Source organism: Alligator mississippiensis, chromosome 11, assembly GCF_030867095.1.
Source record: "Alligator mississippiensis isolate rAllMis1 chromosome 11, rAllMis1, whole genome shotgun sequence".
In the NCBI taxonomy this organism is placed as follows: domain Eukaryota; kingdom Metazoa; phylum Chordata; order Crocodylia; family Alligatoridae; genus Alligator; species Alligator mississippiensis.
In genome coordinates, this window is record NC_081834.1 from 58,636,751 (window position 1) to 58,707,072 (window position 70,322).

The 70,322-nt window shown below is 54.8% G+C and overlaps 1 protein-coding gene, 1 long non-coding RNA gene and 1 pseudogene across 2 annotated transcripts; all 3 read right to left on the reverse strand.

The window, feature by feature from the left end:
- Positions 1 to 4,609: 4,609 nt before the first annotated feature.
- Positions 4,610 to 6,299, reverse strand: LOC132243850 (uncharacterized). Its single transcript, XR_009455434.1, has 3 exons — positions 5,551 to 6,299; positions 5,324 to 5,369; positions 4,610 to 4,887 (listed from the first exon to the last, which is right to left on the reverse strand). It is a non-coding gene; the product is annotated as an uncharacterized LOC132243850 (long non-coding RNA).
- An 11,215-nt stretch (positions 6,300 to 17,514) lies between these two features.
- LOC102566761 (zinc finger protein 850-like) lies at positions 17,515 to 41,242 on the reverse strand (annotated as a pseudogene).
- Positions 41,243 to 50,831: 9,589 nt separating this feature from the next.
- LOC132243319 (zinc finger protein 250-like) lies at positions 50,832 to 58,099 on the reverse strand. Its single transcript, XM_059714323.1, has 6 exons — positions 57,991 to 58,099; positions 57,094 to 57,280; positions 56,717 to 56,889; positions 56,123 to 56,249; positions 54,333 to 54,449; positions 50,832 to 53,523 (listed from the first exon to the last, which is right to left on the reverse strand). The coding sequence occupies exons 1-6, from the start codon at positions 58,069 to 58,071 to the stop codon at positions 52,007 to 52,009; spliced, it is 2,202 nt and encodes a 733-aa protein (XP_059570306.1). The 5' UTR covers positions 58,072 to 58,099; the 3' UTR covers positions 50,832 to 52,006.
- Positions 58,100 to 70,322: the final 12,223 nt, after the last annotated feature.

A 70,322-nucleotide genomic window follows, 5' to 3' on the forward strand; every position in this document is an offset into this window, starting at 1 on the left:
TGGGCATGAAGCACCCCTGTGGCCAGGAGACCTGCCAACTGATGGGGCTCTCACCCGCAGGGGAGACCCTGCTACACATGTAAATTAAAGCTCAGTAGCAACCAGCTAAAACATTAGTACACAATTTTAAGGCTTAACTTTCTAGCTGGTTAGAACTTTTTATTGCGTGATAGCTACTTGGCACATGTAGCTGATTTTAAGATAAATGGATAATTTAACAGTTAACTGTGTGATACCTGTAATGTATAGAGGGGACCACAGGGTCCAAAAGCCTTGCTAAAATCAAGGTCTATCACATCTATGACTCTCCCCACATCCAGAGCCTGTCACCTTATCATGGAAGGAATCATGTTGGTCAAGCATGATTTGCCCTTGGTGAATCCATGCCGGCTACCTGCGATCACCTTGTTATTCTCTTCACACTCCCTACCCTGCTCTCCTAAATATCATTCCCATTTACACTTACCTGGCACCAACTGAGATTCAGTTAATTACAATATTTTACAATTTCCCATCGTTTCACAGTGTTAGCTACTTGTTGGTGGTAATTAGCATAAGTATCAAATGTGCTCTCAATTCAAGTCTCTCTCCTCCCTCTTCAAACAAATGAATCCTTCAAATACTTGACCATTACTTTCCTGAAGAATGAATGCCATGAACCTAAAGCTGGTCTAAATCAATCCCAACCATGAAGGCAGTCCAAAAGAAGATATCCCCCATGGAAATCCCTGCCCCTTAACAGTTATCTGCCTATTCCATTGACCAAGTATTTCATGTGGTGGTCCAGCACCCCCTTGTGTCCCTTCAGCTAAAGCACTTTCACCAGCAGATATTGGAGCATTGAAAATCCCCCCGTGCTACTTCAAATTCAGGGATATTGATGTTACCAGGTGAAGGACAGACCCTTATCAGCCCCTTCTTGGTAGAGTAGACCTACACACACTCACAACTCGCCCCTCTCCCCCCGCCACCCCGCCTCCCCTGTCCCCCCAGCACTGTTATTTTCACCCCGGTTCCGTGATGGCAGGAGGTGGTGAAAAAGCTTTCCATAAATCTAGAAGAGATACATTAGTCCAGTTCTGATACACAGAGTGCAGCATTTCCCGGGTCACTCACTCTTGAAGAAAGAGGTCCTCTGATTTTCCCCCTAAGAAAGGTTAGCTTCATCAGTCAAGAGCATTAAGAAGGAGAGAGAAACGTTAGCACCTTACACCTGTAAAGTGAAGAACAATGGGCCATTGATTCCTTCAGTAATAAAGCAAGGTAGAGTTGCACCTTTATAAACTCATTAAATAAGACAAATATGCATAAAGAGAGAGCATAAGCTTTCCAAATATATATAGAGAAAGACAGACAGACAAACAGAGCACAAGCCTCTTTCGATCTTATTTCGTCTAGAACCTGCCGTCTGACTGACTTCAGGCTCTCATGGCTCGGCACCTCTTCCCTTTCTCTGCACCCTTCATGATTTCACAGAAATCAGCACCCACAAAAGCAGGGAATCCCCTGTCTGACCTCATCCATGGGGAAACGGGCGCAAGAAAAACACCTGGAGCACATTCATCAAGGACCACCTTTACTAAGAGAGACAGAGAAAAATATCACATCTGAAATATATGGAAGGACACATGGTTATCAATCCACTGCCGACAGGTCAGGGCACAGTGCTGGAGCCCTGTCATGCTGGAGGTCTGGAACTCGTAGCCACGAAGGTGTTGTAGGATGTCCCCACGTTGAAGAGAGGGAAAGGCAGATGCCAAATGCACTCTCTCTCTCAGTGCTGTTCCCATGGGAAGGACCTAGAGATGGTGGAATTGCAGGGGGGGATGGGAAGTATACCACCGTTTCCCAATGCCAACTGTGGGGAGTCAGTGGGTGCCCATTTGTAATGCAGATGGGAAAAGCTAACAGTGCCCTAGAAGAAGACGACCAGGAGGGCGAGCACCTGCCTGAGCCCAGGGAGAAGGTGGATTCCTGGGTGTCCCTTCCAGCAGGCAGGTGGGGACTGGGAGGTATCAATGGGGCGCCACCTTGGAGGCCTGATGGCGCAAGGGAGGCTTTGTGAGCGTGACGTTGGGGACCTTGTTCCGTGGATCCCGGGACAGCCGGGCCCTCGTGGTGAGGCAGAGCTTGGAGAAGGTGCACTGGAGGCACCTCAGGAAGCGGCGGCACAAAGGGACCTTTTCTCTGGGCACTGATGGGGTCCTGGTCTGGAGTTTCTTTTCTTTGGTGGCCAGGAGAGAAGTGGCTCCGTCCATCTGCTGGGGGGGGAAATGTGTGGTGCTGGTGCTGACAGAGACAGTTTGGGGTCGTTGGTGGGAAGCTCTCCTCAGCCTCCTGTCCTGCCTCTGGCTCCCTCTCTCCAGGGGCTTCTGGTCCAGATTGGAAGGACCCAAGGGGTCCCCTGGAGATGAGCGCTGAGGCTCTTCAAGGGGTCCCTGGAAGCCGACAGGGCCCAAAGAGCCACCTGGCTTCCTCCCCTGCTTCTTGCTACTCATTTGACAGACCCCATCCGGGGCTTGGGATGTGCGGAGCCAGACGTTCGTGGTATCGTCCAGGCCCTGCTCAGATGTCCCTGCCTTCGCCTGACCCTTCACCCCCTTCCGTGTCCCCCGGGAGCCCCCTGTGGGCGGCCCCTCCTGAGCTGGCCCGCCGGGGGCATCTAGCCTGTAGCTCAGGCTCATCTTGTGGGCGTGGACCTGGCCTTGAGCCTGGACATCCAGCTGGGTGGAGAAGGCAGCTGGCACAGGGGCCTGGTGGGGGAAATGGCACTGACACCCTGGGGGCACTGCTTCTTCAGCAGGTCAGCAACAAACTGGAGCTGCAGGTCATGAGCGCACTTCTTGGTCCCTCCCTCCCTCCTTCCTTCCACGGCCAAGGGCCTGGCCCTGCACCCCGTCCCCTCTCCCTGGGGAGCCTGTTGGTGTCTCCGGGGGTGCCGGCGAGGCTTTCTCTTGCCACAGCCCTCGAGCTGCTAGCACGGGTTTCTTTTCCCTGCTGGGGCTGGCTGGAGCCAGGGGGTCTCCCCTGCCTGGGTCCCATCCCGCTTTCCCCACCAGGCTTGTGGATTGGCTTGCGGGGCAGCACTGAGGCTGGTCTGTGCCTCCACGCAGGCATGGAGGTCTGGGATAACGGGACATCGGTCCCCGGGGATATCTCTGAGCCTGGGGGCAGCTGGGAGACCAGTTGATCCCGTTCCCAGCTGGTCTCAAGGCTGCGCTGCTGGAGGCCCCTTCCTGCACCAGCCATGGAGCTTGTTGAGGCCTTGGGGCTTCTTGCCATGACCCTTGTGATCTTCTGGAGCAGCCCCTGAAGCTCCTTCAGGCTGCAGCTGGCACCAAGCTGCCCAGAGTCTCCTGGCCAGACCGCACGGGCTGGCTTTCCCTCCAGGCCACAGACGTAGGGGAGGTCAGGCGCCTGCCCACCAGCCTGATGCAGCTCTCGGCTCCCAGCTGCCACTGGCTGCCCGCTGGGTGCCCCCCTCTGCCCTCTGGGGTGCCAGGCAGGGGGCAGCTGGGTGCCTTTCCTGGGCTGTTCCAGGCTCCACTGCTCCCTTCCTCCATGGTGGCCTCTCACTGGGGTGGGAAGGAGGCATCTGATGCTGTTCGTTGCACTTCCATTGGTGGTGCGCCACGGGTGGGACAGGTCCTTCTTTCCTCGGCCAGTCTCTGCCCCTGAGGGCATTTGGCAAGAGGCCGGGCCCGGCTCCTCAGTCACCTCCTGCAGCTGCTTCCCCATGAGGTGCCGCTCCGACACCTCCTGGGAAGTGCAAACATCCTCAGATGGGTCTGGGACCTTGGTGCTGGCTTCCCCTGGCAACACGGTGGTGTCTGCAGGATCCTGCTTGCCCGGAGGCTCTGGGGCCAGGAGGTGCAGCTTCCACTGCAGGCTGGTGCACCCCAGTGGCCTGCAGGGGTTCGGGGGGGGGTGGCGGTGCTCTGGGCCCTTCTCTGGCTCAGCCGCGCTGCAAGGCTTCCCCTGAGGATGGGCCTGGGCGGCTGAGGGAGTCTCTTTCCCACACGGAGCCATCCCCTGGGACCCGCGGGCCAGTGGAGGCTGTGTCTCCGGGCTCCCCTGCTGGAAAGAAGGCTGCAGACTGGTGTCAGCATGGGGCGCGGGCTGGCTCAGGGCAGCCTCAGGGAGGCTCATGACCCTCAGGGCCTGGCAGGACAAGGGCTTGGGGAGGCAGACACAGGGCTCCTGGGTGTCCAATCCCGGAGGCCGCGCGGCCTTATCCCGTGGGTCGGATCCAGGCTCCTCTGTCTTCACGGCCTTATCCCGTGGGTTGGATCCAGGCTCCTCTGTCTTCACGGCCTTATCCCGTGGGTTGGATCCAGGCTCCTCTGTCTTCATGGCCTCAGCCTCCTCACACTGTGGCGGCTCCTCAGGCAGGGCGGGCAGCGGGTGCGAGACCCGCAGGGCTGCGCGGGAATCCCGAGGGGTGCGGGAGATGCTCTTCCAGAGCCGGCGTCTCTCAGCGTACGTGGGACGGGGGCACCGGAGCAGCACTGGGGGGATCAGACGGGCAGTGACTTGGCATCCGGGCTGGGGAGGCCCAGCTGGCGCTGCAGCTCCAGGCACCAGATGTGTAAGCCCAGACGCCGGGCAACCGCCGGCTCCAGCACTGGCACAGGCATGGGCTGACTCTGACACCCATCTGCCTGTCCTGGTGGGGACTTAAGAGGGTGCCAGGCTGGGCTGGGGAGAGCCACGCCATCTTCCTGCAAAAGCACAAAGGTCTCCCTTAGGCAGGCCAACAGCAACGGCCCCACGAAGGCATCCCCCACGGCAGCATGGCTGGGAGGTTGCATGAAGGCAGCGTCAGGGTCCTCCATTTCCTCGGGCTCCTCGGAGATCCAGGATGGTGCAGGACATGCAGGTCTGGGCCTGTGGCAGAGAGGAGACGGGGGGCAGAGATGAGATGCGGGGCAGGGCACATCCCCTCCACCCCCCCCACACGGTCCAGACTCTGGGGGACGTGGGGTGGGGCCGTGTCCTCCCAAAGACCACAGAAAATGTGGCTTCCAGGTCCCCTCTGGGAACAGGCCCCCTCAGAGACCCCGCACCTTCCCCCCTCAGCTCTTACGGGTTCAGATCTCATCAGGTGCCAGGTCCTGTGCTGGAGCCTCCTTTCCACCAGCTGCAGTGTGCGCTCGAGGCTGAGCCTGTGCCCAGGCATGGGGCAGTTGCAGGACAAAGAGGAGGGCATCTCCTATGGCTGCATTGCCCCCTCCCCTCCTCCCTTTCCTGAGCCAGCCCCATCCCTGGCAGAAAGGGGTCTCTCAGGCCCCGGGAGGCTGCAGGGGCACGGGGCAGTGCTTACTGTGTGTACTGGCGTGGTGGTGTCTCCTCCACGTGTCCCCAAGCTGCTGTAAGGGAGAGAGGAAGGAGCTGGCGTGGGCCTGGGGAGACTCTGCCCCTCCCCAGCCGGCACCCCCAGCCTGTGAGCGGGGCCCTGGCTGCTCCTCCGTGGCTCCTGTGGGCTGGGAGGAGGCAGGGGGCCATGCTCTTTCCTGCCCCTGTCCCAGGCCAGGGCCCGAGGCTACTCACCTCCCAGCTTGGCTCTTCCCAGTATCTGCCTCAGCCTCCGACGAACGGTCTGCACACACAGAGAGCAGCGGGCTAGAGGGCAGCTCCCTGGACCCCGCAGGGCCGGAGAACTGGTGCCCACCCGGCAGGTCCCACCATCCCCACGGGGACCCTGAGCAGAGGGACAAGACCCTCTAGCCAGGAGCCTGTCGTCCCAGCAGGAGCATTAGCACAGCCCTGTCACCATCCCCAGCCTCAGTTGCAGCCGACACCCAACGCCTCTAAAAACAGGTTTTGTTTTGTTTAGTTAGGGGTTTTTTTAAAGAAATGTTTCATGTCCCAAGACAAACCAGCCAAATCGAGTCTAAATTCATGAGTCAGTCCAAACCATAAGTGGCCCTACAACTGGCAAACATCCTCCACCCCCGCCAGGGGCTTCAGATATTGCCAAAGTCTTTTGGCAGGCATCCTACGTGCAGGCCCGAGTCCAGAGACTTGGTGTTAAGATGCCCCCAAGTTTCGCCTGTCCTCAGTCATACATACGGCCGCAGATGCAAGCTAGGGAGGAGCCTCCCATTTCCAGAAAGTGGGCTTGAAGCCCCAACCCCAAGGCGGGTACTAAACCATGCCAGGGGAACAGTTATCCCTGGGAAGACTCAAGGAATCTGCCTTAATTGACCCAGTTCCAGGGTGTTTCCCCTGCCTCTACAAGAGGGTTAAGAACATCCTGACACATGGAGCAGAAAGGAGAGGAGGAGACATCCAGCAAAGCCCAGAAGCCTCCTCCCCTCTGCCCCCCCCCCCGCAAATCCAAAAGCCAAAAGGCTACTTGAGTTCCCAGTATAACCAGGATGAATTCGACCAGAAAATCCATACTGGTAAGTTGCCAGGTTGGTGGAGCAGAAGATATAGCAACCTCCCTCCTCCACCTCTTTCTTGGCAACTGCCCACCTGAGGATCCCTGGGCCCTAGGAGGTAGTCAGGGAGTGACATCATCGTGAGGTCAGAATGGGAGGGTCCTTGTGAGCTCATAAGGGGGCAACAGACCCTGCCTGGCTGCACTCAGGGCATGAACTACTCTGGGGGGAGCAAACCCATGGGGATGTAGCTGCAGAGAGGGAACGTAGGCTTTTGATGCTGGGGCCCCCTAGCATTTTAGCCAAGCTGCTAGGATGAAACTTCCAGGAGTCCTGGATCCCAGAACTAGTGATCTATTGATGAAACCTAGGAGTCCTGGATCCCGACTACCAGCTCCTTCCTTCATGGCACCAAGCCATCTCCTCCACGCTGAATTAAGCACAGAAGTGCTATATACTGGGTCAGACCACAGGTCTGTCTTGCCCAGTCTCTTGTGTCGCACCATGGCAGACAGCACATGCTGGAAGGGAGAGTAAACTGTGTCTGACCAGGGCTATCCATGGTTTCTCACTTGCAGCCTCCAGCATTTAAGGTCTAGGAAGCCCTGATTCAGAGGCCGTGCCCCTCACTCCTGTGCTCAATACCTACTGATGCCCCTTTCCTCCAAGAATATGTCCAATCCCTGTTTGAACAGTTTCCACCACATCTGGTACAATGGGTCCCACACTAATGACCTGCTGGGTGATAAAAAACTTCCTTGTGTTTGCTTTCGACATACTCCCTACTAGTTTCATCCTGGCACCCCAGTTCTTGTACTGCAAGAGAGTCAATAATAAATCCCTATTGACTTACTCTTCCCCATTTAGTATCTTGTAAACCCTTCACATGGTCCCCCTCAAGCAGGTCTTTTCTAAACTGAATAGACCTGGCCTCTTTTACCAGCTCTCATGTGGAAGGAAGCCCCTCTGTGACACTCATGATTCTTGGTGCCCCTCTCTAGTTCTTCGATTTCCTTCTTGAGATGCGGGGACCAGACCTGGGCACAGTCTTCAGTGTGTGGGGGCACCATGGATTTATAAAGGGGAATCCTGAGACTTTGTTTCATTTACAATTCTCTTCTTTAGCCATCCAGCTGGTATTTTTTAGCCAGCTGTCCGCAATTACTCCCAGATCTCTTTCCTGTGTGGTACCAGCTCATGTAGCGCCCATAATAGGTAAAGCATGGGTTATTTTTGCCCATTTGCATCACTTTACACTTATCAGTGCTGGATTTTTATCTGCCATTTCATTGCCCATTCACTCAATCATGCAGGATCCTTCTGTAGTTCCTCGCAGTCCACCTGGGTCTTTCCCACTTGGAATCACTTTGTGTCATCTTGCCACTACCCCCCTTTTCCTTAATGTTTCAGCTTGGAAATAGCCAGCTGCTCTCTGAGGCTTCGAAGGAAGGCCCCAGACCAAGAACTGAGCACTGTATCAGAGGCCAGGTTCTGCCTTTAAGGGGAATAAATATTTCTTTCTGGCCCCTACAGCCCCCAGCAACAACCAGCAGGTACCCTGAAGCACAGGATGAACCCAGGAATTACAATCCCATGACACATGCATACATAACAGTATGCTCTATGAGCTAATTAAACACATGACAGGGAGAAAGAGGAGGAAGGAAGGAAAATTGAGCAGGGGAGGAGTTAGGCTGGGAGGAGGGGCTGCCCAGGTTGGGGAGACTCACGGAGATCTGGAAGCCAGAACGTGGCTTAGGTAGATCCACGCTAGAGGCCAGTGCCGAAGCAACAAAGTGTGATGCCTGGGGCAAACCCCACAGTGGCAGCCCGCCCTAGCCCCCTGCACAGATGGGGGGGCACCCCCCCATGCTTGCCAGGAGTGTACGCAGCGGCAGAAGCCACCCTTTCCCCATCCCCATCTCCCCAGATAAGTCCCTCATGGCTCCGTCCTGCTCCCGCCCCAGCTGGGGAGCACCCCTTGGCGTCCCCTTCGCTTCGACACCCAGGGCAGTCACCCCACTTGCCCCCCGCCTTGCTACGGCACTGCTGGAGGCCACATCCTTGGAGCATGCCAATGTAATGAGGTGGAGATGCTGAGGCTGTACTGCTGTGCAGCGTAAGCAGGATGCCACGCAGTGCCTGGAATAAGGACATAAAACTGGGTCAGACCAATGATCCATCTAGCTTGGTATCCTGTCTTCGACACGGAGGCCTGATGTTCTCCTGGTGGGCCGAGACCCACAGCCCAACAAATAGGCTGGTCTGACAACGCCAGAGGGAGAACATTGAACTGAGTATCTCTAGAGCAAGGCAGGGGCTGGACTCGATGACCTATAGAGCTCCCTTCCAGCCCGACTTCTCTATGATTTTCATGAGCTTCCTCTTCTTCAATACCCTTCCTAGCATCCACCTCATTGGGTTTGAGACGCCAGAGGAAACATCTTTGACCTTCCTACTCTACAGCCAAGAATAGCTCTAGCTTCTCTGAATTTATCCAGTCCCTTGCTGAACCCAGTTGTGCTATCTCCACCACTTCCCATAACAATAAATGCCACCCGTTAATGTGTTGGGTCAAAAAAATCCTTTAGCTTGTTAGTTTTAAACCTACCACCTACGAATCTCAGCAGGTGCCCACAAGGTTTAGTTCTGTAGGACTTGGTGAGCAACGGTTCCCTGTTCATTTGGTCCATACCTCTATCCTACCCCCACTCAGCCTTCTGCTTTCCAAGGAGAAGGGTCTGAGCCTTTTTAGTCTCTCCTGGTATGGCAACAGCTCCAGGCCCCTGATCCTTTGGGCTGCCCTTCTCTGAACTTCTAACTGTACAGCATCCTTTTTGGAGATGCAGGAACCAGAATGGCACAAGGGTTCAGATGTGGGAGTCCCACTGACATGTATAATAGCATAACAATGTTCTCTGGTTTGGTTTCTATTCTCTTCTTAATGTTGCTCAATATTATATTGGCTTTTTAGGTTCACTGCTGGATATGGGACTGATTTCCTTTCTCAGGGAGCACCAACCTCTGGTTTGGAAAAGAGAAAGTTAAGGAGAGAATAGGATAGAGGTCAACACAATCAGGAAGGGCTGGGACCAAAGGCACAGGCTGGCCTGGGTGTGCAGAGCTATTATCTGCAGCTGGTGGTAATGTCCTCAGTGAGACAGGCCTGGACAGTCCCCTGGCTTGGCACTAGATCACAGCAAAGCAGGGCTGGAAGGGACCTCACAAGGGTACATCTAGTCCAGCCCCCTGCTCAAGGCTGCATCATCCTGGACTGGGGGTGGGGAGGGGGGTATTTGAGAGACAGTGCCCCTCATAATTTGAAGGGTTGCATTCATGGGTTTTAACTCTCTCAGTTTTGCACATTCCATCTAATAAGCCAGAATTTAAGGATCCTGGGAGTCGGTCATTTGTAGCCAGCACCCCCTCCCCCCGCCCATGGGCTTCGCTCTGGCCATGCTGCCCGCAGGGGAGGGGGAGGCAGGCTCCAAGCTCTGCTCTGCCCTGGCGCAGCAGCCACTGCCTCCTGCAGGCGGCCCCCGGGGCTTGGGCACTGCTGCGGAGGGCAAGGGCTCTGCACCTGGGTCCCTGGCCCTGTAGCCCTGACAGCTGTGGGCCCCCTTCAGCAGGCCTGCGGGGTAAGGGGCGCTGTGGGTGGGGAGCGAGAGCACCAGCATTGTCCAGGGGCTGTGGGTGGGGAGTGACTGATTGGGGGGATTTTAATCAGAGAAGTTGCAATTTTTAAACAGAGGAAACCAGGATACCTGTTCATCAGGCTCATGATCATTCGTGACCCTGAGCTGGACTTTTTCCATCTCTCCACATCCTTCTTCAAGTGCAGGGCCCAAAACAGGACACAGGACTCAAGGAGAGGCCTCATCAATGCGGTATAGAGCAGAGGGATGGATACAGGCCCTGCTACATGTTGAAATTAAAGCCAGATCAAAAACAGCCATAGAGTTGTTACATATCTTCAAGCGCTGACTTCATGGCTGGTCGATTCTTTTCACTGCTAGACAGTCACAGTTATCATGTGATCGTTACTTTGATCCTGTTGCCAGTCTAAGCTTATGGTGCGATTCACCAGTTCATTATGTAACAGTCACTTTGCTCTCGCAGATGGGAGGCACAAGGCGTTCATGATGCCAGGAGATATGCAAGGAAAATGTTTAAACAAAGAACATTTTTTAAAGTTACTGTGGGGATAAGGCATAGTGTTACCAGATTTGCCCATCACTTTGGGGTGTGCTTATTTATTAGGGACACGTTTCTAGGGTCTTTGTAATTCTATCAATGTGCTGCTTGTGTTACTTGTGTTTCTTTATAGAGCTGTATCTCACTTCTGCAAGTCCTCACCCCCAAGATATTGCAGGACTCAGTCTCAATGGGGCTGGGTCCCTCCAGTCACCAAATCAGTCATACACACAAACACACCCAAATTAACGTGACACGCCTGACCCGGCCGGGTTGATCAGCATGGACAGGCTGACAGTCTCATATGCCAGGTATCAGTTCATTAAGGTAACAATAAACCGCAGTCAGACACAAGCACACGGGTGAACAGAATCCCTCTGAATCCGGCTGGGTGTCCAGCTGACACCCTCACAGGCCAGCATTCAATTCATTAGGGCACGTCTGAGCCAAACTGGGTCAATCAGCCTGTACAAGCTGATCCCCTTATGTGTTTCAAACTCAGCACGTCCAAATCTTTTGTCCTAACTGTCCTAGTAGTGGTAGCCTCTTGATAAGCAGGCCCCACAGTATTTCTGGGCTTCACAGGGATCTTTGACTTAGGTAAAAGAAGCGTTGCTGCAGAGCAAGTGGGGAAGGAAAGTAAAGAAAGAAACATACAACCAGATACTACCAGTTTGACTAGAAAAGCTATTTATTGCTAAGTATATGAAATCTATAATGGTACTAGTAAAAATAAGACATGCAAGGGAAAACAAGCACAAACAATTAGAATACTACCCTGGGTTCACTAAGTATTTGGGGAAACTTAGCTCAAGCTTAACTAATACAGTTCAGGTTCAGAAATCCATGCTAGAGATAAGAGAGAGCGAGAGCTGGGGTCTCACCAGTCCAAGGCACTTGGGTTGTTTGCTGACAGGTTAGCAATTAGCAATACACGAGCTGCACTTCTATGGAGCCAGAGAAAGGAATACGAAAGGAGGGATGAAAAGTTCTGGCAAGGGCTGGACTTCAGGGGGTTGTTTCAGCCCCGCACAGGTATAGGCTAAACTAAGATTCAGCCTTTGTGGGTAGAAAAGGCTGGTGAGGGGTGCATATGGGATAGGGACAACAGAAGGGACCTGCATTGCACACGGTGTTTCCTTTTTCTTTTTATGGGAGAGTACAGGATGACTGACACAACATGTGTAATATGTGTTTGATAGACAATACTCAGGGATGTTTTGTATATACTGTGTAGAAATGAGATGACGGACAATATGATATCAATTCCGATGTGTTTATTATGTTAATTTTAAAGTCTTATGTTGTACTACCTTTTGTGAGGCCTCTGTTGGGGGTCGTTTTGAGCTTGTTTACTATGGTCTGTTTTCTAATAAAATGTTTTATAAAAAAAACCCCAAAAAACTTTTGCTGACAGGTAAAGTTCTCAGCACGATCCTTGAAGGGAGACGATCTGTTTCTTCTAGCTTCTCGAGAACAACAGCAGATGGTGTCAGAGAGATTTCTTCTCTTGAAGCACACTTGCTTGCTGATTTTACAGATTGTTATACCCTCGGGTCACCTTCTTCAAAGTATTCTTTTAATAGTGTAAATAATTGTCTTTTCTCTTGACAAGGGGTTACCTGGTTTGGAACATCTCAAGAAACTGATTAACAACCAGGAAAAACATAAGGTTTTTAAGGAGTAACCAGACACTTAGGAGCCAGCTTGAAATTCCTATGGATAGCAGATATACTGGATGGGATACCTCCTTGTTTCTTCAGAAACAATAGATCGCTTGCAGCATCAGGGCTTTTTATTTTTACCTGTTGTGAACAAGCCTCAGCTTAGCATAACTTCCAGATCTTACTGTAGTCTTTTAACAGACTTAAGGGGTTTACTAAAGTGTTCATAAACTTGGTGGGGAGGACTTCCACCAGTTATTTTAGGAAAAGTATGACAGCATTTGTGGTTAGGGCTCCAACGGGCTGGATGTTGCGATGAACCCTTTACCATTGTTCAGATGTTGCCCATACCCCCTCGGACTCGGTCTCTTGCCTCAGCATTCCCTAACCCGGCAACCAAGTTTTAGTCAATCAAGTTTAAATAGACTTCCCATAGTGGGACCAGGGAATGTAGGGCCCGAGATGCCTAGTAAACGTTATTTCTACCTAGTTCTAGTTGGGGGGGCGTCCTTTGTAAATCCAGATTAGAATTGGTCTGATAAATGCTGAGCTGGGTGTGTGTAGATGTGGGTTGATTAGCATTTGGAGCACAGCTTCCCCATCATGCCACGCTCCCCTGCTTCTCTGGTCCCAGAATTCACTGCGGCCTTTGCTTCAGGCTTCCATCTCCTTTGTGAATGAATTGTCACCTGGTTCCATCTCGGATGCAAATGAGACCTAGGGCAGTTGTTTCACTCGTCACCCTGATCTGGAAGACTTTAGGTGTGTCTCCCACTGCATCTTCATTGTCTTTCCTAATCAGTTCTTGTTCAGGGAGAGGAGGGGATGGGGGAGGGAATTTTTTGTGAGTCAGACAGGCTGCATCCTGTGCCAGGGCTCCCCAAGAACATGGATCTGAAAGGTAACAGCAACCGGCCTACCCTGCTCGAAAGGGGACGCTGCCTGGCTTGGGCAGGAAGCCAAGCTTGTGGTGCTTGCAGCTCCAGACTTAGCTTTCTTGTGTGCTGGGTACAGTATATGAGGGGAGGGGAATTGAAAATCCTCCTATACATGGATGATGCGACATGTGTAGTGAGGGACGAGGTGTCCCTGGGAAGAGCCTTGAAGCACGTAGACGAGTTTGGGGAGGCATCCGGAGCGAGGCTGAACGTGGACAAGAGCGTAGTGCTTGCGGTAGGGAATTGGGGGGACTTGAGAAACCTTGGGCTACGGGTGGAAAGGGAGGAACTGAAGGTGCTTGGCGTCTGGATGGATACCCAGGGGAAAGGGAAACGGGCGTGGGAAGTGTTGGAGGGGAGAGTGAAGCAGACGGTGGGGTTGTGGAGCACACGGGGGTTATCATCGAGGGGGAAGGTGCAAGCGATCAAACAGTGCTTGCTGCCGCTAATCCTGTACACGGCAATGGTGTACCCCCCGTCCTGGCGACAGGCCCGGCGGGTCCAGCGGGCCTTGTGCCTTTTCTTTTGGGGGGGGAAGACCGAGAAGGTGGCTAGGACAGAGATATATAAGGAAGAGGGATTGGGGGGATGGGGCTTCCCCAACATAGAGACCTTCGCTTACGTGCACTTTTTGAAGCTGGTGGTGAGGGAAGCGAGGGGAGCAGCGGGCACCATGACCGATTTCTGCAGGTTCTGGGGGGGAAGGCTCCTGAGAAGGCTGGGCCTGTTCGGGAGTGCGTGGCAGGGAGCGTGGGCTTGGCAGATGTCGCTGCCCTACGCCCGACTTGGAGCCTTTGTTGCACAAGAAGGATTGGAGGGGTTAGGGATCGAGGGGCTGGGAGATGCCAAAAAGGTCTTCAATTTCCTGAGAGGGAAGCAGAGGATGTCGGATGTCGGGGAGTTGAGACCGGAGCAAGTCCGTAGGGTGTGGAAAGGACTGGTGGGGAAGGACTGGAAAGGGGAGCATGAGGAGCTGGCGTGGAGGGCGGTGCGAAATGCTCTGCCAGTGCGACAGGTGCTCTATCGCTGGGGACTCTCCCGGTCCCCCAAGTGCCCAAGGGAGCTCTGCGATGAGCCCGAGTCGGTGACACATGTACTGTGGGACTGCTCGTACGCACAACGGGTGTGGGGGAAGGTGACCACCTATTTGAAGGATACGGGAAGGGGAACGGGGGTGACTTCCAGAAATGTTCTCTATGGTTTATCAGAGGGGACGGATGGGACATGGGGGGTGCGGGTCTTAATCACCTGCACCAAAGTAGCACTATGGAAAGTACGCTCCTTGTTGGTTCTAAAGGGGTCGTGCTTTTCCACAACAGAGTGTCTGCAGCTAGCAATGCACGAGCTGCACTTCTATATAGAGAAGGAAATACGAAAGAAGGAGGGGAGAAAAAATTGTGGGAAGAGCTGGACTTCAGGGGGTTGTTTCAGCCCCGCACAGGTGTAGGCTAAACTAAGAGTCAGCATTGTGAGTAGGAAAGGCTGGCGAGGGTTGCACATGGGATAGGGATAAGGATATGTGTAATATGTGTTAGATAGCCAATACTCAGGGATGTTGTCTATACTGTGTACAAGTGAGATGACGTGCAATATGATATCAATCCCAATGTTTTGTATTATGTTATTTGAAATGTTGTATTACCATTTTGTGAGGCCTCGGTCTGGGGTCCCTTTGAATCCTTTGCTATAGTCTGGTTTTGCTAATAAAATGTTTACAAAATAAAAAAAAAAAAAATATGTAGAGTGGAGCTGTCCCTGGCCCAAGGGCCTGGCCATAGAAGCTCCCTGGAACGGCTGCGCTGACTTGTGTGGGCTGCAGTCTAGTCCAGCCCATCTACAGTTGTCCTCAAGAGGCTGGGGCAGGTACTGTACAGGGTGGCTTTGCTGCTGGCTCCCAGCTAGATCAGCCCCAAGCACATGTGGTTGTTCCCAGAGCCTGGGGGCTCCACCCCACTCATGCTGTGCCCAGCGTGCATAGAGGCAAAGCAAAGTCCCCTTGCAGTCAGGGCAGGGAGACTGCACCCTATCCCTGTAGAGCTGCATGGGCCTGGCAGGGCCCCACCTACGGTGGCCATCAAGGTACCTTGAGAATAGAGGAGAGTTGCATTTGTGCAACTGTCCCCACCACTATGAACCAGCTTCTAGTGGCTGGTGGGGCACAGCGAGCTCCTGCAGGCGGTGGTGGTAGTGAGTGGGGAGCTCACAGCAGTGGTGGCAGGGGTGGTGCCAAGTGATGAAAAATAGAAGACATCCAGTTTCATATCAATAGAGGACAGAGGACCAGAAAACTGGACTCTCCTCTATAAAACTGTACAAATGGCCAGTTTCAGAGCTGTGGGCATTGGCATCCCCATGTCTAGGAAGGCTTTTCATCACCTAAAGAGAACCACACAAATGATCAAACTAACTATAATGACAATACACACAGAACACAATTTGGGGTTTTCATGTGTTAGGGCGTCAGCGACCACGGGGGCCTCCATGAAGTGTAGGGCAACTGCCTCTGGATACCGCATTACAAAACCCACAAGTTAAGATATACTTATTCCCTCTCTGAGCCTTATGCCTCAGAGGGCCCAGAATGTCTATCCTGTCTTTGGAAGTCCTCATCAACAACAGGGAAGGGCTGCAGGTGAGCTTTTCTCTTATCCCTTCTTACCTGTCTGCTGGCACATCTCACAAGATCTGCAATAATCCATCAGGTGCTGGGCTAGCCTGGGCCAATACAAATTTACCAGCAGCTGCTGGCGAGTCCAGCCCATGCCCATGCCCAGGTGACCAGCACAGGGTAGATTCTGAGCCATGGTGGGCAGCTGTCGCCTGAATTGATGTGGCACCATAAGCTGGCAATAGGGCTCGCAGGACACGGCATGGTTCCTAGGCACCCATAGCGATAAAGGAGTCCCTTATCCCAGACTACCTGTTGTCACTGACCCAGGGTGAACTCTGTTTCTTGCTTCAGGTCCCCGTTGGAGTTCCTCCAAGCTGGGGTTCGCTAGAACCTCCTGCTTCAACTCCTCTTGCCCAGCTAAGCAATCAGTGGGAAGCTCTGGTGCTTCCCTAAGGGGTGCCCCTTCCTCCACTGGACTTTTCTCTGCCACTGACTGATCAGGCCCCTCCACTCAATGGGGAGACTTGCTACCTGTACCTCAAATGGCTGGTGCCCCAACCCTTTGATGGTCAGGGTCTTTCCCGGGACTATATCTTAATCAATGACACACTGGCCCCTGATTCCACTTCCCCAATGATGGTCCTCCCATGTACTTTTACCTCCTCCCTGTGGGAGCCATCACCTCCTCTGGGTTTGTAATCCTGAAGATACAGCTATGTCCCTCACAGCGGCTTGGGGTCCTCCCCTCATTGCGCACAGCTGTTGCTCAGCTGACAGGCTAACTGGAGCTGCTCATCTTTGGGGTTAACACCAACAAGCATAGTAATAATAGTAGCAGTGATAGCAATGCTCATGACTCCTACTAGTCTTATGTAAAGGCCTGTCCCAGCCTATCCAGAAAGGCTCAGTACAGCTTACTGCCCACACACTCAATTCCTCAGAGGAAGGTTTAAAAACAGGAAACCCCCCTGACCCATGTAGCAGAAGGGGGTGGGGGCAGGATTCTCACTCAACTCCATGTGGCAACCAGCAAAGCCTAGAAGCCTGGGTTCAACCCCATAGGGATAGCTACCCACAACTAATGGCCGTCCAACCAAGTGACAGGTTGATAAGTACCACCACTCCTTTATCTTTGAAATTAGTTGGTCTGGTTTTTAGTCAGTGCTGCTTTTTTTTCCCTCTCGAGACTGGGCAACACTGGCACCATACCTCGACACCCAGGTGTGTCTTTCAAGAAACTTTTAGAAGTGTCACTCCCCACAGGGGATCCAGCCCTGCAAACCTAGATTTGGGGTGGGGCTGAGGTCCATGAAGAACCTGGATGGGATTTGGCGTTGGCCAAGAGGCAGCAAGCTTCCCTGGACCAGAAGCCAAAAGGGGTCATGTGATTCTAGCGTGTATTTGCACCCACGTGTCAACTCTGCCCTGGGTCCGGTTTCTCTGTGTAGCAAGGAGACAGAGGCAGCTTGAGCTGTGGGTGGCTTCCAGTCAGATGAGCAGGGGCTGAGTTTTGCACCCTCAAACCAAGCAGATCTCCCAGTCTGCCTTTCCATCTGGCCCATGCTCCAGAAGGACCTGTCTCTCTCCTGCCACCCGAGGCTGTTTGGGAGGGCCATGGGGGGGGCAGTGCTGCCAGAGCTGGAGCAGGAACCCAGGGTGTTACCCCCAGGCTGTCTCTGGCACCTTGCATTTTATCTGGATACATACAAAAGAAGCCAAAGCAAGTTCCTCCCCAAGGGACACGATGTATTGGGATACTAGTAATCAGGGAACATACCCCAAGTAACAACATACTGCATTTCATGAAGATGTCCTCATACACTTCCCACCCTTTCACAGGAGAGGTTGGACCTGCCACAGGCTGTACCTCCTTTCCCCCTTCCTGCATTTCCCCCAGAAAAGGCACTTAACTGTCCCCTGGCCACAGGCTCCTTCCAAAGTTCAGGGTCCTTGCTGCATAGCACTATGGGAGTGAGGCCTCAAGTGTGACCAAATCCTGCACCTAATGGTTTGCAAAAGCCCAGTTAATCCTTGGCACAGTGGAACCTTGGCAAAGGGAACAGGCTCAGAAGTGACAGGGAGACCTGCCCGTGGAAGGGTTCTGGGCCTTGGTTGGTTCCTGACTCTCAGCTCTGGAGAGGGCAGACTACCCAGCCACAGCGATATAATGTCCAGTGCCGGGTTTTTCTGAGTGTAGACTGCATTACAGAGTGCTGCAAAGGGCAGGGGAGCAGCAGGCACCCAGGGGTAGAGCTCTGAAGAGAGGCTAAGAAGCAAAACCTGACAGACTGGGCTCAGCGGGTGGCAGCAGCAGCTCCTTGCAGACCTGATGGGCAAGTGAGTTGGCCAAGGACAGGCGCTGTCTTGTGGGGGGTACCCTATTGGGAAGGCACTTCTCCCTAGGAGGGGGGGGGACTAGCTGCTTTTAGAGAACAATGTGGAAGGCACAGGCTTCAAGACTGATACAAAGATCATCCCCTCACAGGTTCCCCCAGTGTCTGGGCTGGTCTCTTCTTAGATGTTTCCTATTTAGCCCTTCCTCCCCCAATCAAACCCCAGGGACATGCAACTGGATCCTTTAGGTTCTGCAGTGCCCTACATGGCCCAAAGGCTGCTTGAACTCTTTCTGCATTGCAGGAGCAGGGGGCTGTTTGCCTGAATGCAGCCACTGGCAGGAGCTGAGCACGTAGGCATCCATAAGCCCTCTTTGCACTGCTGGCAGAATTATGGATGCTCCAAGGTATTGATGTTTGGCCAGCTGGGATGATTCATGGAAGCTATCCTCTCACACAGACGCCCGATGTAATTTCTCCCGTGTGGATGCATGGGTTTCCGGCCAGGTGGGAGGACTGGCTGACTCTCTTCCCACACTCTGAGCACTGATGTGCCTTCTCCCCTGTGTGAATACGCTGGTGACTGGCCAGGCTGGAGGACTGGGTGAAGCTCTTCCCACACACAGAGCACTAACATGGCTTTTCCTCTGTGTGGATATGCTGGTGTCATACCAAATTGGAAGAATAGGTGAAGCACTTCCCACACACAGAGCACTGATAATCCTTCTCTTGTGTGTGAATGTCATGGTGGATGGCAAGGTGGGAGGAACTGGTGAAGCTCTTCCTACACACAGAGCATTGATGTGGCTTCTCCCCTGTGTGGCTATGCTGGTGCTGGGCCAGGTGGGAGGACTGAGTAAAGCTCTTCCCACACTCAGAGCACCGATATGGCTCCTTCCTTTTATGGATGCGCTGGTGCAGGGCCAGATAGGAGGGACGGCTGAAGCTCTTTGTACACATGGAGCACTGATAAGGCTTCTCCCCTGTGAGGATTCGTTGGTTCATGTCCAGGTCGGGGAAATGAGTGAAGGTCTTCCCACACATAGAGCACTGATGTGGCTTCTCCCTTGTGAGGATACGCTGGTGCTGGGCCAGGTGGGAGGACTGTGTGAAGCTCTTCCCACACACACAGCACTCAAGTAGCTTCTCCCCTCTGTGGATGCGTTGGTGGTAGGCCAGGTAGGATGAACTGGTGATGCTCTTCCCACACACAGGGTGCTGATGTGGCTTCTCCCCTGTGTGGATGCGTTGGTGCCGGGCCAGATGGGATGAATTGGTGAAGCTCCTCCCACATAGAGAGCACTGATGTGGCTTTTCCCCGGTGTGGATGAGTTGGTGCCGCACCAGGTGGGAGGCCCGGGGGAAGCTCTTCCCACACACAGAGCACTGATGTAGCTTCTCTCCTGTGTGGAAGCGCTGGTGGATGGACAGGTCGGAGGACTGGGTGAAGCCCTTCCCACACACAGAGCACCGATATGGCCTGTCCCCTGTATGGACGAGCTGGTGTCGTGCCAGACGGGAGAAACTGATGAAGGTCTTCCCACAATCAGAGCACTGATATGTTTTCTTCACTTCGTGGATGCGCCGGTGCACAGCCAGGTGGGAGGATTGGACGAAGCCCTTCCCACACACAGAGCACTGATGTGGCTTATCCTCTGTGTGTATACGCTGGTGCTGGGCCAGGTAGGAGGGCCCGGTAAAGCTCCTCCCACACACAGAGCACTGATATGGCTTCTTCCCTGTGTGGGTGAGTTGGTGCTGGGCCAGGTGGGAGGAATGGATGACGCTCTTCCCACAATGAGGTGTCAGGGATTCCGTATTGCCAAAACTCCCTTCGTTAGTATTGGTTGGCTCCAGGGTTGCGGGCCCTTCTTTAGGACTCTGCTTCTCAGATCTGCTCAGCAGCCAGGTGCCTCCTGCATGGGGAAGAGAAACTCTAAGTTAGCAATTCTATTCCCTCTGTTGCAATGGGTCTGAGAGCACGACTGGATCTTGGCACTTACGATTTAAGAAAACAAGGTCTTCCACCAAACCCCAAGTGCTGTGGGTGAGAGAGGTGCACATTTCCCCTATGAACCCCTGTCACTGTGGCCCTGGAGCATTTCTGAGAGGGGAGTCAGGGGATGGGACAGCCACAACTCACCTGGCAACAGGTCCTCTGACCTTGAGATGTCCCCCCGGTCCTCTTCATCACAGACCCAGAGCTCCTCCTGGCCTCGTGTAATGCGGCGGATTAAGTCAGGGGCGGGACCTCGATATCCTGTTCGGGGCAGTAGTTAAAAAGCATTCATGATTGGGTACTGGATGCCAAATAACCAACTGGGATTTGGGGAATGGATCCAGGATTCAACAAGGGCCTGGAATGACAAGGAAGGGTTGGCTTTTAAAATGAAAGAGCAGGCACTGATAGACAACAGACTTTGTCACCCAGGTGGTGGGAGGATGGTCATAGGAAAAAAAAAGTACCCACCACTTTGAGGTATAAAACAAGTGTGAAACTGAGAGCGTTCCCACGGACAGGGGCTGGAGATGCAGTGATGTGTGATGTGCTAAAGAGTGGAAAGGAGAAGTTTCACTATTTACAAGGAACCAAAATGAAGAGACACAGGACACACTGGTGACTGGATAAGATCTGTCTTATCAGTTTCATTCCAGGCAAAGGAATGGAAGTGAGTTTCTTTTCTGAGAACGTTTAGAGCGAGCCCTGGCAGCAGTGAACAGAATCCAGGACAGATGGCTGATCATGACACTTTTTCTGGGAGACAGGGTCATTCCTCAACAGAGCAGAGGAAGGGAAGATTTTATATCTGCAGTAGCAACAAAAGCAATAATCCCATCCAGTGGGAGGATCATGCCAGAAGGGGAGATGAGCACACAAGCTAGGAAATCCTGCAGGGTTTGAAACAAAGGTGCTGGGAGTCCCTGATATGGACAAGAGAAGGCAGAAGGAGACACCTTTTGCAGTACATGAAAGCTAATAATGTAGATATGGTCGCCATGGCCTTTCCTGGGCAACTAAAACCCTTGGAGCCCTTTCCAAAGGAAGTCCTTCAGGGGAACTGGAGGAAAAAGAAAGCACTAGAAAAGCAAATTTACCCGGTACAAGGTAAGTCCCTCAGCCTTGCCCACAAGCCAGGAAACCCCTGTATCAGAGACCCTTTGGAAATGACAACCTTTTTTCACCAGTCCTGCACCAAGCCCACCTCTTTTTATCACCATGATGGGCATCAGGTATGCAGAGGGATGTTGGGAGGAGGAAACGACAACTTCCGTGAACAGCAAAGCAAGCTTGGGAGCAGGTCTCCAAGCAAACACAGCCAAGCCAGAGCCTGTGGAGATGAAGACTGTAGGAAGGAACATGGGCAGAAGCTTCTATGGATGCGAAGATAGAAGTACCCAGATTCCGTCGCTTGTGCACCAGTCGCTAGATATGGAGTCAAGGAAATGCGAATCCCAGGGATGGTAGCGGCAGGGGCTGATAAGACTTCCATTAAGCAGCACTGACTGAGCATGCTTGGACTGTTTGACATGTGGGCCAGGACATGCCAGGTGGGACAGGTAAAAAATCGGAACCATTCCCTGTGGAACAGCTGGCAGTGAATTTTTCTACCCAGTGAATTGGAGATGACACAACCATGCTGAGAAGAGGAAGGGAGATGTACTCACCAAGACTTGGCTGGATATGGAAGCACCGCTTACAAGAACGGGGAAGACTCAGGTGAAGGCGGCCAGATTGAACAGAGCAGGAAATGCGGGTGTGAAACATGAGAGATGCGTGATCACACATGGAGCCATGGGGAGGATGTGGATTTCAACCCCCCCGGCAAAAGTTGGAGAAGAGTGCCGAAATGCAGGGAGGAGATAAATGTCAGCGCTGACACGGCTGCAGGGAGAAGCAGGAAACAGTGTTACCCAGGGAAACGAGGGCTCGCCAGTTCCTCAGCATCTGGTCTCGGTAAAGCCCCTTCTGTGAGTCTTCCAGCAGCTCCCACTCCTCCCGTGTGAAATACACAGCCACGTCCTCAAAGGCCTCCTGGAGCTGCAGGCACAAGCATTACCCCATCAGTGTCTCCTGGTCCAGCTGCCTCCAGCCCCCGCCGCCCTCTCCACAATCCCTCTGCGCAACACCTCTCTGCAGGCTGGGCCATGACACACAGAGGTGCAAAATGCCCCCTTCTCCACTGACAGGGGATGTGGGTGCAGCCGGGGACGTAGGGTCCATGCGTCTGTCTTGGACCAGCTCATCGCTTTCTACGTGCTTGGTAGCTGAGGCAGAATCTTTACTCCACAACCGTGGCCCGGCTCGCCCGTGCCAGCACCCCTGGCTCTTGGCACTGCGGGGCAAGCTCTGGCAAATGCTGGCTGGGTGTGGCTGCAGCACCCGTCACCAGAGGCTTGTTGCTCCTTAGCTCTCTCTGCTCCCCAAAATCTTGACAGCTACCCTCGCTCCCCTAGCCATGGCCCCAGCTGCACTCCCACCCCAGCTGGAGCTGGTGCCCTGCTCACCTCCGTTGTCTCCGCCTGCTTTGTCAGCTTCCCCTGCCCCTGCTGCAGTTGGCTTCGTTCAGGACTCAGGGAGCCCCTCTCCCCCAGCCTCCCTGGGGAAGTCCTCGGCAGCTCCAGGTTTGCAGGCCCTTCTTCAGGTGGCTGCTGATGAGCTTTCTTCATGGTTCTTGCACCTGTGGGTGGGGAAGACAATGTACGACTCAGGCCGGGTGCTGCTGGCAGGAGAAAGCCCTGTTGTTGTCCCGTACTGGCCCGTGAGTGTGGTAGCCGGAGGCCTTAGTGTGTGTGTGGGGGGGGGATGGGGGGGGCAGGGTGGAAGAGACTGCAGACAACCCCTGCGGCACTCAGACCCACGCCCCAGCCTGCACCTGGCCCCTCACCTGACTCTGGATCTGGAAGGGGCTTCACTTTGGGGCCATGAGGGGTCTGGTCCCGAGGCCTTGGGCTGTGCCTCTGTGCTGCCTCCTCCAGAGGCACATCTGCAGTTTGGGCCCGTGGCTCCTCCAGCACCACAGCACGCTGCATCCTGTCTGAGGCCACCTCCTCGCCCTGCACGCTCACCGTGGCCTGGGGACAAGAGGAGCGTGTCACTGGGGAGCGGGGACTGGGACAGACGGGGGGCAGGAGACATCCCCCAGGCACACGGACACGGGGTTGGCAGCACCCACGACCAGGGTGAAACGCTCCATGGAGCTCCTCGTCCTCCACCTGCCCCAGCCAAACCCCTCCGCCAGGGTCTCTGCCTCGGCCCACGTTTCCACCCTGCTCCCCACGCCCAGCCCCGCATCTCCTGGGGCAGGACGGCCGCGGCAGCTCCAGCACCGCCAGCTCCGCCGCCTGCTCCTGGCCACAGCCCTCCCCAGGCCCTCGGCCCCCGCAGCGCAGCCCTGGCCGTGCGGCTCCAGGCGCCGGTGCGGGGAGCTGGTGCGGGTGGCAGCGCTGGGTGTGCGGGGCGGGGCGGGTCGGGGGCGCGGGCTGCCTCACCTCCTGCCCCCGCCTCTCCCGGCGCGGCACCGGCTCCTCCTCGCGCCCCTGCTTGAGAGCCGGGACCGCCCCTGCCCCGACCCCGACCCCGACGCCCCCGCTCCCCGCTCCCCCGGCACAGGCAGGACCGGGGCTGGTGCAGGAGCCCCCGCAGCTCCGCCCCCCGCGGGGCCCGCACTCCTGCCCCGCCCCCCCCCCCCCGCGCTCACCCTGGTCCCATCTGAGCTCGCTCGCCCTTCCCGCCTCGCCCCTGCGGCGCCTGCGCAGTGACTGCTCCGCCTCTGCTCCCGGCCTGGGCATGCGCAGTGAGTCCTGCCCGAAGGCATCCCCGTGCCAGCCCCAGCGGCATTGGACGGGGCGGGGAGGGGGGTGCCGGCGTCTGCGTGTCACCAGCATCAGCAGTAACTGCACCCCCATATGCACTTACTAATACATACATGCCTCTAATATAATCTAATATAAGAAAAGTCTTATTCCGTCTGTCCGTAAGGCTTTTGCTGACCTGCTGATCAGGTCCAGTCCCTGCCCAAGGGGCAGGAGGTCAGCCGAGGTCAGATGCCCCCAGCAAGATCAGCGTCCCAACACAACGTGGAGGTGTGCGGAGGAGGCGCTTGCCCGCTTCCGCGGGAGTCTGCTGCGGACTCTGGAGACTCGGACCGTGAAGAAGTTTTCCCCGATGTCCCGTCTAAACCGCCTTCCCGCGGTCTGTGACCCTCGGACCTAGTCTCCCCCCGCGGTGCCCTGGTGAACAGACGTTCTCCCAGGCCCTGACGCCCGCCCGCTGCGCTTACGGGCTGCCCCCGAGCCTGCACTTCTCCAAGCTGAAGAGCCCCGTGTGTCTCAGCCTCTCTTCATAAGGCCGGTGCTCCTGCCCTCTGGCCACGCGCCTGGCTCTCCTCTGGACGCTCGTGAGCTTCTCCACGTCCTTCTCAAAGCGCGGAGCCCCGAACTGGATGCAGCACCCCAGCTGCGGCCTCACCGAGCCCGAGCAGAATGGGAGAATGACGGCCTGGGTCTGGTGTCGGGTGCATTGGTTGATGCAAGCCATGGTTTTATTTGCTTTGCTGGCTGCAGCATCGCATTGGTGGCTCCTACTCATCTTGTGATCAATCACGACCCCCAAATCTCTTCCGGACATGGTGCTAGTGAGTGAAGCACTGCTGAACCTATCAGTGTGATGTGGGTTCTTTCTCCCGAGGTGGAGCACCTTGCATTTCTCTACATTGAAGGCCATCAAGTTTTCCTCCACCCACCTTGCGAGCCTGTCCAAGTCCGCATGAATCCTCAGCCTGTCCTCCAGTGTAACCAGGCTCCCCCACAGTTTGGTGTCATTTGCAAAGTTAGCCAGTCCATTACTGACACCTGAATCTAGATCTTAAATAAATATATGAAAAAGTACTGAACCCTGAGAGATGCCACTGATCACCATGCGCCACATTGACTCGGTTCCATCGATCACCGTTCTCTGGGTCTGACCACGGAGCCAGGTCCCCAGCCATCGGACCATGAGGATGTCAAGGCCACAGTTCCCCAATTTTGCCATGAGGACATCATGGGAGACCATGTCAAAGGCTTTTCTAAAATCCAAGTATATGACATTAACTTCGCCCCCCATCCAACTATATGATATCAATCTCTCTCCCCTTGTCCAGGTGACGTATCACCTGGTCATAGGAGGAGATGAGGTTGGCCAGGCATGACCTACCTGTAACATAGCCATGTTGGCTGTCTCTCAGGATGGTGCCTTCTGTCAGCCTGCTACCGATGTATTCTTTGATAATTTTCTCGAAGATCTTTCCAGGGATTGAGGTTAAACTGATTGTAATTTCTTGGATCTTCCTTCCTTTGCTGCACACACATGTACACACACACACATGCTCTGTCTGGGCTTCAGTGGCTTCCCCTGGCCCAGCTCCCACAGCTCTGCCAGTAGTAGATGGACCCAGGTCTGTCAGTCTGTTCCTATCTGTCTGTCCCTTTGCTTCTCCCCATCTCTCCCCCTCTCTCTTTATATATAAACTAGCAAATTGCCTGTCAAGAATGGTGAGGGGGTGGGCAGGAATGGAGCCCTGAGTCTGGCCCCACGCCCCTGTGCCCACACTTTCATCCCGCTGCTCCAGGTACGGCCCCATTCTGCCCCCCCACTCCTGCTCCGGGGCTGTCTCTGCTCCACCCCCCCCCCCCCGGCCACTCCAAGTCTGGCCCTGCCCTACACCCTTCCTCCCCTGCTGCTCAGGATCCAGCTCAGTTTTGCACCTGCCTCAACCTGTGTCCAGCCCTGCTCCCCACCCTGCCCACCTCTTCAGGTCTGGCTCCGCTCTCCCCTCCTTCCCCCGCCCCCGCCACTCAGCATCCATCCCTGCTCCACACCCCCTCCCCACGCCGCTCCAGGTCTGGCCCTGTTCTACACCCCCTCCCACCCACCTTTCTAGGCCTGTCCCCATTTCCCACCCCCCTGTGGCTTCAGGTCTGGCCCCACTCCACCCCCCACCACGTACAGCCCCACATCCCCACCCACCACTTGGCATCTGGCCTTGCTCCACCCCACCTCCCACCTGCTGCTCCGGGTCCGGCCCCGCTCTACCCTACACCAGCATCCAGGCCCGCGCTCCCCTGCCACTCGGGGTCCATCCCTGCTCTGCCCCCACTCCCCACACCACTCCAGGTCTGGCCCCACTCTAACCATCCCTCTGCACCCAGCCCCGTGCCCCACCTCTTGGAGTTTGGGGTCTGGCATCACTCTACTCCCCCTGCCCCGCCCCGGTCTGGCCCCATTGCCAACCCCCACACCGCTCTGGGTCTGGCCCTGCTCTAGCCACCCTTCCTCCTGCTGCTCCGGGTCTGGGTCCGATCTACTCCCCCTCCCTGCTGCAACTCCGGGTCTGGCCCCGCTCCACCCCCACCCCCACCCTCCCTGCCGCTCTCAGGGTCCGGCCCTGCTCTACCCTACTGCCCCGCGCAACTCCAGGTCTGGCCCTGCTTTAGCCCTCCCACGTCTGGTCCCGTGCTCTTTCACCCATTTGGGTCGCTCTACCTCCCCTCCACCCTCCACGGTCTGGGTCTGGTCCCGTTCCTCCCCTGCTGCTCCAGGTCTGGCCTGTTTCACCCCCATCCCTCCACACTGCTCCAGGTCCAGCCCTGCTCTACCCTCTCCCCTCCTCCACTCAAGGTCAGATCTGCTTTCCCCACAACCCTGTGGCGTCTGGCCCCGCACTATCCCCCCTGTGTTTAGCCCCGCTCTCTCTCCCTTTGCCCCCCACCACTCAGGGTCCGGACCCACTCTTCCCCGCGCCTGCTGCTCTGGGTCCGGCTCAGCTCTACCTCCCTCCCATCACTCCCCCACCATCCCCTGTGCTCTGGGTCCCACCCTGCTCTAACTACTGCCCCACTCCCACCCCATCCCATGTCTGCATCTGCCTCCCCTCCCCTCCCCTCCCCTCCCCTCCCCTCCCTGCCTCCACCTTCCCCTCCCTGCTGGGTTTTCTGGGGGGCAGCAGGCATGCCACCACTGTGATCCCTGCTTTGCCCTCAGGCAGGGAGATGGGGGGGGGGGAGGGGGAAGCCCCCTGCTTCATGTCTGACCCTGTCCCCCCCTCCTCCCCTTTGGGTCTGCTCCTAGCCCCCAATTCGGATCCAAGCCCCTTTTCCCCCTGCTTCAGGCCAACATTGCCCTGCTCCTCCCCCTGCTTTGGACCTGCCCCTGCCCCCCTCCCCCCTCTCCCGGCTTTGGTTCATGCACTGATAAGATTAGTAACATATGGCAGCACAGAACAGAAACTGAGGTACGAATGTGGTGTGTGTGTCTGCACACGCATGTTTGTATTAAGCACTTAATCAATAAATGCAGCATCTTGCCTTATCCTCCCTCAAAAGGTCTCACTCGTGATTTGAGCAATTGGCAATTTGTGTAACAACCTCTGTTTCAAGTCTGACACCCCCCCCCCACTTTGGGTCCAACCCCCCCTCCCGCTTCAGGTCCAACCCCATCCTGCTTCCCCCCCTTCTCCCCCCTGTTCATATCTGACCCCGCTCCCCCCACTCCTCCCATTCGGGTCCGACCCCAGTTCCCCCCCCCCCCAGTTCGCATCCAACCCCACTCCTCCCGTTTGTAGCAGGGCTGGTACACATGCAAGACAGGCAGTCAGTGAAGATGTAAATTGAGGAACCAGTGAACTTACAATACACATCCCAGAGACGAGCCTAGACCCTGGGGGTCTTCGAAAGGCGACTAGATAATCACCTAGCCGGGGTCGTTTGACCCCAGCATTCTTTTCTGCCCATGTAACACGGCAGGGGGTCAGACTTGATGATCTGCTCAGGTCCCTTCCGACCCTACCAACTATGAAACTATGAAACTTCACTTCATCAACTTCCTGGATACAAAACATCATGGACTAAATATAGACATTGGATTTACGACACATTATAACCTGCCTGACTTCTGACTCCCCAGGTATCTCTCCACTATTCTACTGCTACATTCACCCCCTTCTCCCCCACCCCCAGCCTCTCTCTCACCTGCTGACTCCTCAATTTATATCTTCACTGACTGCTTGTCTTGCATGCATATCAGCCTCTTGCTTTTTTACTATTTATTCCATCCAGGAAAAGCACACACCAACTGCAGATGCTTCCTCAGCCTGATGAAGGGTTTTTAAACCCAAAAGCTTGCTAAGAATTTTTTTTCCAACTATTGAAGTTGGTCTAATAAAAGACATCAGATTCACCCAAAGAACCTTGTCTGCCTATGTCCTTAGCTCAACATGGTTACAACTTACACCCCTGTAACATATACACACATGCATATGCATATATATGCATACACACACATGCACACAGATACATATGCACACACACACACATATCTAATATAATAAAGGGCTTTGTCTGTCTGTTTGTCCCTAACGCTTTTGCCCAACTGCGCATGCACCGATTGACTGTGGGGCTGGGTGTGGGGGGGAGCAGGGCCAGCTGAGGTCAAATGGGAGCCCCTCCGCCGGCACAGCCTCCTCCTGCAGCCTCCAGTAGCGGCTCCCTCCGGCCACACTCCACACGTTAGGCCTCAGGAGGTCAGAGCGATGGAGGAGGAGGAGAGGAGGCAGTGATCGACTAGAGCCAAGGCTGAGATGGTGAGATTGAATGAAGCTGGAACGTCAGCTGTTCAGATGAGGTAGACAGCAAGTGGTGAGTATGCAGTGGGTTCGTTGGAGGAGGTGGGGCTGTGGACCCTTGTGGCATGTCGAGGCAGGTCGGTGATGGGGGCAGACGACCTGATGCAGAAGACAGCAAAGAAGATAGATGGTGATGGCAAGAGGCCAGGAGGATCAGAGGATGGGGCACGCAGCTGGGGAGATAGCATGGAAGAGGAGGCATCACTCAGGACAAGCCAGGGTATCAGCTGTGGGGGAAGGAGACCCCAGACGGACAGTGAAATTGAGAGTGAAAGCTACTTTATCGAAGGAAGGAGTGAAGGGATCTGTTACACTGTCTCAGGCAGCCTTTATGAGCGAGGTTGTGTTCGATGATTTACAAGTCGACCTCAAAAACCTGAGCTGTGTTAGTGGTGTTTGACAATTTTAAACATTGGAATGTGACTTTCTGGTGGAGGGAGGCGTATGAAGCCTTTTGGCACTGTTATAGGGAAGTTGCAGATTGGGAAGACCTGCATGGGTTTGAAGTAGGACAAAAAGCGAGGGGATGAGTTTTGTTTTTCAAGATGTACATGGATTTGTTGGAGCTGGAGGATATCCTTCGGTGGCTTGAACCACGAGTGCAGTGCATGTTATTTGACCGAGTCCTGGACCAATGGAAAATATGGGCCAGGGCGAGGGCTATACTGGAGGAAGCTCAAAGGAACCCGAGGGAGGTACGGCACCTCCTGTCTGTTGTTACAATCGGGCCCCATTGGGGTTATCTTACCTATTATGGACAGCCGAGATGCTGCAGTAAGTGCGGGTTGGAGGGTGTGGCAGCATATATGTATATTTGTGTAGGTGCATAATAACGTGTGCATGTATGTAGAGATGTATGTATATGCATAATGTCACATTAGGTGCCAGTGTAGCCCTCAATCAGTGGTGGATACCAGGAGCTCTTGCAGTGCCCTGCCTCATCCTTGTGGGCAGAGATAACGGAAGATGGAAGGAAGCAAGAATGACTTGAATGAGAGGGCTCTTTGTTCTCCAGAGCATGGCCCATGGGGATATAGAGCAGTAAATGGATCCAAATCCACTCAGGGTGTCCTCTGCCCCCAGCCGGAGCATGAAACCTTACTGGCATTGGATGGGAGCTGACAAGGGGCTCCATCTTGATTCTTGCTAATACCTGCTTCTTTCATTTCTTCTACCTCAGGCAGAAGATGATCCAAGCGCAGAGAAGACTCCCACACTGGACGGGTGCTTCTTTTTAACACATTTTGCGACAAGAATAGGGCTGAGGGGAAACCATCTCCTGCCCAGCTTGGACTTCCTCCTTTGGTTCAGGTGCATCTTTGAGCCTCAGGTACCTCTTCTGCACCACAGCATCAACCCCTCAGATGCATTTACACTGGTTTTGCCTCCTCTGCCCCTGCTGTTTCCAGTTTCTACAGCACGGAGCCCTCAAGTCCCCTGGCAGCCCACTTCAGCCTTGCAGCTGCTGTACCGCACCTGCCCCCAAGTTTTGCCCGGCACCACAACAGGCCATGGCTTACTCTAGACATCATGCTTTCCAGCCCTCTTCTCCCCGCTCAGCAAACCCAGCCGCTTTATTTCCCAGCGTTGGCAACAACATCCCGAGCTCAAGCACCCAACATCAGTGCAGGATCTCTCATATAGGTGGGGACCTAGAAACCTAGGGCTTGAGGGCTGGGAAGGAGAGGAGAAGCAGAGGAGGGCCTGCGTATTTCCCTCAGCTTTCCTGAGACACCTTGGGCAGAGGCAGGGCCTGCTCCAGACCTGGTTCTGCTCAATGTCCCATGTTCTGTAGTGTGGATTAGCCCAGGCCTCGGGGCTTTGCTGGGGCCAGGCAGGTCTTCAGGAATGTTTCTCAGGGGCCAGAGGAGTAGGTTTTCCTAAGGCAGGGCTGTCCAGCTGGATCGCAGTCATTGCACCAGCCAGGAAGAGTTTGGCACTGCTCCAGGTCTAGCTGGCAGCGTGAGCCTGCCCTCACCAGGCACGCAGCTCTTGGGGCACACACCCCGCTTGGACTCCCTGCAGGGCAGAAGTCACCCCATCTTCCCACCCTAGCTGGGCAGCACCTGCCCCTGCCTGAGTCCCACTGCTTTCCTGACCGCAGGGGCCTCAGTGTGCCTTCCCCCAAAACAGTTAACAACCGGACCCAGCTGCTCTCTACGCTGCCAGTCTGCGCTCCTGGCTGCCTGCATGAAGCGATTATCAGCCACGTTATCAGCCAAAAAAAGCCGACAGTAAATTTTCCTTATATCAGTGCCAGTCCGATACAGGACTGATGTATCGATGCACCTCTACTATTTTCATTAGAGCGGTAATTATAGCAATAGGATTATTATTGGTATTTATATTATAGCGATAAATAACACTGCCAGACATAATAATAAGAGTAGCAGTTATAGCGTAACTCATAATCACTGCTACTCTTTTTATGTAGAGGCCCGTCCCAGCCTATCCAGGAAGGCTCAGCACAGCTCAGTGCATCCAATGACTCGAAGGAAGGATTAAAAACAGGAAACCCCCTGACACATGTAGCAGAAGTGGGTGGGGGACAGGAATCCCACCCAGCTGCATGTGGCAACCAGCAAAGCCTAGAAGCCTGGGAAGGACCCCTAGCACAACACAGGCATAGCTACGCCCAGATCACCCGCAACAAGTGGCTGTCCAACCTCATGTTGAGGCTGCTCAGTGTTGCTAATTCCACTTAAAAACACAAGCCCAATTCCACTTCTTATAAGTTGCTTTACTTTTTTGAGATTCATGGGTTCATAAGCACCTCCACTACTTTATCTTGGAAGTGGGTTGGACTTGTTTGGAGCTTTTTAAAAAAAAGCAGTGCCACTTTTTTCCCAAGACTTGGCAACGCTGGCTCCACGTTCCCACACCCAGGTGTCTCTTTCACAAAACTGCTAGAGGTGTTGCTCCCCACAGGGGATCTAGACCTGCAAACCCAGCTTCAGGGTGGTACTGAGGTCCACAGAGAACCTGGAGGGCATTTCATAGATTCATAGATGCTAGGGTCGGAAGGGACCTCAATAGATCATCGAGTCCGACCCCCTGCATAGGCAGGAAAGAGTGCTGGGTCTAGATGACCCCAGCTAGATGCTTATCTAACCTCCTCTTGAAGACCCCCAGGGTAGGGGAGAGCACCACCTCCCTTGGGAGCCCGTTCCAGACCTTGGCCACTCGAACTGTGAACAAGTTCTTCCTAATGTCCAATCTAAATCTGCTCTCTGCTAGCTTGTGGCCATTATTTCTTGTAACCCCCGGGGGCGCCTTGGTGAATAAAACCTCACCAATTCCCTTCTGTGCCCCCATGATGAACTTATAAGCAGCCACAAGGTCACCTCTCAACCTTCTCTTGCAGAGGCTGAAGAGGTCCAGGTGCCCCAGTTCCTCCTCATAGGGCTTGGCCTGGACCACGGTGAATCCTCAGCAAAGAGAGTAGGCTGGAAAGTGACAGGAAGATCTGCCCTGCAAAGGGCTCTGGGCCTGGGTTGCTTCCCATCTCACAGCTCTGGAGAGGGCAGAGTCCAGCCACAGGGATACCATGTCCAGTTCTGGGGCTTTCTAAACCAACTGCATTAGTGTCACGAAGGGCAGGAGGGCAGGTGAGCAGCAGGCACCGAGGGGTACAGAGTACGGGAGAGAGGCTGAGAAGCAAAACCTGCCAGACTGGGCTCAGGGGGTCACAGCAGCTCCTTGCAGACCCGGATGGGCACAGGAGGCAGCAAAGGACAGGCCCTGGGGGGATATGGAGCCAGCTGTCTTGGGGAGGGCATCCTATTGGTAAGGTGCTTCTTCTCCCTGAGGGGGATGGATTGCTTTTAGAGAATGATAAAGAAGGTACAGGTTCCAAGACTGATGCAAAGATCATCCCCTCACAGTGTCCCCAGTGTCTGGGATGGCCTCTTCCTGAGATGCTTCCTACTAGCCCCTTCCCCCAATCAAACCTTTGGAAACAGGCACTGGGCCCTTGGGTTCTGTGGTTGGCCCGCAGGTTGCATGAAAACTTGCTGCACTCCAGCACCAGGAGGCTGCTTGCCTGAATGCACTGGTGGGAACAGAGCATGTAGGCATCTGGAAGTCCACTCTGCACTGCTGGTACAATTATGGATACTCCCGGGTGTGGATGCACTGGTGTTAGGGCAGTGGGGAGGAGTCATGGAAGCTATCTTCACACGCATAGGAATGATGTCGTTTCTCCCATGTGGATGCATGGGTGTCTGCCTAAGGGGGAGGATTGTCTGACTCTTTGCACACTCAAGACTACTGATGTGACTTATCTGGTGTGTGCATCGCTGGTGCTGGACCAGGTGGGTGGAATTGATAAAGCTCTTCCCACAAACTCTGATGTGGCTTTTTCCCTGCCTGCGTGGGCTGGTGTCGCATAAGATCGGAAGAAGAAGGGAAACACTTCACATACTGAAAAGACTGATGTGACTTCTCCCTTGTGTAGATGCACTGGTGCCAGGAGAGGTGGGATTTCATAGGCATTAGGACTGGAAGGTGTTAGATGGAAACTCATCCAAGCCCAACTTCTCTGTGGGCGAGGAGAACTGTGTGATTAACCACCAGCACTCATCCAACAAAAAGTCAGAGGCTATGTTGACTACAAAACATCTACTAAGCACAAAGCAATTAATCAACAGGGATGGTATTAGCAATAAAAACCTAGGATTGTAGACTAGCCCAGGGATTGACACGACACCTCATTCAATGAGTGACAGAAAGGCTTTATTTACTCTAAGTATTTAAAATCAAGTCAAGTGAACCCAAACCAAATCAAAGTCCAGTAATTAGCTATAATGTGATGATTTCTCACCAAACAGGCGACGAAGAGGTTCTATAGTTCCATTGTTTTAAATGCTCCATGTTCCCTGGCATTTTGCTGGTGGTTAACTCTAGGCCACAATCACTGCCAATTTTGAGTCATCTCGAAAAGAGTTCTGAGAGTCTGGTCAACTTGACATGACCAGATTCGAGTTTCCTTGATACAGAAGGGACCTCAAGAGACCATTAGGTCTAGCCCACTGCTCAAGGGGCAGCAAAATAGTGAATCTCCTCACACACACAGAGCACTGATGCAGCTTCTCCCCTGTGTGCATATGCTGGTATGTGGCCAGCTTGAAGGACTGGGTGAAACTCTTTCCACGCACAGAGGACCAATGTGCCTTTCCTTCTGTGTGAATACTGTTGTTGTGCCAGATTGAATAAACGGGTGAAGTTTTCCCCACACACAAAGCACTGTGTGGCTTCTACCCTGTATGGATACACTGATGCTGGGCCAGGTGGGAGGACTCAGTGAAGCTCTTCCTATAACTAGAGCACTGATGTGGCTTCTCTCCTGTATGCATGAGCTGGTGTGGTGCCAGAATGAAGCAGGGGGGAAGCTCTTCCTACACTCAGTGTACTACAATGGCTTTTTCCCTGAATGGATGTACTTGTGTCGTGCCAGGTGGGAGGAACGAGTGAACCTTTTCCCACACACAGAGCACTGATGTGGCTTCTCCACTGCATGGACACGCTTATGTTGTACCAGAACGGAGGAACGGGTGAAGCTCTTCCCACACACAGAGCACTGATGTGGCCTCTCCCCTGTATGGATGCGCTGGTGCAGGGCCAGTTGGGAGGAAAAGTTGAAGTTCTTCCCACACACAGAGCACTGATATGGTTTCTCCCCTGTGTGAAGGTGTTGGTGCAGGGCCAGGTGGGAGGAACGGATGAAGCTCTTCCCACACACAGAGCACTGATATGGTTTCTCCCCTGTGTGAAGGTGTTGGTGCAGGGCCAGGTGGGAGGAACGGATGAAGCTCTTCCCACACACAGAGCACTGATGTGGTTTCTCCCCTGTGTGGATGCGCTGGTGCTGGGCCAGGTAGGAGGAACGGGTGAAGCCCTTCCCACACTCAGAGCACCTATATGGCTTCTCCTCTATATGGATACGCTGGTGATTGGCCAGAGTGGAGGAATTGGTGAACCTCTCCCCACACTCACAGCACCGATATGGCTTCTCCCCTGTATGGATGCGCTGGTGGTTGGCCAGAGTGGAGGAATTGGTGAACCTCTCCCCACACTCACAGCACCAACATGGCTTCTCCCCCGTATGGATGCGCTGGTGGCTGGCCAGAGTGGAGGAACTGATGAACCTCTCCCCACACTCAGAGCACTGATATGGCTTCTCCCCCGTATGGATACGCTGGTGGTGGGCCAGGTTGCCTGATTGGGCAAAGCTCTTCCCACACTCAGAGCAGTGATATGGCTTCTCCCCTGTATGGATGCGCTGGTGGTTGACCAGACTGGAGGAAGTGGTGAACCTCTTCCCACACTCAGAGCAGTGATATGGCTTCTCCCCTGTATGGATACGCTGGTGGTTGGCCAGAGTGAAGGAACTGGAGAACCTCTTCCCACACTCAGAGCAGTGATATGGCTTCTCCCCTGTATGGATGTGCTGGTGTTTGGCCAGACTGGAGGAACTGATGAACCTCTTCCCACACTCAGAGCAGTGATATGGCTTCTCCCCTGTATGGATGCGCTGGTGGCTGGCTAGACCGGAGGAACTGAAGAAGCTCTTCCCACACTCAGAGCACTGATATGGCTTCTCCCCTGTATGGATGCGCTGGTGGTTGGCCAGAGTGAAGGAACTGGAGAACCTCTTCTCACACTCAGAGCAGTGATATGGCTTCTCCCCTGTATGGATGTGCTGGTGTTTGGCCAGACTGGAGGAACTGATGAACCTCTTCCCACACTCAGAGCAGTGATAAGGCTTCTCCCCTGTATGGATGCGCTGGTGGCTGGCTAGACCGGAGGAACTGGAGAGTCTCTTCCCACACTCAGAGCACTGATATGGCTTCTCCCCTGTATGGAAGCTCTGTGCCAGATGGGAGGTATGGTGCTGTGCCAGATGGGAGGAATAAGCAACGGTCTTCCCACACTCAGAGCACTGATGTGATTTCTTCACTTTCTGGATATGCTGGTGCACCACCAGGTGGGAGGAGCAGGTGCAGTTCTTCCCATCTTCAGGGCACAATGGTGGAAGAGCCCGGTTTGAGGGGCACTTAAGAGTTTTCTGGGCCTCAGGGCAGGGGTCTTGTCTGTCCCAGGTATAGGCAGGCAGCTCCTGCTTCCCTACCAGGCCCCCACCACTGCCTTGACTCTGATGCAGGGTCTCTTTCCAGCGGAACTTGACCTCATGGCTCTTCAGCTCCATGAATCCTTCCCTGTGCCCAGGAATCTCTCTGGACTCTGTCCTTTCTCCACTCTCACGCCCAAGGTAAGATGGCCCCTGTTTCATTGCTACATTCTTCCTTGACTTCTGAGGTCTCCCCTGGCTCTTGAACCACTGGTCTTCCTCGTGTCTCAGGGACTCCATCTGGTCCAAACTTCCTGGGGAGGTCTGGGGTGGCTTCAGGTTTGCAGGCCTTTCTTCAGGATGCTGCTTCTCAGCTCTGCTCAGCAGCCAGGCGCCTCCTACATGGGGAAGAGAAACTCCAGGTTAGTTCCTGCCCTGTTGGCACAGGCCAAACACTGCGATTCTTTCCATTGTCAGGGGCCTACAAGCATGACTGGACCGTGGCACTTAATTTTTCTGAAGAGAACAAGGTCTTCCTGCCAAAACCCAAGTGCTGAGGTCAAGGAAGGGACACGTTCCTATGCCTGGTTAATGCTCCTTGTTTGGTGGAGGTCAGAGCTACACTCTCAGGGCTTCTGGCTCAACTGTCAGCCCCATCCTTTCAGACTCTGCTGGGAGAAATCCATGTGGGATGTGTGTTAGGCCAGGACCTGAATGGCTTCCTGCTCCAACAGGATCAGGAGACCAGGGGAAGAATCAGCATAAAGGAAGGAAGAGTCTCTCTCTAAGTACTGCTCTGTCCCACAGCACTGGCTGATCCAGGGGAGAGAATACCAAGCCTTTCAACAGGCTGGGCTGACACGCTCCAAAAGCCAAAGTGCATTGGTGAGACTGGTCTCCAGTTCTCATGCAGGATCTCTGGCAGTCCTGAGAGCAGCATCTGGTACCAAGATGGATAGCGTTGTGGTGGATTTCTAGGGCTTGCCTTAAGTTAGGGGTGTATGGGGAGAACGGCCTTACATTGGACCAGCTGATTCTCCTAGGTAGAAAAAGCCCATGTGGTTTGTCCCTCCTGCCTTCAAAACCTGCTCTGGGAGAGAAGAACCTAGAGATGGGGGTCTCTTTCCTGGGAGGAACAGGGCTGTGCCTTCTTTCTGTTTCGAGGGAAAGGTCTCAGGCTTGGAACAGGTTCATGAGACTTTCCATGGCTGATGAGGCCCACTTGGCGTGCACATCACCAATATCTGCCATGGGACAAAGGCCTTGGCATGAACCTGCATGTGGACTCTCTCCCGAGTCCTGAGCTCTGTGACACTCACGGCCCAGAGACAAAACACAAAGGCACGAGTCATGGGGGACTTGCTTCCCATGCAACTTGAAGGCTTGTGAATCCCACCCACTTCGTGGAGCCATTCAGCGCAGCCTGAAACCACCATTGAACACCTCCTCGTTTCCAGGTCAACGTGACCAGGACACATCAGACAGAGCCCCAGGCCTCTCTTTTGTCTTACAATAATGGCTACATGGAGCTTTGCCCCACTATGCTGATTTCCATGGGGGACTACAAATCCCATCATGCCTTGGGAGCAGGTGCTAGAAAGGTATGGCTACCTTGGGTTTGAGGAATCATCTCTTAAATTTTTGTCTGTTTTGCAGTGTAAGACCATGGTATTTCAGGGAAGCCAGACCTGTGCCTGAACATCAAAACCAGAAACTCTCTGCCCCTAGCAGTTGTAGTTAGGGGGGACAAGAAGGGAAAGGGCAGGCCTGCAGGGTCCAGGCACTGTGGGCATGGAGCATTTCTGAGAGGTAAGTCAGGGCAGGGGACAGCCACAACTCACCTGGCAGGAGATCCTCCAACCTTGAAATGTCCCCCCGGTCCTCACCATCAGAGACCCAGAGCTCCTCCTGTCCTCGTCTAATGCGGTGGATTAAGTCAGGGGTGGGACCTTGATATCCTGTTTGAGGCAGTGGTTAAAAAGCATTCATGACTGGGTACTGGATGCCAAATAACCCACTGGGATTTGGAGAATGGATCCAATGAACTCTACTGGGGCCTTGAAGGACAAGGGAGGGTGGATATTTAAGATGCAAGAGAAGGCACTGCAGGGAGAAGCCTTTGATAGATGAAGGCCTTTGTCACCCAGGTGCTGGGGGGACAGTCACAGGAAACAAAGGACCCACCACTCTGAGGTATAAAAACCGGTGCAAGACCAAGAGAGCTCCCAGGGATGGGTGGGGAGATGCTGTGCCGTGCAATGTGCTAAAGAGCATAAAGATGAAGCTTTTACTATTTGCAAGGCACTAAACTGAAGAGAGGCTGGACACACTGGTGGCTGGATAACATCGGTCTTATCAGTGTCATTCCAGGGAAAGGAATGGAAGTGAGTTTCTTCTCTGGGAACATTTAAAGGGAGGCCTAGCAGCAGTGAACAGAATCCAGGACGGATGACTGACCATGACACTTGTTTCTGGATGACAGGGTCATTCCCAAAAGGGCAGAGAAAGGGAAGATTTTATAAGAACTGCAGGGGCAACAAAAGCAATCATCCCATCCAGTGGGAGGATCATGCCAGAAGCAGAGATGAACACAAAAGCAGGAAAATCCTGCAGGGTTTGAAACAAAGCTCTCAGGAGTCATGCATATGGACAAGAGAAAGCAGGAGACACCTCTCGCAGCACGTGAAAGCCCACAACGTAGGAAGCGTCAACATGGTCTGTGCTAAGCAATAAAACCCGTGGAGCCCTTCCCTAAAAAAGTCCTTCAGGGAACTGGAGGGAAAAGAAAGCCCTGCCCACAAGCCTGCACAATCCCCCTATCAGAGACCCTCTTGAAATGACAATCGTTTTTCACCAGTCCTGTACTGAGCCCACCTCTTTTTATCACTGTGACGTGCTTCTCACATGCAGAGGCATTTCAGGAGGAGACCACGACTTCTGTGAAGGGCGCAGGTCTCTAAGTAAACACAGCCAAGCCAGAGCCTGTGGATATGAAGACTGTAGGAAGGAACGTCGGCAAAAGCTTGCAGGGAACCAGAGATAGAAGTCCCTGGATTCCTTCACGTGTGCACGGGTTGCTAGGGATGGAGATAACAAAACACTAATCCAGGGGTGGAGCTGAAAAAGAGGTCCATTACCCTCTGCTGTGTCATAACCAAAGGAGGAGAAAGGCAGCACTGACCGAACATGCTCAGAGCGTTACACATGTGGGACAGGACACACTAGGCAGGACAGGGCAGAAAATCAGAACCATTCCCTGAGGAGGAGCTGGCAGTGAAATTTTCTGCCCAATGAATTGGAGATCACACCTACGCACTGAGAAGGGAAAGGGAGATGCAGTCAGGAAGGCATGACTGGATATGGAAGCACTGGGGGTTACAAGAACAGGAAAGACTCAGGTGAAGGTGGCTGGATCAAACAGAGCAGGAGATGTTGGTGTTAAAAATGAGAGAAGCATGATTAGACACGGAGCTGCGGGGAGGACGTGGATTTCAACCCCAGGGAAAAGTCCACAAGGAGGAGAGCGCTGAGAAGCCGGGAGAAGACAGTAAGGGTCAGCGCTGACACGGCTGGAGGGAGAAGCAGGAAACAGCGTTACCCAGGGAAACGAGGGCTCGCCAGTTCCTCAGCATCTGGTCCCGGTAAAGCCCCTTCTGTGCGTCTTCCAGCAGCTCCCACTCCTCCCGTGTGAAATACACAGCCACGTCCTCAAAGGCCTCCTGAAGCTGCAGGCACAAGCGTTACCCCATCAGCGTCACCCAGTCCAGCATCCTCCAGCCCCTGCTGCCCTCTCCACAATCCCTCTGCGCCACACCTCTCTGCAGGCTGGGCCATGACACCCAGAGGTGCAGATTACCCTTTCTGCACTGACAAGGGATGTGGGCGAAGCCGTTGACGTAGGGGTCCACATGTGCCCTGGCCAGGCTCATCACAGTTTATGTGTTCGGCCCTTCGAGGCGGCACCTTCAGAGTGAGGGGCTCCACAACTGTGGTCCAGCATTCCCGTGCCAGCACCCCTTGCTATTGGCATTGGGGTGAGCTCCGCCTAATGCTGCCTGGGTGTGGCTGCAGCTTGTCACCGGAGACTTGTGGCTTTTTAGCTCACTCTGCTCCCCAAACTCTTGACTGCACCCCTGGCTCCTCCCAAGCACGGCCCCAGCTGCACTCCCACCCACAATGGAGCTGGTGCCCTGCTCACCTCCGTGCTCTCCACCTGCTTTGCCAGCCTCCCCTGCCCCTGCTGCAGTCGGCTTGGTTCCAAGGTCAGGGAGCCCCTCTCCCCCAGCCTCCCTGGGGAAGTCCTCGGCAGCTCCAGGTTTGCAGGCCCTTCTTCAGGAGGCTGCTGATGAGCTCTGCTCATGGTCCCTGCACCTGTGGGTGGGAAAGACAATGCACAGGTCAGGCCTGGTGCTGCCTGCAGGGGAAAGCCCTGCTGTTCTCCTGTACTGGCCCGTGACTGCAGCAGCCGAAGGCTCTGGTGTGTGGGAGAGGGGGGAGATGGAGAACAACCGCTGCAGCACTCAGACCCACGCCCCAGCCCACACCCAGCCCCTCACCTGACTCCAGGTCCGGCATGGGCTCCTCTCTGGGGCCACGAGGTGGCTGGTCCCGAGGCCCTGGGCTGTCCCGCTGTGCTGCCTCCTCCAGAGGCACATCCGCAGTTTGGGCCCGCGCCTGCTCCGGCCAGGGATCGCCGGGCTGCTGCAGCGCCCGGGTGGGCTGCGATCGGTCTGAGGCCACCTCCTCGGCCTGCACGCTCACCGTGACCTGGGGACAAGAGGAGCGTGTCATGGGATGGCTAGGGCTGGGAGAGACGGGGAGGCAGGAAACATGACCCAGGCACACGGAGACGGGGTCAACAGCATCCACGATCAAGGTGAAATGGTTGGAGGTGGATTCCTCTGCCTGCCCCAACGTCGGCCTCCGGGTAGCGCAGCCCTGGCCGTGCGGCTCCAGGCGCCGGCGCGGGGAGCTGGTGCGGGTGGCAGCGCTGGGTGTGCGGGGGGGGGGGGCGCGGGCTGCCTCACCTCTTGCCCCCGCCTCTCCCGGCGCGCCACCGGCTCCTCCTCGCGCCCCCGCGCCGCTTCCCGCAGGGCTGCCGCGCCCCCGACCCCGGCCTGGGCCGCGCCAGACACTCGCCCTGCCCCGCGCGCTCCTGCCTGGACACCGCCCGGGCCCTGCTCCGCCATCGCCCCCGGGGCTGCTCCCGGCCGCAGGGAAGCCCGCGGGTGCCCGGGGTCCGGAGCCGCCGCGTGTCCTCCTCCGGGAGAGACTCAGCCCCGCTCCGCTCCGCTCCGGTCCCTGTGCACGGCGCCGCGGGCTGCAGGGAAGGAGGCGGCGTGGCTCAGACCGGGGCACAGACACCGGCCCCGCCCCGCCCCGCCCCGCCCCGCGCTCGGCCCCGCCCCACCGAGATGGGAGCGGGGCTGGTCCAGGAGCCGCAGCAGCCCCGGGGCACCGCGCCCCCTGCTCCTGTCCCTGCCCGGCCGGCGATGGGTGCGCATGCGCGAGCGGCAGAGCGGGCAAAAGGCGCAGCGCCGGGGACTCGCGCTCGCTTCCCGCCGGGCACGGCCGCGCGCCAGGGCACCCTTTGCGGGACACACGTACGGCCCTGGCCCCGGGCGCACGCACGGGCGCGCCCCGCAGGGTGATTTGCGCCCTTGGCCCGGGGCCCCGCCCCGCCCCGCCCCGCGGCACAGGCCGGGCCCAGCGGCACGGCACGGCACGGCACGGCACGGCGGTGCCCGGAGCGGCACGCGCTGCCCCCGTTTCTGCCGGGCAGCGCCAGCCTCGTCGTGGCGGGCGCCGGGACCCCGCGCGTGTGCTGTGGCGGCGGCCGCACGGCGCGGTCTTCTCCCGCAGCGCTTCCCGGTGCGCGTGCGCGCGTGTGGACCGGTGTCCCTGGCCCAGGCACCTGCACGGTGTTGGTGCGGGTGCGCCCGTGTGCCCGCCCCGGTCCCACCGCGCTGAGTCGTCTCAAGCGCCGGCAGCGAGGGCACGAGAGCCGCGTCCCAGTGTTGCTCGCTCCCACCAGCACCCCCTGGGCGCTGCTGGTGCCCCATAGTCCCTGTCCCCCCCCCCCCCCCCACAGGTCCCTGGTCCCCCCAGCTGCCCCATCTCACCCCAGCCAGAGCCCGGCAGCTGCAGCAGCTTTGGCTGGTGCAGGCAGTGGTGGATTGAGCCAGACCCTGCTGCAGGCTGTTGCACCCCTTGCCAGGGCTGGGGCTCCCACACCATGCCAGGAGGCCTGGCAAGAGCCACCACCCTGGCCTGGCTGCACAGCTCCCCAGCACCCCTGAAGGGCCCCCCACCTGCTCCCCCCATTGCAGGCGCCTCCCCGCAGCCCCCTGCCCTGCGCAGCCCCAAGCGCCCAGCCATGCAAACACACGCACACAGCCGCCGCCCCCTCCCCCCTGGTCTGGGGAGCTGCCGAGGACCCCAGCTGCAGGCAGTCCAACCCCCGCTCCTGGTAGACTTACCTGTATCCAGCTGCCAGTAGGGTTGTTCCCACTAATCTCTCTGGGTTTATGCTGGGCACATGCATATGCATGCGTGTCTGCATGTGCACGTGCACACGCTCATGGTGCCCCCTGCTTCCATTTCCTGCAAGTGGCACTATATTCTTCCATGTTTTTCCACAGCCTATGGTGGCAGTGGCTGCACATACACCTCAGCAGAAAGGGGCAGGGGGCAGTGCAGATGGTGCTCCCCACTCTTTTCCCTCCATCCTCCCCGTGTGCAAGGTGCCAGCTGCAAAAGCGGCAGGTCTGGCTCCCAACACTGCAGCCGGCGATGGAGCACAGTGGAGGCTGAAGTGTGTAGTGGGATGAGCGCCTGTATGGCTGGGGAGGAACCCAGCCCCTAAACCCTCACCCCCGTCCCAGTCCCTCCTGCAGGTGATTCTCTGTCCTGGGCTCTGGGCACCTTGCCCTTCCCCGGCCCCATCCCATGGCACGTGTTTGCAAGTGGCAGCAGAGGCAGAGAGCCTGATCTCACTCACTGATCCTGTAACATAGAAGATACCATATTTTATCATTTGAACTGCAAACTTCACAATGTGAAGAAGAAAGAAACCAAACTCAACTGCAACATATATTTTCCAAGCCTGGACTAAATATTAACATCAGATATATGGCACTCTATGTCCTGCCTCCCAGCTGATAAACCCAGGTAGCCAGCCTGCTTGTCACCAGATTTTGTCTCCCAAACTGTTCAGCACTTGCATTTTCACAGAGCAGTTTTTTGGTTTTTTTGAAAAACTGGCTTCTTTTCCACTGTAGCAAAGCATAACAGCTTCATGTTCTCCTTTGTCTGATGAAAGGCATTCAGGCCTGAATTTTTTTTTTTCTGGCAACTATTTAGTTGGTGTAGTAAAAGATATCACCTGTGCCCAGAGAGTTAGGTCTGCCTGATCTCACTCACTTGCACACATGCTTGAGGGGCATGGACTCCACATCCGGGGTTGAGGGGCAGCAGGAGCCTTCTCCTGTCCCGCTTGGTGCTCCCTGCCCTCCCTCTCCAGCCCTTGAGTGGAGGGGCAGCTGCTTCTGCTTCCCCCCAGTGCCCCACTCCAGGCCTTGGTGCCACTCCTTCCTCCCTTCCTGGCTCTCCTGCAATCCTCTGCTCTGGGAGCAACAGCAGCATCCAAGAGGAAAGGGAAAGAAGAAACAGCTTGTATCACTCCCAAACAGGAGTCTTCCCCCTGTTTGCAGGCCTCCAGGCAGACAGTGGGAAAAGGACCAGGACTGCACTGCCACAGCTAGGATTGGGCCCGTCACAGCTTCCCTGCCATCTGTCCCCCCGGGGTTCCCCCAACATCTTCCAAGTCAAGGTTGCATGGTTTTTGCCATGTTGCCAACCATCGCTCCATTACATCTTTCTGATATTTAATCACTCAGTGCCATAAAAACAGTAGAACTGGACTCATTTCTGCATAGTGCAGGGATTGGCAACCCCTGGCATGTGTGCCAATTAGTGGCATGTGGAGGCATTTTCCCCAGCATGCCATGACATGTGGGAGGAAATTGTATAAAAAACATTTTGTTTAGCTGCTGCAGGCATAGGGCACAGCTGTCCTGCCTTACCTGCAAGGGGACGCCACCTGGCTGGGGCAGGAAGCTTGGCCTAGGGGGATCCTGGCTCCGGGCTTGTCCCCCCTGCCTGCCACATACAGCACGAGTGGGACAGAGCTGCCCCCAGTGCATGGGCCTGGCCATGGGAGCTCCTGCAGCTACACCGGCCTTGCCCACCCGCAGCTGCCCTCAAGGGGCCAGGCCTGGGGCAGGCACTGTGCAGGGTAGCTGCTCTGCAGGCTCCCAGGTGGCTTGGCCCGAGCGAGCGCTGCCTGTGGCTGTTCCCAGAGCCGGAGGGGAGGGGGGGCTCCATCCCGCTTGTGCTGTGCCCAGCAGGCACAGAAGCTGAGCCGGGAGCTCCCAAGCCAGGCATCCTGCCCTGGCCAGGTGGTGTCCTCATGGGCAGACCAGGACAGCTGAGGGAGGGGAGGGGAGGGCAGGGCAGTGAGGGAGGTAAAAGTGTGGGAGGTAAAAGCCCAGATTGGTGCCTGGTATCGGGATGAGGCCAGAAAAGAGATCTTCCAGGCCAGGGCGCCCTGGGTGGCGGATGGGGAGGAGTGGTCTGCTTACTTCTCCAGGCTAAAGAAGAGCAAAAAGAAGCCCATGATGTGCCTGAGAGGCAGAACAGGAGCCAAGCACCGGTTGAAGGAAGGCGTGCTGGAAACAGTGACGGCTTTCTACCGAGAACTCCACACCGCACGACAGGAGGACCCGGGGAACACGCAGCAGTGCCTCCAGGGACTCAGCCGGGCCCTCGGAGAAGCCGAACAGCAGCAGCTGGAGGAGGAGTTGACACTGGAAGAGTTTGAGAAGACCCTCCAAAGGTTCAACAGTGGTGGGACTCCTGGGTCAGATGGCCTGCCCAAGGCGTTTTAAGTGACCTTTTGGGACCTGGTAGGCCCCGACCTGCTGGAGCTCTTTCGAGAGCAACTGTGGGAGGGCCAACTGCGGGCTGGGATGGACCGGGGCCTCAGGACCCTCTTGACACAAAGGGTCCGAGGGAAGAGTTGAAGAACTGGAGGCCAATCACCCTGCTGGACTTTGACTATAAGCTGCTGGCTAAAGCCTTGGCCGAGCGATTTAAATCTGTTCTAGGTTCCATCGTCCGTGAGGACCAGTCGTGCATGGTACCAGGATGCCAGATCCACGTGCCCCTGTTGCAACTGAGGGATGCGCTCCAACTGGAACGGGACAGACGGGAGAAGTGGGTAGTGCTGAACCTTGACCTGGAAAAGGCCTACGACAGCGGAAGCAAGGAATAAACCAAGGTCCTGGTCTATACGGACAACTTGAACATCCTGTGCTGAATAAGTGTGCTGTAGAGAGAGCCCTGTGGCACACATGGGCCTAGGAGGCAGCAGCAGGGGTCAAGCTCAACGTGAGCAAAAGCACCTGCCTGTCCGTGGGTGAGGTCAGGGATCTGGAGTCCCTGGGGGTCTCGGCCCCCCGCGAGGGGGCCAAGATCCTCTGGGTAGAGTTCGACCTTGAGCTGAACAGAAGGACAGACTGGGAGGAGGAGGCCAAAATGAAGCAGAGATTGCATCAGCCAATCACACAGTCAGCCTTGACTCCAGAGAACTTCCCAATCCTGGCCAAAACCAGTTGCAATTTCATTAATACATTATCAGGCCATGCTGGACAGTGGTGATGGGCTGGCATGACCACCTGTGTACTCAAGGAATCCTCCCTTCAGCAGTGCCATCTTAGCCCTTGAGGCTTCCACAGAGCCAGGTGATGCTGATACCAATCCCTACACCTTATCCCATCCCCTGTAGCCTTGAAGAATAGTTTATGTCCATCCTCCATATAACACTTCCCTTCTTCAGGGATCCGCAGTGTGGGGGAACCAGACAGCCCAAAGATGCTGGGTGCCAATCTGGCCTGGGTCAACATCCTCCTTGCTGTCTGACATGCGAATCCTTTTGGTGTCAGGATAAAACCTGCAAGGTTCACAGGGCACTGTATTCCTTGGCAGGGTGGTCCCAAGAGCTGCTGTTCCAGGACACGTCTATGATGACTGACCAAGGCTTAGACAGGTGAATCTTCATCATTTCTGGGCCCATGTTGTGCATCTAAAACCATCTGTCTTGAGAAACTGCCTCTCGTAATAGCTACAACTCGTCGGTCCTCTTCCCACGCCTGGCAAGTCCAGGGGCTTATAGCAGACTGGACTGAGCCCAGACTCCTTGGTCCTCTCCCTGGAAGTGGTAGGAAAGTGAGGTCCAGCAGCCCAGATCAGAAGGGTTATAGAAGCAGCCCTGTCTTTGCGTTGGGGAGGATTAGCACAGGGGGCCGAGATTGGGAAGGAGATTGTAGGCTAGTAGCAGCTGTCAGGACTGCTGGCTTTTCCTCCAACACTACACCACTCCACCTCAACTCCCATCTCACCAGGATGAGGAGTAGGCTTCATTATGATTTGTGAAGTACCTTTGAGTCCCTGGAGAAAGCTGCTGTCCTGATCCAGAGCCATTGGTAGCAACTGGCTCAGCCTGTGCCTACACACAACCCCATATCAGGTTTAGCTGCCCCTGTCCTCAGAAACTGAGGCCTTCAGTGCTCTTCCAGCTTGACTGGCCTCTATATTCTGCCTTTTCTTCCCCATGGTGCTGGTAACTAGGATCTGTCTAGTAGTAGTAGTATTCTTAATATTAATATCCAGGGTAGTAGAGCTAATAATAGCAACAGTAATAACGCTATTACTGCTACTAGTGTTGTTAAATTAATACTAATAGCAACAGTAGTAATAAAATTTTTGCTACTGCTATAATAGAAATAATAGTAGTAGTAATAATACCCAGAGTAGTAGCAGCAATATCAGTATTCCTATTAGCACTGATAATAGCCACAGTAATAAAAAGAGCAATAGTAGTAATAAGAACATTACTACTATGGGCATTAGTGCTAGCATAGCTACTATCATGTGTATAGTATCATAGCATAGCTACTACACTTGGGTGTCTCTTTTAGAGGTGTTGCATCCCACAGAAGATCCCGACCTGCAAACCCAGCTTCAAGGTGACGCTGAGGTCCATGGAGAACCTGGATGGCATTTGGTGTTAGACATAAGAAGCAGCAAACTGCCCTGGATCAGAAGGGGATACGAGTCTAGCTTGTATTTGCACCCATGTGCGTCTACCCTGCCCTGGGTCTTGTCTCTCTTTCTAGTGAGGAGACAAAGGCAGCTTGAGCTGCGGGTGGCTCCTGGTCAGATGAGCAGGGGCTGAGCATTGCACCTTCAAACCAAGCAGTTCCCCCACTCTGCCTTTCCAGCTGGCCCAGTGTCCCAGAAGGTCCTGTTATGTCTCAGCTCCATGTTCGTGGGGAGCCCTGGCACAGGACGCAGCCTGTCTGACTCACAAAGAATTTCCACCCCCCTCCCCTCCTCTCCCTGAACAAGAACTGATTAGGAAAGACAATGAAGATGCAGTGGGAGACACACCTAAAGCCCTCCAGATAAAGGAGCAACTCCCCTGGTCTCATTTGCATCAAAGATGGAAGCAGATGACAACTCATTTAAATGGGAGATGGGACAGGAATGCACCTTCATTAGCATTCAGGATGGAGAACAGAAATTCCAAGACAAGGACTGCAGTGAATTCTGGGACCAGAAAAGCAGGGGAGCACTGCATAATGGGGGATCTGTGCTCCAAAAGCTAATCAACTCACATTTACACACGCCCACATCAGCACTTATCAGAACAATTCTAATCTGGATTTACAAAGGACTTTTTCATTTCCCCCCTCCTCCCCCCACACCTCATTTAACCTGAACTAAGCAGAAGTCAAGTTTACTAGGCATCTCAGGCCGTATGTTCCCTGGTCCCCTATGGGAGGCTTATTTAAACTTGATTGACTAAAACTCGGTTGCCGGGTTAAGGAATGCTAAGGCAAGAGACTGAGTCTGAGGGGGTATGGGCAACATCTGAACAATGGTAAAGGGTACATCACAGCATCCAGCCCGTTGGAGCCCTGACCAGAAATGCTGTCATACTTTTCCTGAAATAACTGGTGGAAGTCCTCCCCACCAAGTTTATGAACACTCCAGTAAATCCCTTAAGTCTTTTAACAGACTAAGATCTGGAAGTCATGCTAAACTGAGGCTTGTTCACAACAGGTAAAAATACAAAACCCTGATGCTGCAAGCTATCTATTGTTTCTGAAGAAACAAGGAGGTATCCCATCCAGTATATCTGCTATCCATAGGAATTTCAAGCTGGCTCCTAAGTGTCTGGTTACTCCTTAAAACCTTGTTTTTCCTGGTTGTTAATCAGTTTCTTGAGATGTTCCAAACCAGATAACCCATTGCCAAGAGAAAAGACAATTATTTACACAATTAAAAGAATGCTTTGAAGAAGCTGACCCGAGGGTATAACAATCTGTAAAATCAGCAAGCAAGTGTGCTTCAAGAGAAGAAATCTGACACCATCTGCTGTTGTTCTCAAGAAGTTGGAAGAACTAGATCGTCTCCCTTCAAGGATTGTGCTGAGAACTTTACCTGTCAGCAAACAACCCGAGTGTCTTGGACTGGTGAAGTCTTTGAAAAAATTATCAAGGCTCACATTTGTGAGAGCCCAGCAGGACAAATTATGCTGAGGGGAAACCAGCAAGGGTTCGTGGCAGGCAGATCGTGCCTGACCAATCTAGTTTCTTTTTATGACCAGGTTACACAACGCCTGGACACAGGAGGAGGGGTGGATGTCATATACTTAGACTTCAGGAAGGCCTTCGATACGGTATCCCACCCCATACTGGTGAACAAGTTAAGAGGCTGTGACTTGGATGACTACACAGTCCGGCGGGTGGCGAATTGGCTAGAGGGTCGCACCCAGAGAGTCATGGTGGATGGGTCGGTTTCGACCTGGGAGGGTGTGGGCAGTGGGGTCCCGCAGGGCTCGGTCCTTGGACCGATACTCTTTAATGTCTTCATCAGTGACTTGGACGAGGGAGTCAAATGTACTCTGTCCAAGTTTGCGGATGACACAAAGCTATGGGGAGATGTGGACACGCAGGAGGGCAGGGAACAGCTGCAAGCAGATCTGGACAGGTTGGACAAGTGGGCAGAAAACAACAGAATGCAGTTCAACAAGGAGAAATGCAAAGTGCTGCACCTAGGGAGGAAAAATGTCCAGCACACCTACAGCCTAGGGAATGACCTGCTGGGTGGCATGGAAGTGGAAAGGGATCTTGGAGTCCTAGTGGACTCCAAGATGAACATGAGTCGGCAGTGTGACGAAGCCATCAGAAAAGCCAATGGCACTTTATCGTGCATCAGCAGATGCATGACGAATAGGTCCAAGGAGGTGATACTTCCCCTCCATCAGGCGCTGGTCAGACCGCAGTTGGAGTACTGCGTGCAATTCTGGGCGCTGCAATTCAAGAGGGATGCGGATAACCTGGAAAGGGTCCAGAGAAGGGCCACTCGTATGGTTAAGGGCCTGCAGACCAAGCCCTACGAGGAGAGACTAGAGAAACTGGACCTTTTCAGCCTCTGCAAGAGAAGGTTGAGAGGCGACCTTGTGGCTGCCTATAAGTTCATCACGGGGGCACAGAAGGGAATTGGTGAGGTTTTATTCACCAAGGCGCCCCTGGGGGTTATAAGAAATAATGGCCACAAGCTAGCAGAGAGCAGATTTAGATTGGATATTAGGAAGAACTTGTTCACAGTTTGAGTGGCCAAGGTCTGGAACGGGCTCCCAAGGGAGGTGGTGCTCTCCCCTACCCTGGGGGTCTTCAAGAGGAGGTTAGATGAGCATCTAGCTGGGGTCATCTAGACCCAGCACTCTTTCCTGCTTATGCAGGGGGTCAGACTTGATGACCTATTGAGGTCCCTTCCGACCCTAACATCTATGAATCTATGGTGAGACCCCAGCTCTCGCTCTTTTCTCTGTAGCATAGATTTCTGAACCTGAACTGTACTAGTTAAGCTTGAGCTAAGTTTCCCCAAATACTTAGTGAACCCAGGGTAGTGTTGTAATTGTTTGTGTTTGTTTTCTCTTGCATGTCTATTACTACTAGTACCATTATACATTTCATATACTTACCAATAAAGAACTTTTATAGTCAAACTGGTAGTAACTGGTTGTATGTTTCTTTCTCTACTTTCCTTCCCCACTTGCTCTGCAGCAACACTTCTTTTACCTAAGCCAAAGATTCCTGTGATGCCCAGAAATACTGTGGGGTCTGCTCATCAAGAGGCTACCACTACTAGGACAGTTAGGACAAAAGATTGGGATGTGCTGAGTTTGAAACACATAAGGGGATCAGCTTGTACAGGCTGATTGACCCAGTTTGGCTCAGATGTGCCCTAATGAATTGAATGCTGGCCCATGAGGGTGTCAGCTGGACACCCAGCCGGATTCAGAGGGATTCTGCTTACACGTGTGCTTGTGTCTGACTGCGGTTTATTGTTACCTTAATGAACTGATACCTGGCATATGAGACTGTCAGCCTGTCCATGCTGATCAACCTGGCCGGGTCAGGCGTGTCACATTAATTTGGGTGTGTTTGTGTGTATGACTGATTTGGTGACTGGAGGGACCCAGCCTCATTGAAACTGAGTCCTGCAAGATAGCTCCAGTGGGGGTGAGGACCTGCAGAAGGGAGAGATACAGCTCCGTATGGAAACACCAGTACACAAGCAGCACATTGATAGAATTACAAAGACCCTAGAAATGTATCCCTAGTAAATAAGCACACCCTAAGGTGATAGGCAAATCTGGTAACAAACCCATCTCTCTGCTCCCACTCAAGGCTGTTGGGCAGGGGGGGTGGGGGCTAGGGGGAGCAGCAGGGAATCATGGGGCACTGCTGCCAGAGCTGGGGTAGGATCCTAGGGTGCTATGCCCAGGTTCTCTCTGGCACCTTGCATTTTATTTGGACAAGCACAAAAGAAGCCAAAGCAAGTTCCTCCACACAAGACATGGTATATTGGGATATTAGTGATCAGGGAACATTCCCTAGACGACATGCTGCATTTCACCCAGACAATGGCCTCATACTCCTTCCACCCTTCCACAGTAGAAGCAGGACCTGCCACAGGCTGCACCTCCTTCCCCCTGCCCTTGACGACCTGCTACTGGGTACTTTGGGTTCTGTGGTGCCTTACAAGGCCCATAGTCTGCATGAAATATTTCTGCACTCCAGCAGCAGGAGGCTGCTTGCTTGAATGCAGCCACTTGCAGATGCTGAGTAGGTAAGCATCTACAAGCCCTCCTTGCGCTGCTGGCAGAATTACGGTTGCTCCCAGGTGCTGATGCACTGGTATTTGGCCAGGGAGGAGAAGCTGTGGAAGCTATCCTCACACACAGAGGACTCATGTCTTTTCTCCTTTGTGGATGCATGGGTGTCAGGCCAGATGGAAAATTGGCTGAATCTCTTCCCACACTCTGAGCACTGGTGTGGCTAGTCCCCTGTGTGGATGTGCTGGTGACTGACCAGGCTGGAGGACTGGGTGAATGTTGAGCCAGGTGGGAGGAATTGGTAAACCTCTTCCCACACTGAGCACTGATCTGGCTTCTTCCCTGTATGCATCTGCTGGTGTTGTGCCAGATTGGAGGAATGAGTGAAACTCTTTCCACACACAGAGTTCTGATGTGGCTTCCTATTTGTGTGCTCACGCTGGTGTCTGGCCAGGCTGAAGGAGTCGGTGAGCCTCCTCCCACATTGAGAGCACTGATATGGCTTCTTTGCTGTGTTGATAGGTTGGTACTGCACCAGGTGGGAGGTCTGGGTGAAGCTCCTCCTACACAGAGCTCTGATGTAGCTTCTCTCCTGTGTGGATGTGGTGGTGCTAGGCCAGGTGGGATGAAATAGTAATGGTCTTCCCACACTTAGGCCACTGATTTGGCTGCTTCCCTGTGTGCATACTCTGGTGTGTGGCCAGGCTGAAGGCCTGGGAGAAGTTCTTTCCACACATAGCACTTCTCCCATGTGTGGATATGCTGGTGCTGGGCCAGGTAGGAGGAACTGGTAAAGCTCTTCCCACACACAGAGCACTGATGTAGATTCTTCCCTGTATGCATGCACTGGTGTCGCACCAAAACAAAGAAAGGGGGGAAGCTCTTCCCACACTCAGAGCACTAATATGGCTTTTCCCCCATATAGATGCACTGGTGTTGTGCCAGATTGAAGGAATAAGTGAAGCTCCTCCCACACACAGAACACAGATGTGGCTTTTCCTCTGTGTGGACATGCTTGTGTCGTGCCAAAGTGGAGGAATGGGTGAAGCTCTTCTCACACACGGAGCACTGATGTGGCTTCTCCCCTGTGTGGATACGCTGGTGGATGGCCAGATTGAAGGAACGGGTGAAGGTCTTCCCACACACAGAGCACTTATGTGGCTTCTCCCCTGTGTGGATACGCTGGTGCTGGGCCAGTTGGGAGGAACAGGTGAAGCTCTTCCCACACACAGAGCACTGATGTGGTTTCTCCCCCGTGTGAATGCGTTGGTGTGGGGCCAGGTGGGAGGAACAGGTGAAGCTCTTCCCACACACAGAGCACTGATGTGGCTTTTCCCCTGTGTGGACACGTTGATGCCGGGCCAGTTGGGAAGACTGGATGAAGCTCTTCCCACACACAGAGCAGTGATGTGGCTTTTCCCCTGTGTGGATGCGCTGGTGCTGGGCCAGGTGGGAGGAACAGGTGAAGCTCTTCCCACACACAGAGCACTGATGTGGCTTCTCCCCTGTGTGGATCCGTTGGTGTCGGGCCAGGTGGGAGGACTGGGTGAAGCTCTTCCCACACACAGGGCACTGATGTGGCTTCTCCCCTGCATGTATGCGTTGATGCTGGGCCAAGTGGGAGGACCGGATGAAGCTCTTCCCACACACAGAGCACTGATGTGGCTTCTCCCCTGCGTGTATGCGTTGGTGCTGGGCCAGGTGGGAGGAACGGGTGAAGCTCTTCCCACACACAGAGCACTGATGTGGCTTCTCCCCTGTGTGGATATACTGGTGCCGGGTCAAGCTGGACAAAAGAGTGAAGCTCTTCCCGCATTTAGGGCACTGATGTGGCTTCTCCCCTGTGTGCATATGTTGGTGCGTGGCCAGACAGTAGGACTGGGTGAAGCTCTTCCTGCACTCTAGTTTCTTCACTTTGTGGATGCACTGGTTCATGGCCAGGCTGGAGGAGTGGGTGAAGTCCTCCCCACCCTCAGGGCACCAATGTGGCAGGGCCCGGAGTGAGGGGCAACTAAAGCTTTTCTGGTACTGAGGGTAGGGGTGGGCTGTAGTCCTGGGCTTGGCCTCCTGCTTCCCTCTCAGGCCCTCCCCACTGGCTTGATTCGGACATACGGCCTTTTTCCAGTGGAACTTGGCCTCATGGCTCTTCAGCTCCACAAATCCTTCCATGCGCCTGGGGCTCTCTTTGGCTTCGGTCCTTTCTCCACTCTCACGCCCAAGAGAAGATAGGCCCTGCTTCACTACTATATTCTCCTCCTGCTTTTGGAGCCTCCCCTGGCTCTTGAGCCATTGGTCTTCCTCAGGTCTCAAGGACTCCATCTTGACCAAACTCCCTGGGTAAGTCCAGGGTAGCTCCAGGTTTGCAGGGTCTTTTTCAGGACTTTGCTCCTGAGCTCTGCTTAGCAACCAGGTGCCTCCTGCATGCGGAAGAGAAAATTGAGGTTAGTCCCTTCCCTGATGGCACAGGCCAAACACTGCGATTCCCTCTGTGCAATACCCTCTGTTGTCATGGGCCTTGAGCATGACTTGGCACAAAAGACCTTGGCACTTACGCTTTCTGAAGAGGACAAGGTCTTCCTGCCAAACCCCAAGTGCTGGGGTTGAGGGAGGGGCACGTCCCTGTGCCGGGCTAACGTTCCCTGCTCAGTGGAGGTCAGAGCCAGACGCTCAGGATTTCTGGCCCAGCTGTCAGCCCCAACCCCTCGGGACCTGCTGGGAGAAGCCACCGTAGGACATGTGTTAGGACACGACCTGAATGGCTTCCTGCTCTAACAGGCCCAAGAGAGCAGAGTTCCCTCAGTTCCAGGTTGACCTGATCAGAAAAACACCAAGCAGAGTCCCAGCCCTCTCTTTTGACCTACAGCAATGGCTACAAAGAGCTTCAATCTACCATGCTGATTTCCATGAGGAAATACAAATCCTATCATGCCTTGGGAGAGCCTGCTAGAGGTATAGTTACCCTGGGCTGACGAATCAGCTTTCACACTGCTGCATAAAGATTGAAATTAAAGACCATGGTATCCCAGGGAAACCAGATGTCTCCTAGCAGTTGTAGTTAGGTATAGAACAAAGGAAAGGCTGACGGGACATGTGACAGCATAAGCAATTTGAAGTCAGAAACCTGGAAGGGCTGTTCTAGGCAGGTCTGCAGGTTCCAGGCCCCTGTCACTGTGGCCATGGAGCATTTGTGAGAGGGGAGTCAGGGCAGGGGGCAGCCACAACTCACCTAGCAGCAGGTCCTCTGTCCTTGAGATGTCTCCACAGTCCTCATCATCACAGACCCAGAGCTCCTCCTGTCCTCGTGCAATGCGGCCGATTAAGTCAGGGGTGGGACCACGATATCCTGTTTGGGGCAGAGGTTAAAAAGAATTCATGACTGGGTACTGGATTCCATATAACCAACTGGGATTTGGGGAATAGATCCAATGAACTCAAGGATTCTACTGGGGTTTTGAAGGACAAGGGAGGGTGGACATTTAGGATTCAAGAGAAGTTACCCAGGTGCTGGAGGGATGGTCATGGGGAAAAAAGTACCCACCACTTTGAGATATAAAAGGGATGGGAGGCCAAGAGAGTTCCCAGGGACAGGGGTGGAGATGCAGTGACATGTGATGTGCTAAAGAGCAGAAAGATAAAGCTTTTATTAGTTACAATGAACCAAAATGAAGAGACACTGGACACACTGGTGGCTGGATAACACCTGTCTTATCATTGTCATTCCAGGCAATGGAATGGAAGTGAGTTTCTTCTCTGGGAACGAGGCCTGGCAGCACTGACAGAATCCAGGACAAATACCTGATCAGGACATTTCTTTTTGGGAGAGAGAATCATTCCTCAACAGGGCAGAGAAAGGGAAGATTTTATAAGAACTGCAGTGGCAACAAAAGCAATCATCCTATCCAGTGGGAAGATCATGCCAGAAGGGGAGATGAGCACACAAGCTAGGAAATCCTGCAGGGTTTGAAACAAAGGTCCTGGGAGTCCTTGATATGGACAAGAGAAGGCATAAGGAGACACCTTTTGCAGTACATGAAAGCTAATAATGTATGTATGGTCGCCATGGCCTTTCCTGGGCAACTAAAACCCTTGGAGTCCTTCCCAAAGTAAGTCCTTCAGGGGAACTGGAGGGAAAAGAAAGCACTAGAAAAGCAAATTTACCCGGTACAAGGTAAGTCCCTCAGCCCTACCCACAAGCCAGAAAATCCCTGTATCAGAGACCCTCCGGAAATGACAACCCATTTTCACCAGTCCTGCACCGACCCCACCTCTTTTTATCACCATGATGGGCATCAGGTATGCAGAGGGATGTTGGGAGGAAACAACAACTTCCGTGAACAGCAGAGCAAGCTCGGGAGCAGGTCTCCAAGCAAACACAGTCAAGCCAGAGTCTGTGGAGATGAAGACTGTAGGAAGAAACATGGGCAGAAGCTTCTAGGGATGCGAAGATAGAAGTACCCAGATTCCGTCGTACATGCACAAGTCACTAGATACGGAGTCAAGGAAATGTGAATCCCAGGGATGGCAGCGGCAGGGGCTGATAAGACTTCCATTACCCTCTGCTGGGTCACAACCAAAGGAGGAGAAAGGGGTTTTAAGCAGCACTGATTGAGCATGCTTGGACTGTCAGACATGTGGGCCAGGACATGCCAGGTGGGACAGGTAAGAAATCGGAACCATTCCCCATGGAACAGCTGGCAGTGAATTTTTCTACCCAATTAATTGGAGATGACACAACCATGCTGAGAAGGGGAAGGGAGACGTATTCGCCAAGACATGACTGGATATGGAAGCACCGCTTACAAGAACGGGGAAGACTCAGGTGAAGGCGGCCAGATCTAACAGAGCAGGAAATGTTGGTGTGAAACATGAGAGATGCATGATCACACATGGAGCCATGGGGAGGATGTGGATTTCAACCCCCCCGGCAAAAGTTGGAGGAGAGTGCCGAGATGCAGGGAGGAGACGATAAATGTCAGCGCTGACACGGCTGCAGGGAGAAGCAGGAAACAGCGTTACCCAGGGAAACGAGGGCTCTCCAGTTCTTCAGCATCTGGTCCCGGTAAAGCCCCTTCTGTGCGTCTTCCAGCAGCTCCCACTCCTCCCGTGTGAAATACACAGCCACGTCCTCAAAGGCCTCCTGGAGCTGCAGGCACAAGCGTTACTCCATTAGTGTCTCCTGGTCCAGCTGCCTCCAGCCCCCGCCGCCCTCTCCACAATCCCTCTGCGCAACACCTCTCTGCAGGCTGGGCCATGACACACAGAGGTGCAAAATGCCCCCTTCTCCACTGACAGGGGATGTGGGTGCAGCCATAGACATAGGGTCCATGTGTCTGCCTTGGACCAGCTCATCGCTTTCTACGTGCTTGGTAGCTGAGGCAGAATCTTTACTCCACAACCGTGGCCCGGCTCGCCCGTGCCAGCACCCCTGGCTCTTGGCACTGCAGGGCAAGCTCTGGCAAATGCTGGCTGGGTGTGGCTGCAGCACCCGTCACCAGAGGCTTGTTGCTCCTTAGCTCTCTCTGCTCCCCAAAATCTTGACAGCTACCCTCGCTCCCCTAGCCATGGCCCCAGCTGCACTCCCACCCCAGCTGGAGCTGGTGTCCTGCTCACCTTTGTGGTCTCCGCCTGCTTTGTCAGCTTCCCCTGCCCCTGCTGCAGTTGGCTTCGTTCAGGACTCAGGGAGCCCCTCTCCCCCAGCCTCCCTGGGGAAGTCCTCAGCAGCTCCAGGTTTGCAGGCCCTTCTTCAGGTGGCTGCTGATGAGCTTTCTTCATGGTTCTTGCACCTGTGGGTGGGGAAGACAATGTACGACTCAGGCCGGGTGCTGCTGGCAGGAGAAAGCCCTGTTGTTGTCCCGTACTGGCCCGTGAGTGTGGTAGCCGGAGGCCTTAGTGTGTGTGTGTGGGGGGGGGGGGGGGGGGGTGGAAGAGACTACAGACAACCCCTGCGGCACTCAGACCCACGCCCCAGCCTGCACCCGGCCCCTCACCTGACTCTGGATCTGGAAGGGGCTTCACTCTGGGGCCATGAGGGGGCTGGTCCCGAGGCCTTGGGCTGTGCCTCTGTGCTGCCTCCTCCAGAGGCACATCTGCAGTTTGGGCCCGTGGCTCCTCCAGCACCACAGCACGCTGCATCCTGTCTGAGGCCACCTCCTCGCCCTGCACGCTCACCGTGACCTGGGGACAAGAGGAGCGTGTCACCGGGGAGCGGGGACTGGGACAGACGGGGGGGCAGGAGACATCCCCCAGGCACACGGACACGGGGTTGGCAGCACCCACGACCAGGGTGAAACGCTCCGTGGAGCTCCTCGTCCTCCACCTGCCCCAGCCAAACCCCTCCGCCAGGGTCTCTGCCTCGGCCCACGTTTCCACCCTGCTCCCCACGCCCAGCCCCGCATCTCCCGGGGCAGGACGGCCGCGGCAGCTCCAGCACCGCCAGCTCCGCCGCCTGCTCCTGGCTGTGGCTGCGGCACAGCTCCCGCAGGCAGGTGCAGACCTCCCCAGGCCCTCGGCCCCCGCAGCGCAGCCCTGGCCGTGCGGCTCCAGGCACCGGCGCGGGGAGCTGGTGCGGGTGGCAGCGCTGGGTGTGCGGGGCGGGGGGGGGGGGGCACGGGCTGCCTCACCTCCTGCCCCCGCCTCTCCCGGCGCGGCACCGGCTCCTCCTCGCGCCCCCGCGCCGCTTCCCGCAGGGCTGAGGCTCCCCCGACCCCGGCCTGGGCCGCGCCAGACACTCGCCCTGCCCCGCGCGCTCCTGCCGGGACACCGCCCCGCCCGGATGCCCCTGACAGCCCGCAGCCCCCGCCCGCCCGCACAGGCGGGAGGGACCGGGGCTGCTCCAGGAGCCCCCGCAGCTCCCGGCCCCGGCGGCGCCCGCACTTCGGACCTACCGGATAGGTCTCCCCGCAGCCGGGCCGGCGGCGCCTGCGCCCTGCCTGCTCCGCCTCTGCTCCCCCGCCGCGCCCGGGCATGCGCAGTGAGTCGTGCCCGAAGGCGGTGCGCGCGGGGTACGGTACCAAGTGAGCGTGGCCCGGAGCGCCGGCGGGGCGGGTTGGGGTGTCTCAAGCGGCCGCAGTAGGAGAGGTCGGTGCCAGTCCCAGGGGCCGGGAAGAGGACGGCGGCCAGGAGTGGATACCCGGACACGCGCACACGATCACCCCCGTCCTGTCCCTGTAACGCACCGCCACCTCCTTCCTGCCCCCGGGCTCCAGCCTCAGCCCCTCCTGCAGCCTCTGCCCGCCCGGGCCCGGCTTGTTCCGCCGCTCTGGGGCACGGCCCCCACCCTGGTTCTCACAGGATACATATACATGTGCATATATATGCACACACGCACACATTTTTATATATATGTAAGCACATATATACTTACAGACGCACTCAGGCATGCTGGCATGCATATGCACACATACCTATATACATGAATACACACACACCCACAAACATGATACATATACACATGCATGTGCATACTTCCATATATATATATATATATATATATATATGTATGTATAGACATATATGCAGCTACACATACACACATGCAGCCAATACATACATACATACATACAGTACTTACATATGCATGCATTTACGCACACATACATGCATATACACATGCACACATATTACATACATATATCTGCTATTCATACATATATAGAGATACTTATATATAGACACACAAGCATACCTACATAGACATATGTATATATTTACACACACACATATATAGATAGATACAGATAGATATATATTACATAATAGTACACCCGCATACAGACATACACAACCCAGGCCTCCAGGGGACCCCCCCACTTCCCCCCAGGATCCACCTGGGAGAGTGCACTGTTCTCTGCTGCGGGAGCCTGGGAACCATGTGGTTGTACTGAGGCAACGGCCACAGGTCCTTGGTGCGGGGGGGCGCTGCAGAAGAGATGAAACCCCCCCTGGGTGCAGTTGCCACCAGATCCACCACTTCTACCATGAGGGACAAAGGGGCCACTGCGTGGATTGCAGGCAGCCGCCCATCAGGCCAGTGGGCCATGAAGATCCCACCACGAGCACCAGATGCTGGCTCGCCTTGGCCTGCCAAGAGGAGGGGTGGAGGGATGCAGAACCCAGGCCTCCAGGTCACTCACAGTTATGCAGGACCCTGGCCTCTAGGACACACATGCATACATCCACACACGTGCACAACACACACACAACACAGGTGTCTGACACACTCACAGCATCCAGACCCCTGGCTCACACACCTACACCTACACAACCCCCCCCCCCCAGGTGTCCAGGACATGCAGAAACCTGGCTGAGAATTTCCTGTCCAGTCCCTCAGGGCTCCCACAGAGGCTCCCCCTAAATGTGAGACCCCCAACACCCTCTCCCCACTGTTTTTTTTACAGGGCCTGGTTTAAATACCTCTGAGCTGGGGCTTTCTCCCTCTCTAACACCCCAAACCTGCTCCCTCTGACCCCCCCCCATACTCAGAGCTGGAGGAAGGGGTCCCCAACCCAAACCAGCCAGGGCCAGAGCACCCGCAACCTTCCCCCCACCTCCCAGAAAATCCAGGCATCTGGGCCCCCAGCCCCCCCTGCTCCCAGCTCTCATCTCACAGCCCCCACTCTCCTCCCAGATAACCCAGGCATCTGGGCCCCTTACCCCACTGACCTGGCCTCCCGGGGTGGTGGGTCTGCAGCTCAGCCCCATGGTTCCCTCCATACCCCGGTCCGGGAGACAAGGACACATGGTTGGCCTCTATTCAGCTTATTGTCCACTGTCCCCTCCAGGTCCTTTTCTGCAGAGTTGCTGCTTAGCAAGTCAGTCCACACGCAGCCTGCACCAGTGCAGGACAGGCTGGGGACCAATCATCCCTTTTTCCCCACGTCCACTTTTTTTCCCTTCTCCCATTCTCAAAACAAAGAAGACACCATGAAAACCAGCAAAGGAACCCCAAATACCTCAAAGATCTCTTTTTAATTGTTTTTTTTTTAACCCTTCCATAGTTCCTGGCTGGCTTCAGGCCACTCAGTGGCTGTTTTTTTTTCCTCCTCTGCAAATTTCCACCCATGCCCACAGACCAGGCTGGTTTGTGTAGCTTGGGTCATAAAGTACTTTGGGGGAAATCCAGACAAATACATAAATTCAGGGAACTATATAGGCATAAAGTGTTCCCTTGTTGTGAAGGCAGCAAACAGCATCCTGGGCTGCATTAGTAGGAGCATTGCCAGCACATGCAGAGAAGCAATTCCTCCTCTCTATTCAGCACTGGTGAGGCCACATCTGGAGTCCAGTGTCCAGTTGTAGGCCCCCCACTATAGAAAGGATGTGAAAAAAATCAGGACCCCTGATTTGTCCAGCAGGGGCCCTATGTTACTCTGCACTTTCCTTTTGCTTGCTATGTATCTGCAGAAGGACTTTTTATTGCCCTTAATTGTTGAAGTCTAACTAAGGTCCAGTCTTGCCTTGGCCTGCCTGATTCCCTGAAATAGTGCGCCAGGGTGGTGTATGCCTCCTTGGTGGTTGCCCCCTGCTACCACTGCCTGTAAATCTCTTTCTTTGCCCCCAGTCTTTCCTGGAGTTCCCTGTTCAGCCAAGGGGGCTTTTTTATTCCCTTAGCCCCTTTCCTGCATAAGGGGATAGACTCCTTTTGTTCCCCAAGGATCACTTCCTTGAGAAACCTCCAACCTTCCTGGGCCCCATTTGCTTGATGCTCTTGAGTTCAGCCACCTCACTAACTAGCCTTCTAAGTTTGCTAAAGTTGGCACTCCTGAAGTCTAACACTTTAGCCTCACTGGATATTTTTCCTACCCTTCGCTGGATAGTGAACTCTACCAAGTAATGGTCACTATCTCCCAGGTTCCTGTGCACTCGCAGGTTCCCCACGAGATCATCCCCTGTTGCTAAGACCAGGTCTAGCAAGGCACTGCCCCTGGTGGGACTAGACACCTCCTGGGTTAGGTGGAGGTCCTGCACAGTGTAAGAACCTCCATGAGAGGCTTGTTTTGGCTGTCTGTTCCTCCCAGCAGGTGTCCGGGGCTCATTTTGGTCCTGTACGATGGTTTCCGCTCAACTTTGTGGGCCACAGCAGCTTGGGCTTGTGAAGAGAAATGAGGTGAGAGGTGTGGAGGGGAGCAACATATTCCACTGCCCCCAGCCCCCTCCCCACCCAGAAAACCCAGGCATCCAGTTCTCCCACCAACCCTGCACTCTCACCGGTGCAGGCAGCTGCCCGGGTCCCGCTCTCTGTGACCTTGATCTTCAGCTCCTGCGGGACCTGAGACACAAGAGGGGGTTCCCAGCTGGAGTGGGGGGGGGGTAAGTGGAGGGGTCCCTGCCAGGGGGAGGCCACGGGGGTCATAGGGAGACCTGACAAGCCCAGGGAACACGTTGAAGATGTAGATTCAGAGGTAGGCAAAACACAGCCCATGAGGTGGGCCCCTGAGGCCATTCTATTTGGCCCACAGCGCCCCTAAAATTTAAAAAAAATTAATATTTTTCTGCCCCGATGGGCTGCTGAAGGTGACAGGAGCCAGCAGCAGCAGGATCCCCCCAGCCTGCTGTTGCTGCTGGCAGTGGGGTCTGTGCCCCCTGCACCCCACAAATCTCACACCCCCATACCCTGCCCCCACAATTTCCCACATATACACGCACCCCAACATACTCTACACCCTGCCGCACAACCCCCACTCAAGCCCTCCCATACCTGACATACAAGAGTGAGACTTTATTGCTGAGTTGTCATGCAATCCCCTACACACACATGCACAAATGCCATGACATTTTTTGTAATGAAATTAAAAGATGTTGTAGTCTAGGTGTCTGGTTCTTAGTGCATGATTTAGTTTTTTTCTGGTTTTAAGGTGCCAGCCCCCACCCCCCCGAAAGCACTTCCAAGGCCAAGGGCAGGGGGGACTTCTGGTGGCAAAGGTCAGGGGTTTTGGGAGGACTCCTGGTCCCAATGTGGTGACCAGGGAGCAGGGCAGCTGCCCAGGGCAGGGCTCCCCATGGAGCCCCCAGCAGCTGCCAGACCTCGTTGTGTGGCCCTCTGCCCGAGATAATTGCCCACCCTGGGGTTGGCCACAGGAGCTAGGCGTCTGCGCTCTGCCCCGACCTCCCTCCCTGACCAGGGACCCAAGGCAGACTGCGGGTGTGGGCCCAGGTGCTGGTGGTGCTGGCAGTGCCAGGCTGGTGGGAGTCCAGAGGCACAGGGCGGGCCTGGTGCTGGGTGCCAGGGGCTGGGGCCAGGGCCAGCTGTGCTGCACAGACATATGAGTAGATTCTGGCACCTCCATGCCTGGCCCAGTCTGGTCCTGCTGCTGTGCCCCCTACATGCCTGAGTTGGGGTTGGGGGCAGGGTCACCGGGTTTGGCTAACTTTGGGGGGCATCAGGGCTGAGTACACGGGGTCCTGCTGTGATGAGCTCTGGGGTGCACACTGCCCGCTGGGCACCACAGCCCCCACCTATGCAACTGGCTCTGGGGTAGGAGAGCAGGGCCTGGGAGTTGGAGGGCTTCTCTGATGTGCCCCGCTCATGGGGGGGGGGAGCATGGAGCTGCAGAGCCAGGCCTGAGCACAGCCAGCCCAAGGGGTCCAAAGGGTGAGGGCAGGGCACTGGGTGGGTGGGTGGGTAAGTGGTGGAAGGGGAATGCCTGGAGGGGCTGTGAGTATGACCCGAGCAGGACAGAGTGTCCTGGGCCCCGAGCCAGGGGAGCATCAGGTGTGGGGGTCTTGGAGCAGAAGCAGCCACCCTGTGTACCCTGGGGTGCTATGGCCATGGGGAATGCCCCCACTCCTCCCATGGCCTGTGGCCGAGCATCACCTTCACAGGATGCCTTCGGGGAGGCTGTGGTCGAGCTGTTGCTGACAGGGTTTGTGGATGTGCGGGTGACAGGTAAGTCCTCATCTCCGCGCTGGTGCTGCCCCGTGGGAGACTAGCCTGGTAGACTCCATGTGGTACTCTAGGGCTGCCCCTACACACCCCGAGCTAAATGCAGCACCTGGCTCTACTCAGCTCCTTGAGATTTGAAGCACCTGGGCCCAGGGGATTGGGGTCCCGTGGCAGACTGAGGGGTGCGCCAAGGGGCCCAGCCAGCTCTATGATTCTCCTCCCCAGGCTCTCACCCTCAAGTGCTGCTCCCAGCCTTTCTCCAGCTATCCCCAGCCAGGGCCCCCTACTCACTCCCAGCAGGTAGCAGAGCAGGGGGCACAGTGGGGCTCTCTTACATGGGGCTCACACAAAGCTGGTGGAGCCATGCCTGGAAGGACTGGCAAGTGCCCCAAGGAGAAGAGCAGGAATCAGCGCTGTGAGACTGGGCCCCCTCCAAGATGTGGTCTGGTTCATCCTCCCTGGGGGTCAGTGCTGTGGAGCTCGCTTGAGGTTGCAGGGCTGTGGGCTGGACTGGGCTGGGGAGAGGACCCATGTCCTGCTCCTGCCCCCCCACCTGCTCCCAACCAACAGACCTCACTGCTCCTTGACAGCTGAGAGAGAAGCTGGGAGTCCTGGCTCCCATCACCCCCACTCCGCCTCGTCTGCCAGGTCTGGGTCCAGGGGTTCATCTCAGGGCTAGTTGTAGTGGGAACAGGAGGAGCCAAAGGGCCCAGCAGGGAAAGGGTTAACATTCCCACTTGTTGGGGGGGGGTGTCACTCCAAGGTGGGAGATGAGAAGTCTGCATGCCACAGATTAGCATGGGGCTGGAGGACCCGATGGGCCATGATTTCCTGCAAGAAAAGAGATGTGAGGGGGTCAGCTGGCCCTGGTCCCCCATCGTATTCTCTGACCTCCCTCCTCCCCCTCTGAGCCTGCAGGGATTCCTTGTTACACCCCTGTCCACCCCACCGCTCAGGTACCACATCCACCTTGTGCCAGGCTCACCAGGGCCGGGGTGGACAGCAGGAAGCTGATTTTGCACCACTGAGGCTGGTCTGCACAAGGGACAGAGAGGAAAAGGGTCAGCACAGGAGTCCAAGACTCCCTGGGGCAGCATCACTGATCAGGAAGCCTCTGGCAGGGCCGGTGTCCCTACGGCCGGGGCCTGGCAGCATGGTGTTCCCATCTCCCCTTAGCAGAGCCCCAGGACCTCTGGGGTTAGCATCTCTTCACAGAGGGGCCTAGACTCGGTGGGTTCAGTAGTGCCTATAGTCCAGACCTCTGCGGGGATGGGCATCATCTATACAGGATCCTTGACATCTCTAGGGCTGGCAGTCCTCTAGTGAGGGGGCCTGGGCCCTCTAGGAGGTCCCTGATGTCTGCGGAGGTGGGATCCTCTCTGCGGGTCTCTGGGTTCCTGATGGCCCCCACACCCTGCCTCTGTGGCAGCAGCGACCTCTGTCCCTGGCGGGTCCTACCCGGTCATGGTTTCAGACGCTCTCCAAGACCACCCTCATCAGCTCTTCCAGGTGTGGGTCCTGGCCCAGGTTCCCTGAGATCTGCAGGCACCCTGCATGGGAGCAGGGGAAGGTTAGACCCTGCCAGGGCCTCTGATCATCAGCCATGCCCGCTGGGCCAAACACCTGAGTTACCACACCTGCCCCTGATGCGACCCTCCCAGTTCTCTACGACTGGTTTATCTTCTGCAAGTGCCACTCACCACTTGCCTCGAGCTGCAGGCATGTCTGCACACAGCCTCAGTCTGCCCCAGCAAGCCTTGCTTTCACTGCTCTCTGGTTCTCCTGACTCAGTTTTGGTTTTTCCCAACCCTGATCCCTGCTCTCCCCTGGAACTTGGTGCTGCCTCTCTCCCTGGTTCCAGATTGCAGCTCTCTCACTGCACTGTGCCTCTTGGATCTCTTATCAGTCGTCCTGCAACTTGGTCCCTGCGCTCACTGGCCTGCTGGCCCAGACCCTGACCCGACACTTGGGTCCCACCTTACTGACCCCACAGTTGTTCCTAGTGGCTGACTGCAGGCCCAGCCACCTATGTCCTGGCCAAAACTTCAGATCCTGCCTGTGGCCCATGGGAATGGGGGTCCATGCAGACACCTCTCCCGGCTGCTGGCTTGTCTGAGGGGCCCTTACCCATCCTGCTCTTGTTGCTTTTGGAAACCTGCCACTGGATGGGAAGGCCCTGGCAGCCCAGCTGCTAGGTGTGTGGGGCAAAGCTCCCTAGGCTCATGTTTCCCCTGAGAGCAGAGGAAGTTGCTCCAGACCCACCAGCGCTGCCTGGGCTTGGATAGCTAGGGGGCCTTTGTGGGGGGAGGGTGGGGAGCTGGTACAGGTGCTCCTCTGGGTCTCGTTTTGCCTCAACCTCTGCAGACACAGGGCTCCTTCTTGGTGCACTGGGGCAGGGGACCTGAAAAGGAGGTTCCCTTTTTCCATTCCTTCATTGCAGCAGCCAGACCCTGGAGCACTCCTACAGAGGGAATTGCCTCCTCCCTGCATGGGGCACTGCTGGCTGCTGCTCTCTGAGGGGGTCTAGCTGGGTTTCCCCACCAGAGTCCATGCTCCCCAGCTCTACTGCAAAGGGGCAGTGGAGGCTCTCCCCCAATGGCCTCTCCAGACTGTGTCCTCAATGGTGGCTGGGATGGAAGCAAGGTGCTTTCTTCCCCAACAGACTCCCCTTCTTTCCGCTAGGGCTAGGGTTGCCAACCCTCCCAGATTGGCCGGGAGTCTGCTGGAATCAGCATTAATCTCTGCTACTGAAAGCAATCCAGAAGACTGATATTGTGAATGGGTTGAACAGTACAATTAATGACATGTCTCGTTGGAAATAAAAATCTCCTAGAATAGCTTCAGTCAGAGCTGGCAACCCTAGCCAGGGCTGAAGTTGACTGTCTGGCTGGCCCTTGTCTTGGCCTCCTTCTTCCTATGGGACATGGGCGACTGGTGTCTCCCAAGTCTGGGGGGCACCAGGTCATTGACTGGGGGAAGGGGGTCCCCAGTGACCAACTGCCAAGCCCGAGGTCATCAGTGGTGAAACCAGAAGTGCACTTCTGCCTTCATGACTGGCGTTTCCAGGGGCTGCACAGCCAATCTCAGGGGTTGCACATGCCCTGCCCCATGCATCACCAATGCTATGGCGGTTCGGAGAAAGAAGAGTTCCCTACCAGCAATGGCTCCAACTGGGCTGCTTTGTTGTCATCCCTGCCATGATCCTCCATCCTGTAAGAGCCAATGGGCCCAAGGGTCCCTCCTGGAGTCAGGAGGTGCAGCTTACAAAGGGGGGTCCCCTTTTCGAGCCTCTCAGCCCCACTCTCCTCCTAGGGTTCCTCAGGTCACCCCAGATGGAGTCTGACTTTTGTTTTGCATCTTAATGTCATTTGCTAGCAAGACTGGAGTGAGGGCTCCTGGCCCCTCCGTCCTGAGCTCTTCCAGCGCCTCTTAGAGAAAAGCTTCTCCAAACCAGCAGTACAGGAAAGCTTCTCCCTCCCATCTGCTGCAAGTGTTGGTGTCTTCAAACGCAAACAGCAAAACCTGTGAAGAGTTGGCTTGCTGCCTCCCTCGCACAACTGCATTTGGAAAACTGACAATTGGTGCTGCAGGTTTTTTATTGCTGTTTAGTTTCATTTTTTTATTTTATAACTGTTCAGGCCAACCTGGGGTTTTGGGATAAAAGCCAAGGAAAAGAACAATCCAGTCTTAGAAAGCATTCATGTTGCTACCTACACCTAACACTGACTGTTAGAAACACTCATTACAAGTTTTCAGAACTAAGAGTCATTGTCTCACAACAACAGTTAAGTAACTTGTTTTTTTGTAATTAGTCTCTCTATTCACTCTTCTAATAAATGAATGCTTAAAGTATTTGACAATATGTGACTGGTCAATTGACTGAGTATTTTTTGACCTGTCAAACACTCAACCCTAATCCTCCTGAAGGTCACAATCTGCCCCTACCCCAATCTGACAGGGTTGTACAATATGAACAGGGGATTTTAGTACACCATATCCTGGATAGGAGCCACCAGCATGTTCTTGCTGCAAGAAAAGCCAATAGCATCCTGTGCTGTGTAAGCAGGATGCAACTACATGCAAAACCCTGCATCCTGATTGGTTGTGCCACCTAACTGGCATAAACTGATTGAGTTATGAATGGATTCTCATTACTGGGTCCCTTCGTAGCATTTCATGAATAGACTGTTGCTTACAAAAGCTTATGCCTTCTCCATTTCCACTGCCTGAGCCTCCCAGCTCTGAATATGCCAGGCAGAGAAGGGGGGAGCTCCCTGAGCAAAGGCCAGGGCACAAAGAGCTAGGACTGAGCTTCTGCCCCAAACTTGCCCTGTCCAGCTCCATAGCAGGGATCAGAGCTACCCACAGTAGGGGAGAGCAAGGAACTTGCCCCGGGGTCTGGCACTGCAGGGGCTAGGATAGTGGAGCACGGGAATGCCCCTGAATAGCCTTTCCACAGCACTCACACCATTTCCTTTCTGCATTAGTGCCACACTGGGGCAACAGGCACTGAACCACCATCCAAGTGATAATGATCTCCTCAGTCTCTAGCCTCAATTGCCCTTGTTGCACTCTAAGATGGTTACTTCTTGTCCTGTCCCCTTACCTACATGCTCTGCTCCCACCCTCTATAACACCACTCTTCACCGCTGGTGCTCCTCAGTCTGCTGTTCTCCAAACTCAGCAGTTCTTCTAACCTTTTCTTCAAAAACATATTTCCTAGGCCTCTAATCATTTTAGTTGCTCACTGCTAGACTCTTTCCAATTTCTCTACATGTCTCTTGATGCACGTTACCCAGAACTGGACCCAGCACTTGAAGTGACGCCCCCTGCCCATTATTCAATTCTGTTACCCATTGCTGAATAGAGCAAAATAATCATTTCCTTTGATTTGCAGGCAATATTCCTCCTGTGAACACAGCTACCGGCTATTTTTTCTGCAACAAGAACATGCTGCTGGCTCATATTCAGCTTATGCCTAGTTAAAATCCCCAGATCCTTGTCTGCAGTCCTGCGGCCTGGCCGTCTGTATTGGTGCACGAGACTGTTCTGCCCCAAGTTCAGGATCGACTGAATCACGTTTCATTAATTTTGGACAATTTCTCAAGTTTATCAAGGTTATTCTGCAGCCTAATCTTACCCTCCAAGGTATTAATTTTGCTAAGTATGCTTTCAGTTCTGTAATCCAAATCATTAATAAAGATACCGAACAAGACAGATCCCTGGGGAACCCCACTTGATACCTCCTCCCATTTCCATTGAGCTGCTGCTGACTGCTGTAGGAGTTCCGGTTATTCTATGTTGTAGTCACGCTAAACTATAGTGCTGAAAAGTAGTGTGGGAGAAAGAGGCCTCATGGCTGCTGGATGAAAAAAATAAAAGTAAAAACCCATTAATGAGTGAAAAGATACTGAGTCAAAGAAGGGGGTACAGACACAGCAGCTGAAAATCTTGAGGACAAACGTAAAAAGAAAGAACTCACTAAGGAGATAGAGATCACAAGAAAACAAAGTGAAGGTGTGTAAAATTTGCAAAAGAAACAAGCACAGATGATCATTTCCACAGAGAGAGATAAGAATTGGCGGGGGGGGGGAGGGGGGAGGGGCAGGGGCCTTTTTTTTTAATGTCATGTCAGGGGCCAAAAGAGCCAAATTCATTCCAAATTCTATCAACTGTTCAAGTCTACGTGACGCAACCACCGGCAAGTCTCTTTCCCTCCAGACTCTTCAGCCTGGGGCTTTAGACACCCCCAGATCCACGGCAGGCATCCTATATGCAAGTCCCAAGTCCAGAGACCTTGGGGTTCAAATGCCCCCTGAGTCTCTCACTTGCCCCAAGCCAAAAGGTGAAGGAGCAAATGAGAGGGAAGGCCCAGGAGCAATCCACCACCACCATTAATTGCACAGATGAGATCCTGGCATTTGAAGGCATTGGCAGACTCTCATGGGGGTCAGCCTGTCCAAAGTGCAAGGGACAGGCATTCACCTCTGACTACACCAAGGCATTGGAGGCTGAAAAGAATGATATTTCCCGTGCCAGGTAAGTAAAACCACCTGGGCCAAAAACCATGATCATGGTATGAATGCAGGGGCTGTGTGACCCATTGGTAATGCGTAGAGGGTGCATGCGGGTGCACGTGCACCCCCTGAGCTTGGCAGTGCACCCCCTGCAAAAAGGTGCAGTTGACACTGCCGTCAGCACCTGCAGGTGGTCACCACTCACCACCCTCCCCCCCTTGCCACCGACACCGCCAGTGGCATCTGTAGATGATCTGTGATCACCACTGGCGGTGGTGTCTGTGGGTGGTTGCCGACCACCAGTTGGCATTCAGCACCCCCCCACCGCCAATAGCGCCATGGCCGCCTGCAGGAGCTCCCTGCTTGCAGCTGCCATGCTCCCACCACCAAGGAGCTCGCTGTGCGCCCCCAGCCTCTGGGGGCACGTGGCACTCATGGTGTGACCTGTCCTTGGTACCAAGTTAGGGGAGCATGGGATGCATTTAATACATCGCAGCTTGTTAAGAGCAAGCTTCACTAAGTTGGACTGATCATTACTCTGATCAACTGGGGGATGGTCCGAGGACAATAAACCTTTCCAAAGTAAGGCTGAAGTAAGAAAGGCACTAAACACTTAAGCCCTGTCTGCACCATGTGCCATCAGATTGCCCTTCATATTCAGTGAGGGATCTACACTCTCCTAGATCCCTCTTACTACTAACGTTGCCTGGCAGTCTGGGGTTACTGTCCTTTCTTAGCAAGAGCAGAGACCTTGTGGGGGTGGGGGAGCTTGGAGGGGGTGGCAGGCCCAATAGGGGAGCCCTGACCACCATGGGGATGGTCATGGTCTCTAGGGAAACCTTGACTGGCCATCCCCTAGTAAGAGGCCCTGCAGTCCAAGGGGTGGGGCTGCTCTCTACGAGGTCCCTGACTTCTGTGGGGGTGGGGTTCTCTCTGTGGGTCTCTGGTACCCCCCAGGCCCTACCTTTGTGGCAGTGGGGGACCTCAGTTCCCAGCAGCTTCTACCTGGTTTTGACTCCACAGGTTCTCCATGGTAAATCATGTCAGTCCCCCCAACCATAGGCCCAGGTCCTGTATGGTCTACAGACACTCTGCACAAGAACAAGGAGAGGTTAGGCCAGTGGGTCTCAACCCTTTGAGACTTGAGGCACCCCTGGATAGACTCCAGACCCCCTCAGACAACACCAACTCCTAGTTTTCACTCTTTTGGACTACAGAAAAAACAAGGGAGCAGCGTTTGTTCTGTTTCAGAGGGCAAGAAAGCCTACAGCGACGGACTCCTATTTGATCCTTGGTTATTAACCACTCCTTTCCCTGC

What these genes read in the sequence shown, in the direction of transcription:
- LOC132243319 (XM_059714323.1), bottom strand. Translation starts at nt 58,071, where the DNA reads ATGCCCGGGCGCGGCGGGGGAGCAGAGGCGGAGCAGGCAGGGCGCAGG. An exon ending in GCTGCGGGGAGACCTATCCG is followed by an intron (nt 57,281 to 57,990) that starts GTAGGTCCGAAG and finishes TCTTGTCCCCAG; the next exon opens with GTCACGGTGAGCGTGCAGGG. An exon ending in GACAGAGGACCTGCTGCTAG is followed by an intron (nt 53,524 to 54,332) that starts GTGAGTTGTGGC and finishes TTCCGCATGCAG; the next exon opens with GAGGCACCTGGTTGCTAAGC.